The following is a 52,633-nucleotide window of genomic DNA, read 5'->3' as shown; positions in this document are numbered from 1 at the left end:
ACCGTAGCTCCGTCGGTGCTACTTTGACTTTCCATCGTGGAGATTATGATTTTAAAGGTTATGGATTTGGGTATTGGGGATTAGAGATTTAGGGGATTTGGGTAACGGTAAGGGTAAAGATTGATCAATGGGTGGTCGAACGACGGGTGGGTGACAGCTCGGCGATGACAATGGTGGCCGGAGATAACTGGCGACGGTTGGTAACAGGGTTGCAATAAGAGATTTTAGATTTTTAGAGATTTTAGTTTTTTAGTTTTTTAGATTTTTTTATAATTTTAGTAAAAATTTGGGGATTTTTTATAAATAAATTAAGTTTTTTTAGTTTTAAATTTTTTAATTAAAAAAATATTTTATTTTAAAAAAATAAAAAATATAACGTTAGGCACCAATTTCAGAACCAATGTTGCTATAATCATTTTCCATATCAATCACATAAAAATCAGCAGGGAAAATTAAGTCTTCTACCTCTACTAGAACATTTTCTATGAGTCATTCATGATAAATAATTGATTTGTCGGCGAGCTGAAGTGTAACTCTCGTCTCCTTCAAAGGCTTGGTGAAAATTAAATTATAGACGAAGAGAGTCATTATATTGATAGAGGCACCTAGATCGCACATATCTCATTTGATTTTAACCTCGCCAATTTTACAAGGTATTGAAAATATACCTTGGTCCTTATACTTCGGTGGAAGCGGTCGTTGGAAAATTGCTGAGACGTTCTCACCTAAATTCACCTTCTCATTTTCGGCAAGTCGCCTTTTATTAATTAGTGCAGAGATCTTTAAGGTATCTGGCATACCTCAGTACTTTCCAGATTATCTCAAGAAGCAGAATATTTATTTTCACCTTCCGTAATGCATCCAAGATTTCTCTCTCCTCTGATTGTTTGTCTCTTTTAATGAATCTTTTAGGAAACGGAGGCGAAATGGCATAGGGAGATGGCGCAAAATGAGTTTTCGATTCATCTTTATTCTTTTCTTAGGATTCTACGTCAACTGCTTCTTCTTCCCTCTGGGAGTTCGAATTTTCTTCTTTCTTCCGGGATCTTGTGCTTACTTCCTGTGGGTCTGGTTTTTCAACAATTATACCGCTTTAGAGGGTAATGGCGCTAACATTCTCTATTGGATTCGGCTCAGTTTGAGACGGAAGCTTACCTTGTGATTCCAAGCGGCTTATGGTTTGAGCCAGTTGGCTTCTCTGTTTGTCAATCTCTTGGAAGTGGGCTTCAGTACGAGTTTGGAATTTTTCCTGGGAAAGTGCTAACCTCTCAAAAATTGACTCTAATGATGTCTTCTGCGGTTGTTGTGGTGGTGGAGGTGGTCTCGCTTGATAACCTTGATTCGGTCTTGAGTTCTGAGCATAACTGAAGTTCGGATGATCCCTCAATCCTGGGTTATATGTATTATCGTAGGTATTGTAAGCTCTTTGGGGAGGTCCTGGAAAGTTTCCGACTGCGTTGACTTGAGCTGTTGCGTCATCTTGAATCAATGAACAGCCGTCTGTCGGATGATCAGGTAATACACATGTTCCACATGATCTGTTTGGTCTTGTCTTTCCTGCAACAAGAGAGTTGACGACTTCAGTTAACTTATCTATCTTATTTTCTAAGGAAGATGAACTTATCTCATGAACCCTTCGAGAAGGTTCATTATTTGCGCGAAACTGTTGGGAATTTGCGGCCATTGTGGAAATTAAGTTCCTAGCCTCAGTAGGAGTCATGTTCACCAACGCTCCACCGCTGGCAGCATCGATCATATTCATCTCCAGGGGAGTTAATCCTTCATAAAAGTATTGAAGGAGTGTTTGTTCAGTTAATCCACGTTGTGGACAACTAGAACACAACTTCTTAAACCTCTCCCAGTAGTCGTAAAGTGACTCTCCATCAACCTGCTTGATTCCAATTATTCTTCTCCGTAGTTCACTTACTTTCGCCGTAGGGAAAAACCTGTCAAGAAAAAGACGAGTCATTTGAGCCCATGTAGTAACAGAATCAGGGGGAAGATAAAATAACCACTCCTTAGCCGAATCGGCTAAAGAAAAAGAAAAAACTCTAAATTTGATTTGGTCCTCGGTTACACCCTGTGGTCTCATACTGGTACAGACCATATGAAATTCCATGAGATGTTTGTGTGGATTCTCGTTTGGCAATCCGCGGAATGTAGGGATGAGATGAAATAAGGCCGATTTTCAACTGGTATGGAGTTTCACTTTGGGGAAAATCAATGCACAAAGGCCCTTGTTCGGTAGGTGCCTCGGCTAACTCCTGGATAGTTGGATCGGCCATCGGAATTGTATTAACGGATTCACTTGAATTTGATTCTTCTTATGGATTTAATTGTTGTCTCCTTCTTTCCCGAAGTGTCTGTACGTGGAGTATCCTAGCTTTGGCTTCAATCTCCGGGTCGTACTCCACTAATGTGCCCGGATTAGTCCTGGTAATAAATAAAAAACAAACAAAAATTAGTAACTTTGGCGAAGTCTCCGGCAATGGCGTTAATTTGACAACTGTCATTTCGATGTCAAAATAAAATTCCTTCTTCTCGGATAATAAATAAGGAAATTCGTAGTGTAGAGAAGTATAGGTCGAATCCAGAGGGACTTAGAAAATTCTTAATTTATGTTTGATTGGTTTACTCCAGGCGTGAAAATAGTAAACGGGGAGTTTGGTAAATATATATTTAAATAATAAAAGCAATTAAATAAATAAAAGTAATTTAAGTAAAAATAAGAGAATAAAGATTGTGAATAAATACGGTAAAAGTAGCATCAAGCCTTGCTTTAACTTAATTCCCCTTTGATCATCGAATTAGATTTTCCCTCCAGGATTCACGTCGGTTACTTTGTCTACAAGGGCAATCCCCGTGACTCTATCTTGTATACCGAATACCCAAGGCAATCTTTGATTCTGGCTTCGAAAATTGATTCTAACAACATCAATTTTCGTAGATCATTTACCATTTAAATTCGTGGCGACCGACTCGGATTGTTGTTTCTATAACCGTCAATTCCGATCTCATATCCCTCTTGGCGAAGTTATCTTGCCAAGTGTGTTCCCAGGAAGTCGAATGTGCTTTCAATAAGCCGAATCTTCCAATTTGACTATCTCCCCGGCAACGACGTCAATTTGACAACTATCGTTTCGATGTCAAAATAAAATTCCTTATTCTCGGATAATAAATAAGGAAATTCGCAGTATAGAGAAGTAAGGGTCGAATCCACAGGGCTTAGAAAATTCTTAATTTATGTCTGATTGGTTTACTCGAGGCGTAAAAGTAGTAAATGGGGGGTTTGGTAAATAGATATTTAAATAATAAAAGTGATTAAATAAATAAAAGCAATTTAAGTAAAAAATAAGAGAATAAAGATTCTGAATAAATACGATAAAAGTAACCTCAAGCCTTGCTTTGACTCAATTCCCCTTTGATCATTGAATTAGATTTTCCCTTCGGGATTCACGTAGGTTACTTTGTCTACAAGGGCAATCCCCGTGACTCTATCTTGTACCGAATACCCAAGGCAATCTTTGATTCCGGCTTCGAAAATTGATTCTAACAACATCAATTGTCGTAGATCAATTACCGTTTAAATTTGTGGCGACCGACTCAGATTGTTTCTTATATAACCGTCAATTCCGATCTAAAATCCCTCTTGGCGAAGCTTTCTCATCAAGTGTGTTCCCAGGAAGTCGAATGTGCTTTCAATAAGCCAAATCTTCCTCCCACATGTTTAATCGCAACAACAATCTAGACCAAAGTCTATCTTTGATTTTGAAAACTGTTTTGATTTTGAAAAATAAGCGCAGAGATTGAGAGAGATATTCTGAAGATATTAAGGGTCTGTTTCAATTCTCGCGTTAGAATTGAGTCATCGCTTCAACTCTCGACTTATGAAAAATTTAGCTAAGCATGACAAAAGTCATACTTAGCATATTAAAAACAAAGCTTGAAAATAAAAGAAAAATGAAAACTTGAAAAGTAGAAAGATAAAGCTTTAATAAAACTAGAGAGAAAAGAAGATTGTAATTTGAGTTATGAGTTTAGGCTTACCCCAAGCGGGTATTTATAGCCTCTCAAAGCCTAAGGATAAACAAAGAAAATAAAATAAAATAATCCTAAAGATAATTATTTTTTTTAATTTAAATTCAAACTTAAAATAGTCTCCTAATGTAACTAAGCTCGTCCGTCTTCCAGAAGGCGTGCGGAGGAAGTCTTCTAGAAACTGTTGCTGACTGGACCTTCTAGAAACTACCACGTCAGTCAAGGGGTATCGATACTAGCAGGTGGGTATCGATACCAAGGATTATAGGATCAGACCCGAGGTACCCCAAATACTCTCTAATATAGCAAATAAGACTTCAAGCAAGAACAATAATAATAATAATAATAATAATAATATAAGAACCGTAGAAACATTAATAGTTAGGTTTACATAAAACTGGTCTTGTTTGATGCTTGGGAAACAATCATAACACCCGAGTTACTCTTAGCAAAAATACCATGAAAACTACTCAGTATGCTTTAACTCAACTCTTAAGCTAGAATGCATTTCTAGTTACCCAAAATTGGTATAAAGAAGTTGTAAATGTGTTACCTTGAATTCTTGGCTACTAGAAATGCCCTCAAATCACCCAAGGGACAACTTCTCTTTTCCTCTTGCCTTTGAGTTCTCTATCACTTCTTTCACTACTCAAAGGTAAAGAAATGAATTATTAACTTAACTAGGTGGTTGAATTAAGGTTAAGAACACTTTTTATAACTTGAATCTGCTAAAAACAAGCTAGAATCCATAAATTCTCTTAAACCTCCCATAAACCCATTTTTGAAAACTAAGTGTAAAACTTGAGAAATAGGGCTTAAATTGAAGCTCTTTGATTGAAGATTACCATGTTACCTTATATAAACTCAACTAGGCTTTAAATCCTTGAAACTTTCACTTTAAGGAGGAAGGGAAGAGAAGAAATATGAGATCATAGAAGAGAAGAGTGTTTGGTGAACTAATAGGGGGAGTGGTCCACGTAACAAGACATAAAATAGGGGGTTTCAGCTTTTAATTTGAATAATGGTTAAATTGTACTTTTGGTCCCTCTTCTTTTATTTCATAAAATACTCATCACTCTTCTTTAACTATCTTGGGCAACAACTCAAGTCCACTATCACTAAACTTGGTCTAAACTATTCTAATGGTTCATTTGTGCTCAAAATATGGGTTTCGAGTTGACTCGAACTATTAATCCGGGATTTGGGGCGTTACACTATTATAATATAAAAAAATTGTTTTTGTGATATATTAAAAATGTAATTTAAAAGAGATTTGTTAATTGATTGAGTAATTAAAAATACTTATATGGTCTTATTTTGTATCTTTAATAAAAAAAATTGTAATTTAAAAGCTATTTTATGTTTACTAAAGTTAATTAACAAAATTTGGCTGTGTAATCAATCATTCAATGCCTTGGAAATTCTAGAGACTCGTTTAATAGATTTTTTTCTTTCAAAAAGCTTTGGAAATTAAGGAATTGTGTTGAATATTTCATTCAGTAAATCTAAAGAATGCGGCGAAAATCCAAAGACAGTTTTCATATGCTATAGGCAGGGGTGAGAATTAGGTCGAATTAAGTCAAATTTTTTGAGTTATTCGAGTTGATGAGTCGTATTTTGTGATTCAAACTTAACTTGAAATTTTTCTAAGTCAAGTAGAATTTAAGAAAAAATTCAAGTTTCTATACAAATTTTATTATAATTATTTATAGTATTATGATAAAGATTGTTTTCAATTTTCCGATTTTCTTTTCACATTATAATATTATTTAATATATCAAATGTAATCTAAAATTATAAAATATAATTACAATATTATATTTTAAAGAATATATTTTGAGCGTAAAATGTTGATGAGAGTATAGAGGAGTCAAGGAATTGATGGGAAGAAAGAATTTGTAAATAGTTATAGTCAAAATACCAAATACGAATTGAATAAATAGGAATTGAAGTTACATAGATATTCTATAGTGATATAAGAGCATGTGGTTCAGTTTTGATGAAAATGGACATAAAATGAATGATTAATTGAAGAAATAAGGAAGTTATGAAAAAAATGAGGAATTAAATTAAAAATAAAAAATTGGTATCAAAAAGAGGAATCTAACGCACATAGGTATTCTAAGATGGTTTAGGAGCATGTGATTCAAATTTGGTAAAAGAAATGGACTTAAAATGAAGGAGAAATAGAATGAATAAGGAAATCAGGGTCTAAACCGTAAAATTATCAAAATAGTTAGCCAAAATTTTAATTTTTTGAGTAACACGAAATTTTCAAATTTTAACTTAACTCGAACTCAAAAAATGCATGGCGATAACTCAACTCGAATAACTCTAATTGAAAAGAAATTTGATTTTTTTAGTCGAGTAGAGTCGAGTTTTGCTCACCCATAATAAAATGAATGGTGCATGTGTTTTAGCTATTAAAAAATAAAATTAAAACAAATATTGCACGCTAAAGAAAAATGGATGAAAAATAATTTTATTGCATTGAAAAGTGGCAAAGAACAAAGAGTATTGATTTCTTCATTCCTTTGTACATAAAAGAAAAACAAATTATAAATTTAGACTTTTCTTTTCAGTTCAGTACAAACTTTATGAATAGTAGTTGGTAGAAAATCATCTTGAGAAGAGAGGTCAAATTTTGAATGTTCAAAGTGGGATTGCATCGATCAACAAAGAAGTGATCCCTCCTTTAGCAGCTTTCCCAACATGCGTGTAACCATCGCCTTCTCTGTAAAGCACATCCATAACTCTCGCAAGGTTGAGACTCCGGGAAAGAACCGGTGTCGGCATTTCCGTCGGTTTCAAGAACTCTTCGTTTACGTCTTTCCATGAACTCTCGATGTGTTTGTTGAATTCATCGTATGCTTCTTGCGCCGTCACGCCGTACTGTTCCATGTAACACTCGATGGCCGAGCAATCGTCTTCTCTCCTGTGGTTGAACTGCACCCATATGGGACATGTCTTCATTTAGCAAATGCATACCCCAAAAGTTTAGAATCTAGGAATGTGGGTGGGTATATAGCAAGTATACCTTGTGTTCAGCAATGTCGTCCATGAACCTGCAAATAATGGTGGAGGCTTTGATGATCTTAGGGTCATTGGCTGCCCATTTGAAGGTCTCGGGGTTATAACATCGCCCATCCCGACGAACGCCGTGATGGCAAGCATGGCATAGCCGGAGGTCGGCAATGCATTATCTCTAAACTCCTCGAACGTTGGTTTATAGTTTAGATGTGTCCATTTCGCCTCCAAAAGGTAAGCTTGAGCAAGGCGTATCATCTGATGGTTGAGAGCATCAAGTTCACAATATAATTATTATCGAATTTTTTACATTTTTTCCAACATGATCGTATTGTTACTTACGCTTTTCTAGCGTACTCGACTCGGTATTGCCTCTCTTGATCTACCAATATTGTTCCATTTCTTCATAAACGTCCAACAGTGCCTTGTAGCTTATTTGCATGTACTCCGGGAGTTGATCCATGCATTTAAGATCCCACCTGAAACACAATGTGAAAATTAATTTCAAACCCAACGCTTCATTCGGTCATATCCGACAAGTCTAGGATTTAAATATCACAAAATGAATGTTAACTTATAATGCAAGAAATCCAACCTTTCAATTGCATCTGTATAGGGAATGAGTTCATCATATGTTGCGAATGAATCATATGTGTCATCCACAATGGAAGCCATTGCTATGACTTTTGTCAAAAACTTTCTCCCAAGAGAGTATTGGGGTTCAAAGTAAACTCCCATAATCCAAAATACCCTTCCACCACTCTGTCTCTTGCAAATGGCAGCTTTCTTGTAAAGTCCAAATCCTTCCACCACCTTCAAAGAATCATAAAAATCTGGCTTTCAATTCATTTGTAAGAAATAGAAAACTAAACAACAACAGGATGATTTATGAATAAGGGTTAGGCTTCATAGCAAAACTTACCTACAGATCTCACTTAGCTCTTTCCTATGCAAAAGTTGCAGCAAGTTGAAATCAATCTTTGCGAACTGAAGCAGTGCTTTGTTATGGGATTCGATGTCTTCATATACGGAAATGAATTTCCGGGCCTCAACCCTCGGCAACCCCCTTCGGATCGACTGCTTTAAGGCGTGATCGACCTGTTCCGACAGTGGATGGTCTAATGCTGGTAATGAGAGGGTAAGTTGAGCTTTGGTGAAAGAAATGGCTTCCTCAAGTATATCATCCCCTTGGATCCTCATATGGGAAGCTTCGTAAAGTTCCAACAATCCTCGCACATCACTCGCCGGTGATGCCTTGAAATTCCCTTCCACATCCTTGAACATGTTGAATGCCTCTGCTCCACCACCCCAAGTCATCATCAATACATCAATATATTTATATTTCTAAGTTTTGTGTGTGTTGATAATTACGAATTACGGTTCAATAATCTTAAAAGTATGAAAGTTCAAGACTAAATTACCGCAGGAAACACGGTAGCCATGTTGTCTTAGTATCGGAATCGAAGAGCTGTGGTGTAGAGATCATACTCAACATCATCGCTCTTCATGTCATGGTAAATATTCTCAAGTTCATCGTCAATCTCTTTCTCGAAATGATAACTTACACCCAATCTTTGAACTGCATCAATGAAGGCCAGCTTTTGGTTCAAATCATCAACGGGTCCCACAATCATCTTCCTCACTTGCTCTTTCAATTCTTCGAATTGTAATTCAGTTGCAGCATCAATATCCTGCTCAAGTAGGACAATCAAATCTCAGCAAACAAAACTCAAAGATAGATAAAGAAATTTGTAAAAAGAATAAAAGAAATTATAGATTACCATATTGGGACATTGAATGAACATATCACCCCAAATGCCGGGATGAAAGTCGGCCTTGGGCCGGTTTTCAGTGTCCGTTGGAATGACGGGAAGGGATGAAGCAGCAACTTGTGAACTTGTGTTGAAGCCATTGTCAAAGATACCTCGGAGGAAATGAGTAGACTTTTTGGAAGCAAATAACACAAAGATTGGTTTGCTGCCTTTGCCTACTGTTTATAAGGTTAAAAACAGAGATTCGGATGAGAGTAAGTATGCAATTGATGCATGTATTTATAGATAGAAGATTGATCATTAAAGTCAAAAAAGACACGTAATTGAAGATATTTTTACTATATTTGAAGTATAAAATATGCAAATATACTGAGTCCATTTTCTTTCTACTCTCTCCTTCAATGTTGGTGCCTCTAAAACATTATCTTAATATATTTAGTTTGACAGAAGTTGAGTCATGAGTAATTACTTAGCAGTCTTTCTGACTAATAATTGTTGAATTTCTCGTGAAACAAACAATGAAAAGTTGGTGAAGGCTTTAAAGTATAAAGCAATATACGCATCCCTGCAGAACATGACAATATATGGAATTAGATTTTATAGTATTTAAAATACTAACGCTTTAAATAATTCCATTTCTCTGATCAGATAGGTACATATAACATGAAGGCAGTCTATTTGACTCAATTTTAAATAATTCCATTAATTCATCCCAATTCAAACTTTTTTTTTTTGGATAATTTAATATTTTATTACCCAAGAACAAACCAAATACAAACTTAGGAAAGAAAGCATCAGACAATCAACAAACAAAAAGAGTCAAATCAGACAATGTCCCAATGCTTGCACAGGTTGGAATTTACAGTGTCAAAGCTATTTAAATTCTATCGCTAAGTTAACAATGAACAGTATCCTTGATGAGGCGGAACATATCTTGCGTTTTCTGGATCGCCCTTGAAAAAGTCTCTTGTTCTTTCTTCCCAAATAAAGTAAATCATAGCATTGAGAGCAAGCTTCATTATAGTAGTAAGTAAAGATTTTCCTTTCCAATAAGAGCAAGCCCAAGCAATAAAGTTCCCAAGGACGAGTGCAAAATCGAAGACCTGAAATAGAAAATATAGAACTCCACAAGATGTTAGCCATAGGACAGTAAAGGAACAAATGATCCCTAGTTTCGAGCGGATCATCGCAAAACATGCATTGGCAATCATTGATAAGCCCCATACGAAGGTGTCTATCTTTAGTAGGGAGACGATCAAGTAAAGCCATCCAAGAAATCAAGCTAAGTTTAGGAATATGGAAGGGAAACCAATGATTTTCTGCCAAATAACAAGGGGTCTCTTAACCGGATATCATCCCATATAGTTCTCACCGAGAATGAAGAAGCAGACAATGTAGTACTAGCCTCATCCCTCATATTAAAAAGTTTCCTTAAGCTCCAGCTGGACGTTGAGCTAATTTCTGCATTCCAGAAATTACTTCCCTTAAGCACATAACAGTTAATCCAAGCGACCCATAGAGAGCCTTCTCCAGCAAGGATTTTTTTGATAAGAAGAAGCATACAGCTTTGTTCCAGGTCTGGAGATCTTTAATACCGAGCCCTCCCTCAGATTTCAATAAGCAAATGTTATTCCATCCAACACGGGCACAAGAAGGGTCTGTCATCTCCTTTCCAGAAGAACCGAGAGCATATTTGTTCAATCTTTTAAGAACAGAGTTAGGCAGAAACATTGTCTACACCAGTAGCTACTGATGCTAAATAAGACAGCTCTGATTAATTCCAACCTACCCGCATAACTAAGATTTTTAGTAGACCAGAAACACAGCCGCGCCTTAATGTTGTCAATGAGGGCCACACAATCCTTTTGGGAGACTTTTCTAGTGACTAAAGGATGCCAGATACCTAACAGGAAGAGAACCAATTTTAAACCCAGTGAGAAGAGTGATGTTTTCAAGAGTAGGAAAGTTCATGCAGCCGTAAATAACTCGCATTTAGAGGCGTTAAGTATAAGGCCAGACATTTTATAAAACAAGTCAAGAACACTAGTTACCCCATGTCAATGAGGGCCACACAATCCTTTTGGGAGACTTTTCTAGTGACTAAAGGATGCCAGATACCTAACAGGAAGAGAACCAATTTTAAACCCAGTGAGAAGAGTGATTTTCAAGAGTAGGAAAGTTCATGCCAGCCGTAATAACTCGCATTAGGCGTTAAGTCTAAGGCCAGACATTTTAAAAAACAAGTCAAGACACTAGTTACCCCAAGAATCGAATCGACAGACCCTTTGCAGAAGACTAGGAGATCATCATCAAAGGATAGATGCGTGAGCCCAATTCTTTACATTTAGGGGTAACCAAAGATGTTCTTAGCAGCAGCAAGGTTTAAGAGATTAGAGAGAACATTCATAGAGAGAATAAATAAAATAGGGGATAAAGGGTCTCCCTGTCTAATAGCCTTAGCACCTTAAATAGCCAATTAAACTACATGAAAGAAACAGAATACGAGCTGTAGAAAAGAAAGTTTCACTCCAGTTAAGAAAAGTGGTAGGAAGGCAGGCCCATGGCTTTCAACATAGCAGAAATGAAATCCCATTAAGAGAGTCAAAGGCTTTATGAAGATCGATTTTTTAGAGAACAATGAGGGAAATTGATTTCTGTTGTAACCTCTAACCAGTTCTTGGGCAAGAAGAGTGTTATCGACAATACTTCTGCCTTTAACAAAAGCTGTTGGTTCAGAGTGATCATTTCAGGAATGAAGAAGTGAGCCTATTTACCAGGATCTTAGAGATGGCTTGTAGAAAACCGAGCAACAAGAGATAGGTCTAAAGTCTTTAAGAGTACTAGGGTTTGGAGTTTTAGGCACAAGAGCATAATAGTTGCATTGAAAGTAGGAAGGAGAGAGGAATCATGGAAGAATGTTTCATAGCTGAATACATCCTCACTGATGATAGGCTAGACTTTTTTAAAGAACAAATGAGAGTAGCCATCAGGGCCAGGAGCTTTGTCATTACCTTGGCAAAAGAAAGCATCTTTGATTTCCTCGTTAGAAATTTCCTTAACGAGGTTATCAAATCTATCCAAAGTCGAAGGACATGAAGGAAGTTATGTAACGTGCTAGGGTCAGGAGCATTCACCTCAAGATCTTTAGAACCCAGCAGCTTAGAAAAGTAATTAAGGACCTCATAGACATTGAGTCAAAAGATTCAGCCTATTGCCTTGATCGTCAATCAGAATTCGAATAGTATCACGTTTATGTTTGTGGGCAACAGCAGAGTGAAAAACTTGGAACACTTATCCCCCTCCTTAAGCATAAACCTTAGTTTTTTGTCTAAGGAACAAAAATTCGCTTCTTCCAGTCTTAAGCTCAGACTGGAGTGGATTACCTTATCGATAGTGTCTTACCTCTTAAAGAATTAATCTGCTGGAATTCAAGTTCAGATTTCTTCAGATTCACCTGGCGTAAGGTCACTATAGAAAGAATGGTTAAGGTGTCTGAGGTTATTTTTGAGAGCTTTAATTTAGAGAGCAGAATCTGCATCGGGTTACCATAAGCTGGGCTGTTCCAAGACTGATTGACCACAGATAAGAAAGAAGGATGTTGAGTCAAAAATTAAGAATTTAAAGGGCTTAGGTCTATTAATTTGGAGTTCTTTGGAAAGCCAGATTAACGCCAAGCAGTGATCAGAGACACCAGGAGCGAGGAATTAACATGAGAGAGTTGAAGTTATTACCCAATGCGGATTAATAAGGACTCTGTCGAGCTTATAGCAAGAAAGAGAACCTTTGTTGTTGCTCCATGTGAAATAGGACCAAAGAACGGATGATCAATAAAATCAAGGTCAGAGAAAACTTCTTGGAAGTCCCTCATATCGGAAGAAACAATAGGACCAGAATCTCAGAGTCAGAGCTCATGAGGGGTGAAGGGTAACATTGAAGTCTCCCCTAGGATCCAGGGGGTTTGACCTATAATGGTATCAAGATCTTAAGGTTATGCCAAAGAGACCTTTCACAATACATCGTTACTGCCATACACACAGAATGACCAGGGGGTGCCAGCATGAAAGCCCTGATGGAATATACTGATCAGAGAAATGAATAACAGAGAAGTTCAAACCATTTTTCCATAAAATCCAAATTCTACCGTTATCTGCATAGTCATAATTGGAACAAGCTTTCCAATCACTGAATTTCCTACTAAAATATTAACAGCTTTATCACGTTAACTCTAGTCTCAAGCAAACAAAGGACGTCAATTTATTTTGGAGAGCTTTTAAGAACATTACCTTGTTTTTTAGGACAGTTCAGTCCTCTAACATTCCAAATACCAATTATCATGAGAAGGAGCACCAGGGGTTATCCCTGTGGTACTGTGGACTGATTTTAACTGACCCTGCTTTTCTTTCTTTTTAGATTTAATTCATTAATAATGGCAGAGACACCTAAGAAGAAGTACGAGGCTTTCGAGAATGTCTTCAGTGGTTGGAATGGATTCATCAGCTACAGTAAGGATTTCGAAGCGGTTAGAAGAAGCAGACAAGGAAGTTTTGGCTTTATTTGGGGGTCTGCCTCTGCCTTTTTTTACCTCAATAGAATTTTCACCTTATTAGTAGAAGAGGGTAAAGGATCAGTATTTGGCAGCAAATTTTCAGAATTCTCAGTAACCAATTCTGCACTATTTAGATCACCATCAGGAGGCTTTAAAGTTTTCTGTTCAACTATTTTACTAGAAGAATCACTATGACAACAATTTCCTTAGCAACAGACAAGTTGAGGGAATTCTTTTTCTTGCAGCATTTCGATACCCCCAAACTGGTTCGACCTCGGAAGTATTAGGGGGACCCTTTTTTCTCTAAATTGAGGTTAGCAGAGGGATGAATTTTTGGTTCCTTGCATCCCTTGTCAGAGTGACCAAAGGTTTTACAGAACGACAACGGGGAGGGAGCCAAGGGACCTCAACTTTAACCAAGACAGAATGACCATCGTTAAGGATTACTTCAATGTAGTTAGGAATAATATCAGAGACCCCTAGTTCGATACAACCTTAGCAAATTCGAGGTGGGATTTGCAGCAGTAATCGAGTCCTAGAAAGGGGAGGGCCTATGGCACTCGCATATAGCTCAGACCCTTACGTGAGAAGATTTCCAGGGGGACGTTAAAGAGGTGAACCAAGACTGGGATTTAGACAAATCAAAGTTTAAGCGTTTTAGGTTCGGTTCCACTCCTAAATCAATGGTTTGTTCATTATATGCCACGGGTCATTCTCTAAAATCCAGTCTCTATCAGAAAAAAAGAAAGAAAATACATAGAGATTTTGGCCGCGAAATACCTGAACGCTCTTGCCAGATAATGGTTTCCTCCACAGATTTTCCACGATTCGTTTAATTGAAGCAAAATTTGTAGCAGCTCCAAGGAATTGGCCCACGAGGGAAGAATTCCACTCTGAAATCCCTGATTCTAGCACATCAAGGGGAGGCTGGACAAAAGTGGAGCCTTCGCGAACCCTAGGAGGGTAGAAATCCAAGTTATGGCCCTATGTGGAACCGAAGAGGCTCCTCCAATTCATGGCTAAGGCTCGGAGGAGACGAGAAATCAAGACCCACCAGGGAGAAAAAAAAGAAAACAAATGAACTGAAAGGAACTTGGACACCGGAAACACGCCGAGAATCCTCGACCGTTAGGCCCGCTAACGTGCACCCAGAAAACTTATCGTCCAATTCAAACTTTGACTTCTTAGTAAGCCAAATTTGACAATAGGAATATATAATTCGATCAATAAAATCCAAGTTTAAATAATCAAAATATTTAATAAACTTAACTTAAATTTAAATAATTGAATTACTTAATCTAAACTTAAACTCCACAAAAATTTAGGATTAATACAAAAATAAGTACCTAAATTTTGTCTCGAAAAACGTTTAGTGCCTAAAGAAATTTTCACTTAATTAGGTGTCTAACGTTTTCATCGGAACACTTTTAGGTGTCTGGACTGTAACGCCGTTAATTGACTGTTAAATGACACGTTTCAAGCTCTGGTAAATTTTAGAATTTATTTTAAAAAATAAAATATTTTTTATTAAAAAAAACCCAACAGTTGCAACCCCCTTCCCCCTTCCATGGTCACCGGCTTGCAAACCGTGACCATCACTGCCGTCGACCCCCGATCATACCCCCGTTGAACTTTCGTCATAAGCTATCACCGTTTGTCGTGGAAAAAACGTTCAAAGATTCGTCAGATTTTAAGCCACTGTCGTTGTCGTTGATTCCGGTCGATCCTGACATCCGTAAGCCACACCACCATTTGAACCACCGTGCAATTCCGCTCAACATCACTCACCGTAGCTCGCGATGCTACTTTGACTTTCCATCGTGGAGATTAGATTTTAAAGGTTAGGGATTTGGGTATTGGGGATTAGAGATTTAGGGGATTTGGGTAACGGTAAGGGTAAAGATTGATCAATGGGTGGTCGACGACGGGTGGGTGACAGCTCGGCGATACAATGGTGGCCGAGATAACTGGCGACGGTTGGTAACAGGGTTGCAATAACAGATTTTAGATTTTTAGAGATTTTAGTTTTTTAGATTTTTTTTATAATTTTAGTAAAAATTTGGGGATTTTTTATAAATAAATTAAGTTTTTTTAGTTTTAAATTTTTTAATTAAAAAAATATTTATTTTAAAAAAATAAAAAATATACGTTAGGCACCAATTTCAGAACCAATGTTGCTACAATCATTTTCCATATCAATCACATAAAAATCAGCAGGGAAAATTAAGTTTACCTCTACTAGAACATTTTCTATGAGTCATTCAGGATAAATAATTGATTTGTCGGCGAGCTGAAGTGTAACTCTCGTCTCCTTCAAAGGCTTGGTGAAAATTAAATTATAGACGAAGAGAGGCATTATATTGATAGAGGCACCTAGATCGCACATATCTCATTTGATTTTAACCTCGCCAATTTTACAAGGTATTGAAAATATACCTTGGTCCTTATACTTCGGTGGAAGCGGTCGTTGGAAAATTGCTGAGACGTTCTCACCTAAATTCCCTTCTCATTTTCGGCAAGTCGCCTTTTATTAATTAGTGCAGAGATCTTTAAGGTATCTGGCATACCTCGGTACTTTCCAGATTATCTCAAGAAGCAGAATATTTATTTTCACCTTCCGTAATACATCCAAGATTTCTCTCTCCTCTGATTGTTTGTCTCTTTTAATGAATCTTTCAGGAAACGGAGGCGAAATGGCATAGGGAGATGGCGCAAAATGAGTTTTCGATTCATCTTTATTCTTTTCTTAGGATTCTACGTCAACTACTTCTTCTTCCCTCTGGGAGTTCGAATTTTCTTCTTTCTTCCGGGATTGTGCTTACTTCCTTTGGGTCTGGTTTTTCAACAATTATACCGCTTTAGAGGGTAATGGCGCTAACATTCTCTATTGGATTCGGCTCAGTTTGAGACGGAAGCTTACCTTGTGATTCCAAGCGGCTTATGGTTTGAGCCAGTTGGCTTCTCTGTTTGTCAATCTCTTGGAAGTGGGCTTCAGTACGATTTTGGAATTTTTCCTGGGAAAGTGCTAACCTCTCGAAAATTGACTCTAATGATGTCTTCTGCGGTGTTGTGTGGTGGAGGTGGTCTCGCTTGATAACCTTGATTCAGTCTTGAGTTCTGAGCATAACTGAAGTTCGGATGATCCTCAATCCTGGGTTGTATATTATCGTAGGTATTGTAAGCTCTTTGGGGAGGTCCTGGAAAGTTTCCGACTGCTGACTTGAGTTGTTGCGTCATCTTGAATCAATGACAGCCGTCTGTCGGATGATCAGGTAATACACATATTCCACATGATCTGTTTGGTCTTGTCTTTCCTGCAACAAGAGAGTTGACGACTTCAGTTAACTTATCTATCTTATTTTCTAAGAAGATGAACTTATCTCATGAACCCTTCGAGAAGGTTCATTATTTGCGTGAAACTGTTGGGAATTTGCGGCCATTGTGGAAATTAAGTTCCTAGCCTCAGTAGGAGTCATGTTCACCAAGGCTCCACCGCTGGCAGCATCGATCATATTCATCTCCAGGGGAGTTAATCCTTCATAAAGGTATTGAAGGAGTGTTTGTTCAGTTAACCCATGTTGTGGACAACTAGAACACAACTTCTTAAACCTCTCCCAGTAGTCGTAAAGTGACTCTCCATCAACCTGCTTGATTCCAATTATTCTTCTCGTAGTTCACTTACTTTCGCCGTAGGGAAAACCTGTCAAGAAAAAGACGAGTCATTTGAGCCCATGTAGTAACAGAATCAGGGGGAAGATAAAATAACCACTCCTTAGCCGAATCGGCTAAAGAAAAAGAAAAACTCTAAATTTGATTTGGTCCTCGGTTACACCCTGTGGTCTCATGCTGGTACACCATATGAAATTCCATGAGATGTTTGTGTGGATTCTCGTTTGGCAATCCGCGGAATGTAGGGAGGAGATGAAATAAGGCCGATTTTCAACTGGTATGGAGTTTCACTTTGGGGAAAATCAATGCACAAATGCCCTTGTTCGGTAGGTGCCTCGGCTAACTCCTGGATAGTAGGATCGGCCATCGGAATTGTATTAACGGATTCACATGAATTTGATTCTTCTTCTGGATTTAATTGTTGTCTCCTTCTTTCCCAAAGTGTCTGTGCGTGGAGTATCCTAGCTTTGGCTTCAATCTCCGGGTCGTACTCCACTAATGTGCCCGGATAGTCCTGGTAATAAATAAAAACAAACAAAAATTAGTAACTTTGGCGAAGTCTCCGGCAACGGCGAATTTGACAACTGTCATTTCGATGTCAAAATAAAATTCCTTCTTCGGATAATAAATAAGGAAATTCGTAGTATAGAGAAGTAAGGTCGAATCCAGAGGGACTTAGAAAATTCTTAATTTATGTTGATTGGTTTACTCCAGGCGTGAAAATAGTAAACGGGGAGTTTGGTAAATATATATTTAAATAATAAAAGCAATTAAATAAATAAAAGTAATTTAAGTAAAAATAAGAGAATAAAGATTGTGAATAAATACGGTAAAAGTAGCATCAAGCCTTGCTTTAACTTAATTCCCCTTTGATCATCGAATTAGATTTTCCCTCCAGGATTCACGTCGGTTACTTTGTCTACAAGGGCAATCCCCGTGACTCTATCTTGTATACCGAATACCCAAGGCAATCTTTGATTCTGGCTTCGAAAATTGATTCTAACAACATCAATTTTCGTAGATCATTTACCGTTTAAATTCGTGGCGACCGACTCGGATTGTTGTTTCTATAACCGTCAATTCCGATCTCATATCCCTCTTGGCGAAGTTATCTTGCCAAGTGTGTTCCCAGGAAGTCGAATGTTTCAATAAGAATCTTCCAATTTGATTATCTCCCCGGCAACGACATCAATTTGACAACTATCTTTCGATGTCAAAATAAAATTCCTTATTCTCGGATAATAAATAAGGAAATTCGCAGTATAGAGAAGTAAGGGTCGAATCCACAGGGCTTAGAAAATTCTTAATTTATGTCTGATTGGTTTACTCGAGGCGTAAAAATAGTAAATGGGGGGTTTGGTAAATAGATATTTAAATAATAAAAGTGATTAAATAAATAAAAGCAATTTAAGTAAAATAAGAGAATAAAGATTCTGAATAAATACGGTAAAAGTAACCTCAAGCCTTGCTTTGACTCAATTCCCCTTTGATCATTGAATTAGATTTTCCCTTCGGGATTCACGTAGGTTACTTTGTCTACAAGGGCAATCCCCGTGACTCTATCTTGTACCGAATACCCAAGGCAATCTTTGATTCCGGCTTCGAAAATTGATTCTAACAACATCAATTGTCGTAGATCAATTACCGTTTAAATTTGTGGCGACCGACTCAGATTGTTTCTTATATAACCGTCAATTCCGATCTAAAATCCCTCTTGGCGAAGCTTCTCATCAAGTGTGTTCCCAGGAAGTCGAATGTGCTTTCAATAAGCCGAATCTTCCTCCCACATGTTTAATCGCAACAACAATCTAGACCAAAGTCTATCTTTGATTTTGAAAACTGTTTTGATTTTGAAAAATAAGCGCAGAGATTGAGAGAGATATTCTGAAGATTAAGGGTCTGTTTCAATTCTCGCGTTAGAATTGAGTCATCGCTTCAACTCTCGACTTATGAAAAATTTAGCTAAGCATGACAAAAGTCATACTTAGCATATTAAAAACAAAGCTTGAAAATAAAAGAAAATGAAAACTTGAAAAGTAGAAAGAGAAAGCTTTAATAAACTAGAGAGAAAAGAAGATTGTAATTTGAGTTATGAGTTTAGGCTTACCCCAAGTGGGTATTTATAGCCTCTCAAAGCCTAAGGTAAACAAAGAAAATAAAATAAAATAATCCTAAAGATAATTTTTTTTTTAATTTAAATTCAAACTTAAAATAGTCTCCTAATGTAACTAAGCTCGTCCGTCTTCCAGAAGGCGTGCGGAGGAAGTCTTCTAGAAACTGTTGCTGACTGGACCTTCTAGAAACTACCACGTCAGTCAAGGGGTATCGATACTAGCAGGTGGGTATCGATACCAAGGTTAGTCGAGGTCAATATCCAACAAACAGATAATAATCCAATTATAATAGACCGGTAATACTAATATAAAAATAAGATTCAAGCAAAATAATAATAATATAAGAACCGTAGAAACATAATAGCTAGGTTTACATAAAACTGGTCTTGTTTGATGCTTGGGAAACATCATAACACCCGAGTTACTCTTACAAAAATACCATGAAAACTACTCAGTATGCTTTAACTCAACTCTTAAGCTAGAATGCATTTCTAGTTACCCAAAATTGGTATAAAGAAGTTGTAAATGTGTTACCTTGAATTCTTGGCTACTAGAAATGCCCTCAAATCACCCAAGGGACAACTTCTCTTTTCCTCTTGCCTTTGAGTTCTCTATCACTTCTTTCACTAATCAAAGGTAAAGAAATGAATTATTAACTTAACTAGGTGGTTGAATTAAGGTTAAGAACACTTTTTATAACTTGAATCTGCTAAAAACAAGCTAGAATCCATAAATTCTCTTAAACCTCCCATAAACCCATTTTTGAAAACTAAGTGTAAAACTTGAGAAATAGGGCTTAAATTGAAGCTCTTTGATTGAAGATTACCATGTTACCTTATCTAAACTCAACTAGGCTTAAATCCTTGAAACTTTCACTTTAAGGAGGAAGGAGAAGAAAGAAATATGAGATCAAGAAGAGAAGAGTGTTTGGTGAACTAATAGGGGGAGTGGTCCACGTAACAAGACATAAAATAGGGGTTTCAGCTTTTAATTTGAATAATGGTTAAATTGTACTTTTGGTCCCTCTTCTTTTATTTCATAAAATACTCATCACTCTTCTTTAACTATCTTGGGCAACAACTCAAGTCCACTATCACTAAACTTGGTCTAAACTATTCTAATGGTTCATTTGTGCTCAAAATATGGGTTTCGAGTTGACTCGAACTATTAACCCGGGATTTGGGGCGTTACACTATTATAATATAAAAAAATTGTTTTTGTGATATATTAAAAATGTAATTTAAAAGAGATTTGTTAATTGATTGAGTAATTAAAAATACTTATATGGTCTTATTTTGTATCTTTAATAAAAAAAATTGTAATTTAAAAGCTATTTTATGTTTACTAAAGTTAATTAACAAATTTGGCTGTGTAATCAATCATTCAATGCCTTGGAAATTCTAGAGACTCGTTTAATAGATTTTTTTTCTTTCAAAAAGCTTTGGAAATTAAGGAATTGTGTTGAATATTTCATTCAGTAAATCTAAAGAATGCGGCGAAAATCCAAAGGCAGTTTTCATATGCTATAGGCAGGGTGAGAATTAGGTCGAATTAAGTCAAATTTTTTGAGTTATTCGAGTTGATGAGTCGTATTTTGTGATTCAAACTTAACTTGAAATTTTTTTAAGTCAAGTAGAATTTAAGAAAAATTCAAAGTTTCTATACAAATTTTATTATAATTATTTATAGTATTATGATAAAGATTTTTCAATTTTCCGATTTCTTTTCGATTCTTTTCACATTATAATATTATTTAATATATCAAATGTAATCTAAAATTATAAAATATTACAATATTTATTTTAAAGAATATATTTTGAGCGTAAAATGTTGATGAGAGTATAGAGGAAAGGAATTGATGGGAAGAAGAATTTGTAAATAGTTATAGTCAAAATACCAAATACGAATTGATAAATAGGAATTGAAGTTACATAGATATTCTATAGTGGTATAAGAGCATGTGGTTCAATTTTGATGAAAATGGACATAAAATGAATGATGAATTGAAGAAATAAGGAAGTTATGAAAAAAATGAGGAATTAAATTAAAAATAAAAAAATTGGTATCAAAAAGAGGAATCTAACGCACATAGGTATTCTAAGATGGTTTAAGAGCATGTGATTCAAATTTGGTATAAGAAATGACTTAAAATGAAGGAGAAATAGAATGAATAAGGAAATCAGAGTCTAAACCGTAAAAATATCAAAATAGTTAGCCAAAATTTTAATTTTTTGAGTAACACGAAATTTTCAAATTTTAACTTAACTCGAACTCAAAAAATGCACGGCGATAACTCAACTCGAATAACTCTAATTGAAAAGAAATTTGATTTTTTTAGTCGAGTAGAGTCGAGTTTTGCTCACCCATAACAAAATGAATGGTGCATGTGTTTTAGCTATTAAAAAATAAAATTAAAACAAATATTGCACGTAAAGAAAAATGGATGAAAAATAATTTTATTGCATTGAAAAGTGCAAAGAACAAAGAGTATTGATTTCTTCATTCCTTTGTACATAAAAAAAACAAATTATAAATTTAGACTTTTCTTTTCAGTTCAGTACAAACTTTATGAATAGTAGTTGGTAGAAAATCATCTTGAGAAGAGAGGTCAAATTTTGAATGTTCAAAGTGGGATTGCATCGATCAACAAAGAAGTGATCCCTCCTTTAGCAGCTTTCCCAACATGCGTGTAACCATCGCCTTCTCTGTAAAGCACATCCATAACCCTCGCAAGGTTGAGACTCCGGGAAAGAACCGGTGTCGGCATTTCCGTCGGTTTCAAGAACTCTTCGTTTACGTCTTTCCATGAACTCTCGATGTGTTTGTTGAATTCATCGTATGCTTCTTGCGCCGTCACGCCGTACTGTTCCATGTAACACTCGATGGCCGAGCAATCGTCTTCTCTCCTGTGGTTGAACTGCACCCATATGGGACATGTCTTCATTTAGCAAATGCATACCCCAAAAGTTTAGAATCTAGGAATGTGGGTGGGTATATAGCAAGTATACCTTGTGTTCAGCAATGTCGTCCATGAACCTGCAAATAATGGTGGAGGCTTTGATGATCTTAGGGTCATTGGCTGCCCATTTGAAGGTCTCGGGGGTTATAACATCGCCCATCCCGACGAACGCCGTGATGGCAAGCATGGCATAGCCGGAGGTCGGCAATGCATTATCTCTAAACTCCTCGAACGTTGGTTTATAGTTTAGATGTGTCCATTTCGCCTCCAAAAGGTAAGCTTGAGCAAGGCGTATCATCTGATGGTTGAGAGCATCAAGTTCACAATATAATTATTATCGAATTTTTTACATTTTTTCCAACATGATCGTATTGTTACTTACCGCTTTTCTAGCGTACTCGACTCGGTATTGCCTCTCTTGATCTACCAATAATTGTTCCATTTCTTCATAAACGTCCAACAGTGCCTTGTAGCTTATTTGCATGTACTCCGGGAGTTGATCCATGCATTTAAGATCCCCCTGAAACACAATGTGAAAATTAATTTCAAACCCAACGCTTCATTCGGTCATAATATCCGACAAGTCTAGGATTTAAATATCACAAAATGAATGTTAACTTATAATGCAAGAAATCCAACCTTTCAATTGCATCTGTATAGGGAATGAGTTCATCATATGTTGCGAATGAATCATATGTGTCATCCACAATGGAAGCCATTGCTATGACTTTTGTCAAAAACTTTCTCCCAAGAGAGTATTGGGGTTCAAAGTAAACTCCCATAATCCAAAAATACCCTTCCACCACTCTGTCTCTTGCAAATGGCAGCTTTCTTGTAAAGTCCAAATCCTTCCACCACCTTCAAAGAATCATAAAAATCTGGCTTTCAATTCATTGTAAGAAATAGAAAACTAAACAACAACAGGATGATTTATGAATAAAGGGTTAGGCTTCATAGCAAAACTTACCTACAGATCTCACTTAGCTCTTTCCTATGCAAAAGTTGCAGCAAGTTGAAATCAATCTTTGCGAACTGAAGCAGTGCTTTGTTATGGGATTCGATGTCTTCATATACGGAAATGAATTTCCGGGCCTCAACCCTCGGCAACCCCCTTCGGATCGACTGCTTTAAGGCGTGATCGACCTGTTCCGACAGTGGATGGTCTAATGCTGGTAATGAGAGGGTAAGTTGAGCTTTGGTGAAAGAAATGGCTTCCTCAAGTATATCATCCCCTTGGATCCTCATATGGGAAGCTTCGTAAAGTTCCAACAATCCTCGCACATCACTCGCCGGTGATGCCTTGAAATTCCCTTCCACATCCTTGAACATGTTGAATGCCTCTGCTCCACCACCCCAAGTCATCATCAATACATCAATATATTTATATTTCTAAGTTTTTTGTGTGTTGATAATTACGAATTACGGTTCAATAATCTTAAAAGTATGAAAGTTCAAGACTAAATTACCGCAGGAAACACGGTAGCCATGTTGTCTTAGTAATCGGAATCGAAGAGCCGTGGTGTAGAGATCATACTCAACATCATCGCTCTTCATGTCATGGTAAATATTCTCAAGTTCATCGTCAATCTCTTTCTCGAAATGATAACTTACACCCAATCTTTGAACTGCATCAATGAAGGCCAGCTTTTGGTTCAAATCATCAACGGGTCCCACAATCATCTTCCTCACTTGCTCTTTCAATTCTTCGAATTGTAATTCAGTTGCAGCATCAATATCCTGCTCAAGTAGGACAATCAAATCTCAGCAAACAAAACTCAAAGATAGATAAAGAAATTTGTAAAAAGAATAAAAGAAATTATAGATTACCATATTGGGACATTGATGAACATATCACCCCAAATGCCGGGATGAAAGTCGGCCTTGGGCCGGTTTTCAGTGTCCGTTGGAATGACGGGAAGGGATGAAGCAGCAACTTGTGAAACTTGTGTTGAAGCCATTATCAAAGATATCTTGAAGGGAAGGAGTAGGGTTCTTGGAAGCAAATAACACAAAGATTGGTTTGCTGCCTTTGCCTACTGTTTATAAGGTTAAAAACAGAGATTCGGGATGAGAGTAAGTATGCAATTGATGCATGTATTTATAGATAGAAGATTGATCATTAAAGTCAAAAAAGACAACGTAAATTGAAGATATTTTTACTATATTTGAAGTATAAAATATGCAAATATACTGAGAAAGGTCCATTTTCTTTCTACTCTCTCCTTCAATGTTGGTGCCTCTAAAACATTATCTTAATATATTTAGTTTGACAGAAGTTGAGTCATGAGTAGATTACTTAGCAGTCTTTCTGACTAATAATTTGTTGAATTTTCTCGTGAAACAAACAATGAAAAGTTGGTGAAGGCTTTAAAGTATAAAGCAATATACGCATCCCTGCAGAACATGACACGTATATGGAATTAGATTTTATAGTATTTAAAATACTAACGCTTTAAATAATTCCATTTCTCTGATCAGTCGATAGGTACATATAACATGAAGGCAGTCTATTTTGACTCAATTTTAAATAATTCCATTAATTCATCCCAATTCAAACTTTTTTTTTGTGTGGATAATTTAAATATTTTATTACCCAAGAACAAACCAAATACAAAACTTAGGAAAAGAAAGCATCAGGACAATCAACAAACAAAAAGAGTCAAATCAGACAATGTCCCAATGCTTGCACAGGTTGGAATTTACAGTGTCAAAGCTATTTAAATTTCTATCGCTAAGTTGACAACGAACAGTATCCTTGATGAGGCGGAACATATCTTGCTCGTTTCTGGATCGCCCTTGAAAAAGTCTCTTGTTTCTTTCTTCCCAAATAAAGTAAATCATAGCATTGAGAGCAAGCTTCATTATAGTAGTAAGTAAAGATTTTCCTTTCCAATAAGAGCAAGCCCAAGCAATAAAAGATTCCCAAGGACGAGTGCAAAATCGAAGACCTGAAATAGAAAATATAGAACTCCACAAGAAGTTAGCCATAGGACAGTAAAGGAACAAATGATCCCTAGTTTCGAGCGGATCATCGCAAAACATGCATTGGCAATCATTGATAAGCCCCATACGAAGGAGTCTATCTTTAGTAGGGAGACGATCAAGTAAAGCCATCCAAGAAATCAAGCTAAGTTTAGGAATATGGAAGGGAAACCAAATGATTTTCTGCCAAATAACAAGGGGTCTCTTAACCCGGATAGCATCCCATAGTTCTCACCGAGAATGAAGAAGCAGACAATGTAGTACTAGCCTCATCCCTCATATTAAAAAGTTTCCTTAAGCTCCAGCTGGACGTTGAGCTAATTTCTGCATTCCAGAAATTACTTCCCTTAAGCACATAACAGTTAATCCAAGCGACCCATAGAGAGCCTTCTCCAGCAAGGATTTTTTTGATAAGAAGAAGCATACAAGCTTTGTTCCAGGTCTGGAGATCTTTAATACCGAGCCCTCCCTCAGATTTCATAAGCAAATGTTATTCCATCCAACACGGCACCAGAAGCGGGTCTGTCATCTCCTTCCAGAAGAACCGAGAGCATATTTGTTCAATTCTTTTAAGAACAGAGTTAGGCAGAAACATTGTCTACACCAGTAGCTACTGATGCTAAATAAGACAGCTCTGATTAATTCCAACCTACCCGCATAACTAAGATTTTTAGTAGACCAAACACAGCCGCGCCTTAATGTTGTCAATGAGGGCCACAATCCTTTTGGGAGACTTTTCTAGTGACTAAAGGGATGCCAAGATACCTAATAGGAAGAGAACCAATTTTAAACCCAGTGAGAAGAGTGATGTTTTCAAGAGTAGGAAAGTTCATGCCAGCCGTAAATAACTCGCATTTAGGCGTTAAGTCTAAGGCCAGACATTTTATAAAACAAGTCAAGAACACTAGTTACCCCAAGAATCGAATCGACAGACCCTTTGCAGAAGACTAGGAGATCATCAACAAAGGATAGATGCGTGAGCCCAATTCTTTTACATTTAGGGTGATAACCAAAGATGTTCTTAGCAGCAGCAAGGTTTAAGAGATTAGAGAGAACATTCATAGAGAGAATAAATAAATGAGGGGATAAAGGGTCTCCCTGTCTAATACCCTTAGCACCCTTAAAATAGCCAATTAAACTACCATTGAAAGAAACAGAATAACGAGCTGTAGAAAAGAAAGTTTCACTCCAGTTAAGAAAAGTAGTAGGAAGGCCCATGGCTTTCAACATAGCAGAAATGAAATCCCAATTAAGAGAGTCAAAGGCTTTATGAAGATCGATTTTTAGAGAACAACGACGGGAAATTGATTTCCTGTTGTAACCTCTAACCAGTTCTTGGGCAAGAAGAGTGTTATCGACAATACTTCTGCCTTTAACAAAAGTTGTTTGGTTCAGAGTGATCATTTCAGGAATAAAGGAAGTGAGCCTATTTACTAGGATCTTAGAGATGGCTTTGTAGAAAACCGAGCAACAAGAGATAGGTCTAAAGTCTTTAAGAGTACTAGGGTTTGGAGTTTTAGGCACAAGAGCAATAATAGTTGCATTGAAAGCAGGAAGAAGAGAGGAATCATGGAAGAATTGTTTCATAGTGAATACACATCCTCACTGATGATAGGCTAGACTTTTTTAAAGAACAAAGGAGTAGCCATCAGGGCCAGGAGCTTTGTTATTACCTTGGCAAAAGAAAGCATCTTTGATTTCCTCGTTAGAAATTTCCTTAACGAGGTTATCAAATCTATCCGAAGTCGAAGGGACATGAAGGAAGTTATGTAACGTGCTAGGGTCAGGAGCATTCACCTCAAGATCTTTAGAACCCAGCAGCTTAGAAAAGTAATTAAGGACCTCATTAGACATTGAGTCAAAAGATTCCAGCCTATTGCCTTGATCGTCAATTAGAATTCGAATAGTATCACGTTTATGTTTGCGGGCAACAGCAGAGTGAAAAAACTTGGAACACTTATCCCCTCCTTAAGCCATAAAACCTTAGTTTTTGTCTAAGGAACAAAAATTCCGCTTCTTCCAGGCTCTTAAGCTCAGACTGGAGTTGGATTACCTTATCGATAGTGTCCTTACCTCTTAAAGAATTAATCTGCTGGAATTCAAGTTCAGATTTCTTCAGATTCACCCTGCGGTAAGGTCACTATAGAAAGAATGGTTAAGGTGTCTGAGGTTATTTTTGAGACGCTTTAATTTAGAGAGCAGAATCTGCATCGGGTTACCATAAGCTGGGCTGTTCCAAGATCGATTGACCACAGATAAGAAAGAAGGATGTTGAGTCTAGAAATTAAAGAATTTAAAGGGCTTAGGTCTATTAATTTGGAGTTCTTTGGAAAGCCAGATTAACGCCAAGCAGTGATCAGAGACACCAGGAGCGAGGAATTCAACATTAGAAGAGTTGAAGTTATTAACCCAATACGGATTAATAAGGACTCTGTCGAGCTTTCTAGCAAGGAAAGAGAACCTTTGTTTGTTGCTCCATGTGAAATTAGGACCATAGAACAGATGATCAATAAAATCAAGGTCAGAGAAAACTTCTTGGAAGTCCCTCATATCGGAAGAAACAATAGGACCAAGAATCTCAGAGTCAGAGCTCTCATGAGGGTGAAGGGTAACATTGAAGTCTCCCCCTAGGATCCAGGGGGTTTGACCTATAATGGTATCAAGATCTTTAAGGTTATGCCAAAGAGACCTTCTCACAATACCATCGTTACTGCCATACACACAGTAATGACCAGGGGGTGCCAGCATGAAAGCCCTTGATGGAAATACACTGATCAGAGGAATGAATAACAGAGAAGTTCAAACCATTTTCCATAAAATCCAAATTCTACCGTTATCTGCATAGTAATTGGAACAAGCTTTCCAATCACTGAATTTCCTACTTAAAATATTACAGCTTTATCACGTTTAACTCTAGTCTCAAGCAAACAAAGGATATCAATTTTATTTTGGAGAGCTCTTTTAAGAACATTACCTTGTTTTTGAGGACAGTTCAGTCCTCTAACATTCCAAATACCAATTATCATTGAGAATGAGCATCAGGGGTTATCCCTATGGTACCTGATGGACTGATTTTAACTGACCCTGCTTTTTCTTTCTTTTTAGATTTTAATTCATTAATAATGGCAGAGACACCTAAAGAAGAAGTACGAGGCTTTCGAGAATGTACTTCAGTGGTTGGAATGGATTCATCAGCTCCAGTAAGGATTTCGAAGCGGTTAGAAGAAGCAGACAAGGAAGTTTTGGCTTTATCTTTGGTGGGTCTGCCTCTGCCTTTTTTTTTACCTCAATAGAATTTTCACCTTTATTAGTAGAAGAGGGTAAAGGATCAGTATTTGGCAGCAAATTTTCAGAATTCTCAGTAACCAATTCTGCACTATTTAGATCACCATCAGGAGGCTTTAAAGTTTCCTGTTCGACTATTTTACTAGAAGAATCACTATGAACAACAATTTCCTTAGCAACAGACAAGTTGAGGGGAATTTCTTTTTCTTGCAGCATTTCGATACCCCCAACAGCTGGTTCGACCTCGGAAGTATTAGGGGGACCTTCCTTTTTTCTCTAAATTTGAGGTTTAGCAGAGGGATGAATTTTTGGTTCCTTGCATCCCTTGTCAGAGTGACCAAAGGTTTTACAGGAACGACAACGGGGAGGAGCCAAGGGACCTCAACTTTAACCGAGACAGAATGACCATCGTTAAGGATTACTTCAATGTAGTTAGGAATAATATCAGAGACCCCTAGTTCGATACATACCTTAGCAAATTCGAGGTGGGATTTTGCAGCAGTAATCGAGTCCATAGAAAGGGGAGGGCCTATGCCACTCGCAATATAGCTCAGACCCTTACGTGAGAAGATTTCCAGGGGGACGTTAAAGAGGTGAACCAAGATGGGATTTTAGACAAATCAAAGTTTAAGCGTTTTAGGTTCGGTTCCCACCTCCTAAGAATCAATGGTTTGTTCATTATATGCCACGGGCCATTCTCTAAAATCCAGTCTCTATCAGAAACAGAAGTGAAAGAAAATACATAGAGATTTTGGCCGGCGAAACTTACCTGAACGCTCTTGCCAGATAATGGTTTCCTTCACAGATTTTTCACGATTCGTTTCATTGAAGCAAAATTTGGAGCAGCTCCAAGGAATTGGCCCACGAGGGAAGAATTCCACTCTGAAATCCCTGATTCTAGCACATCAAGGGGAGGCTGGACAAAAGTGGAGCCTTCGCGAACCCTAGGAGGGTAGAAATCCAAGTTATGGCCCTATGTGGAACCGAAGAGGCTCCTCCAATTCATGGCTAAGGCTCGGAGGAGAAGAGAAATCAAGACCCACCAGGGAGAAAAAAAAAAGAAAACAAATGAACTGAAAGGAACTTGGAGACGCCGGAAACACGCCGAGAATCCTCGATCCGTTAGGCCCGCTAACGTGCACCCAAGAAAACTTATCGTCCAATTCAAACTTTGATTACTTCTTAGTAAGCCGAAAATTTGACAATAGGAATATATAATTCGATCAAATAAAATCCAAGTTTAAATAATCAAATATTTAATAAACTTAACTTAAATTTAAATAATTGAATTACTTAATCTAAACTTAAACTCCACATAAAATTTAGGATTAATACAAAAATAAGTACCTAAATTTTGTCTCGAAAAACGTTTTAATGCCTAAAGAAATTTTCACTTAAATTAGGTGTCTAACGTTTTCATCGGAACACTTTTAGGTGTCTGGACTGTAACGCCGTTAATTTGACTGTTAAATGACACGTTTCAAGCTCTGGTAAATTTTAGAATTTATTTTAAAAAATAAAAATATTTTTTATTAAAAAAAACCCAACAGTTGCAACCCCCTTCCCCCTTCCATGGTCACCGGCTTGCAAACCGTGACCATCACTGCCGTCGACCCCCGATCATACCCCCGTTGAACTTTCGTCATAAGCTATCACCGTTTGTCGTGGAAAAACGTTCAAAGATTCGTCAGATTTTAAGCCACTGTCGTTGTTTTTCGTTGATTCCGGTCGATCCTGACATCCGTAAGCCACACCACCATTTGAACCACCGTGCAATTCCGCTCAACACTCATCCTCACCGTAGCTCCGCCGATGCTACTTTGACTTTCCATCGTGGAGATTAAGATTTTAAAGGTTAGGGATTTGGGTATTGGGGATTAGAGATTTAGGGGATTTGGGTAACAGTAAGGGTAAAGATTGATCAATGGGTGGTCGACGATAGGTGGGTGACAGCTCGGCGATGACAATGGTGGCCAGAGATAACTGGCGACGGTTGGTAACAGGGTTGCAATAACAGATTTTAGATTTTTAGAGATTTTAGTTTTTTAGATTTTTTTTATAATTTTAGTAAAAATTTGGGGATTTTTTATAAATAAATTAAGTTTTTTTAGTTTTAATTTTTTTAATTAAAAAATATTTTATTTTAAAAAAATAAAAAATATAACGTTAGGCACCAATTTCAGAACCAATGTTGCTACAATCATTTTCCATATCAATCACATAAAAATCAGCAGGGAAAATTAAGTCTTCTACCTCTACTAGAACATTTTCTATGAGTCATTCAGGATAAATAATTGATTTGTCGGCGAGCTGAAGTGTAACTCTCGTCTCCTTCAAAGGCTTGGTGAAAATTAAATTATAGACGAAGAGAGGCATTATATTGATAGAGGCACCTAGATCGCACATATCTCATTTGATTTTAACCTCGCCAATTTTACAAGGTATTGAAAATATACCTTGGTCCTTATACTTCGGTGGAAGCGGTCGTTGGAAAATTGCTGAGACGTTCTCACCTAAATTGTCCTTCTCATTTTCGGCAAGTCGCCTTTTATTAATTAGTGCAGAGATCTTTAAGGTATCTGGCATACCTCGGTACTTTCCAGATTATCTCAAGAAGCAGAATATTTATTTTCACCTTCCGTAATACATCCAAGATTTCTCTCTCCTCTGATTGTTTGTCTCTTTTAATGAATCTTTCAGGAAACGGAGGCGAAATGGCATAGGGAGATGGCGCAAAATGAGTTTTCGATTCATCTTTATTCTTTTCTTAGGATTCTACGTCAACTACTTCTTCTTCCCTCTGGAGTTCGAATTTTCTTCTTTCTTCCGGGAACTTGTGCTTACTTCCTTTGGGTCTGGTTTTTCAACAATTATACCGCTTTAGAGGGTAATGGCGCTAACATTCTCTATTGGATTCGGCTCAGTTTGAGACGGAAGCTTACCTTGTGATTCCAAGCGGCTTATGGTTTGAGCCAGTTGGCTTCTCTGTTTGTCAATCTCTTGGAAGTGGGCTTCAGTACGATTTTGGAATTTTTCCTGGGAAAGTGCTAACCTCTCGAAAATTGACTCTAATGATGTCTTCTGCGGTTGTTGTGGTGGTGGAGGTGGTCTCGCTTGATAACCTTGATTCAGTCTTGAGTTCTGAGCATAACTGAAGTTCGGATGATCCTTCAATCCTGGGTTGTATATATTATCGTAGGGATTGTAAGCTCTTTGGGGAGGTCCTGGAAAGTTTCCGACTGCATTGACTTGAGTTGTTGCGTCATCTTGAATCAATGGACAGCCGTCTGTCGGATGATCAGGTAATACACATATTCCACATGATCTGTTTGGTCTTGTCTTTCCTACAACAAGAGAGTTGACGACTTCAGTTAACTTAACTATCTTATTTTCTAAAGAAGATGAACTTATCTCACGAACCCTTCGAGAAGGTTCATTATTTGCGTGAAACTGTTGGGAATTTGCGGCCATTGTGGAAATTAAGTTCCTAGCCTCAGTAGGAGTCATGTTCACCAAGGCTCCACCGCTGGCAGCATCGATCATATTCATCTCCAGGGGAGTTAATCCTTCATAAAGGTATTGAAGGAGTGTTTGTTCAGTTAACCCATGTTGTGGACAACTAGAACACAACTTCTTAAACCTCTCCCAGTAGTCGTAAAGTGACTCTCCATCAACCTGCTTGATTCCAATTATTCTTCTCTGTAGTCCACTTACTTTCGCCGTAGGGAAAAACCTGTCAAGAAAAAGACGAGTCATTTGAGCCCATGTAGTAACAGAATCAGGGGGAAGATAAAATAACCACTCCTTAGCCGAATCGGCTAAAGAAAAAGGAAAAACTCTAAGTTTGATTTGGTCATCGGTTACACCCTGTGGTCTCATGCTGGTACATACCATATGAAATTCCATGAGATGTTTGTGTGGATTCTCGTTTGGCAATCCGCGGAATGTAGGGAGGAGATGAAATAAGGCCGATTTTCAACTGGTATGGAGTTTCACTTTGGGGAAAATCAATGCACAAATGCCCTTGTTCGGTAGGTGCCTCGGCTAACTCCTGGATAGTAGGATCGGCCATCGGAATTGTATTAACGGATTCACATGAATTTGATTCTTCTTCTGGATTTAATTGTTGTCTCCTTCTTTCCCAAAGTGTCTGTGCGTGGAGTATCCTAGCTTTGGCTTCAATCTCCGGGTCGTACTCCACTAATGTGCCCGGAATAGTCCTGGTAATAAATAAAAAACAAACAAAAGTTAGTAACTTTGGCGAAGTCTCGGCAACGGCGTCAATTTGACAACTGTCATTTCGATGTCAAAATAAAATTCCTTCTTCTTGGATAATAAATAAGGAAATTCGTAGTATAGAGAAGTAAGGGTCGAATCCACAGGGACTTAGAAAATTCTTAATTTATGTCTGATTGGTTTACTCCAGGCGTGAAAATAGTAAACGGGGAGTTTGGTAAATATATATTTAAATAATAAAAGCAATTAAATAAATAAAAGTAATTTAAGTAAAAAAAAGAGAATAAAGATTGTGAATAAATACGGTAAAAGTAGCCTCAAGCCTTGCTTTAACTTAATTCCCCTTTGATCATCGAATTAGATTTTCCCTCCAGGATTCACGTCGGTTACTTTGTCTACAAGGGCAATCCCCGTGACTCTATCTTGTATACCGAATACCCAAGGCAATCTTTGATTCTGGCTTCGAAAATTGATTCTAACAACATCAATTTTCGTAGATCATTTACCGTTTAAATTCGTGGCGTCCGACTCGGATTGTTGCTTCTATAACCGTCAATTCCGATCTCATATCCCTCTTGGCGAAGTTATCTTGCCAAGTGTGTTCCCAGGAAGTCGAATGTGTTTTCAATAAGCCAAATCTTCCAATTTGATTATCTCCCCGGCAACGACATCAATTTGACAACTATCATTTCGATGTCAAAATAAAATTTCTTATTCTCGGATAATAAATAAGGAAATTCGCAGTATAGAGAAGTAAGGGTCGAATCCACAGGGCTTAGAAAATTCTTAATTTATGTCTGATTGGTTTACTCGAGGCGTAAAAATAGTAAATGGGGGGGTTTGGTAAATAGATATTTAAATAATAAAAGTGATTAAATAAATAAAAGCAATTTAAGTAAAAATAAGAGAATAAAGATTCTGAATAAATACGGTAAAAGTAACCTCAAGCCTTGCTTTGACTCAATTCCCCTTTGATCATCGAATTAGATTTTCCCTTCGGGATTCACGTAGGTTACTTTGTCTACAAGGGCAATCCCCGTGACTCTATCTTGTACCGAATACCCAAGGCAATCTTTGATTCCGGCTTCGAAAATTGATTCTAACAACATCAATTGTCGTAGATCAATTACCGTTTAAATTTGTGGCGACCGACTCAGATTGTTTCTTATATAACCGTCAATTCCGATCTAAAATCTCTCTTGGCGAAGCTATCTCATCAAGTGTGTTCCCAGGAAGTCGAATGTGTTTTCAATAAGCCGAATCTTCCTCCCACATGTTTAATCGCAACAACAATCTAGACCAAAGTCTATCTTTGATTTTGAAAACTGTTTTGATTTTGAAAAATAAGCGCAGAGATTGAGAGAGATATTCTGAAGATATTAAGGGTCTGTTTCAATTCTCGCGTTAGAATTGAGTCATCGCTTCAGCTCTCGACTTATGAAAAATTTAGCTAAGCATGACAAAAGTCATACTTAGCATATTAAAAACAAAGCTTGAAAATAAAAGAAAAATGAAAACTTGAAAAGTAGAAAGAGAAAGCTTTAATAAAACTAGAGAGAAAAGAAGATTGTAATTTGAGTTATGAGTTTAGGCTTACCCCAAGTGGGTATTTATAGCCTCTCAAAGCCTAAGGATAAACAAAGAAAATAAAATAATCCTAAAGATAATTGTTTTTTTAATTTAAATTCAAACTTAAAATAGTCTCCTAATGTAACTATGCTCGTCCGTCTTCCAGAAGGCGTGCGGAGGAAGTCTTCTAGAAACCGTTGCTGACTGGACCTTCTAGAAACTACCACGTCAGTCAAGGGGTATCGATACTAGCAGGTGGGTATCGATACCAAAGGTTTAGTATCGATATTGAAAGGTCAATATCGGTACCAACAAACATTTTTGGATAAATAATCCAAGGATTATAGGATCAGACCCGAGGTACCCCAAATACTCTCTAATATAGAAAATAAGACTTCAAGCAAGAACAATAATAATAATATAAGAACCGTAGAAACAGTAATAGCTAGGTTTACATAAAACTGGCCTTGTTTGATGCTTGGGAAACAATCATAACACCCGAGTTACTCTTACCAAAAATACCATGAAAACTACTTAGTATGCTTTAACTCAACTCTTAAGCTAGAATGCATTTCTAGTTACCCAAAATTGGTATAAAGAAGTTGTAAATGTGTTACCTTGAATTCTTGGCTACTAGAAATGCCCTCAAATCACCCAAGGGACAACTTCTCTTTTCCTCTTGCCTTTGAGTTCTCTATCACTTCTTTCACTAATCAAAGGTAAAGAAATGAATTATTAACTTAACTAGGTGGTTGAATTAAGGTTAAGAAACACTTTTTATAACTTGAATCTGCTAAAAACAAGCTAGAATCCATAAATTCTCTTAAACCTCCCATAAACCCATTTTTGAAAACTAAGTGTAAAACTTGAGAAATAGGGCTTAAATTGAAGCTCTTTGATTGAAGATTACCATGTTACCTTATCTAAACTCAACTAGGCTTGAAATCCTTGAAACTTTCACTTTAAGGAGGAAGGAGAAGAAAAGAAATATGAGATCAAGAGAAGAGAAGAGTGTTTGGTGAACTAATAGGGGGAGTGGTCCACGTAACAAGGCATAAAATAGGGGGTTTCAACTTTTAATTTGAATAATGGTTAAATTGTACTTTTGGTCCCTCTTCTTTTTATTTCATAAAATACTCATCACTCTTCTTTAACTATCTTGGGCAACAACTCAAGCCCACTATCACTAAACTTGGTCTAAACTATTCTAATGGTTCATTTGTGCTCAAAATATGGGTTTCGAGTTGACTCGAACTATTAATCCGGGATTTGGGGCGTTACACTATTATAATATAAAAAAATTGTTTTTGTGATATATTAAAAATGTAATTTAAAAGAGATTTGTTAATTGATTGAGTAATTAAAAATACTTATATGGTCTTATTTTGTATCTTTAATAAAAAAAATTGTAATTTAAAAGCTATTTTATGTTTACTAAAGTTAATTAACAAAATTTGGCTGTGTAATCAATCATTCAATGCCTTGGAAATTCTAGAGACTCGTTTAATAGATTTTTTTCTTTCAAAAAGCTTTGGAAATTAAGGAATTGTGTTGAATATTTCATTCAGTAAATCTAAAGAATGCGGCGAAAATCCAAAGGCAGTTTTCATATGCTATAGGCAGGGGTGAGAATTAGGTCGAATTAAGTCAAATTTTTTGAGTTATTCGAGTTGATGAGTCGTATTTTGTGATTCAAACTTAACTTGAATTTTTTTTAAGTCAAGTAGAATTTAAGAAAAAATTCAAGTTTCTATACAAATTTTATTATAATTATTTATAGTATTTTGATAAAGATTTTTTCAATTTTCCGATTTTCTCTAATCATATATATAGCTATATATTCGTATTCTTTTCACATTATAATATTATTTAATATATCAAATGTAATCTAAAATTATAAAATATATTTACAATATTATATTTTAAAGAATATATTTTGAGCGTAAAATGTTGATGAGAGTATAGAGGAAAGGAATTGATGGGAAGAAAGAATTTGTAAATAGTTATAGTCAAAATACCAAATACGAATTGAATAAATAGGAATTGAAGTTACATAGATATTCTATAGTGGTATAAGAGCATGTGGTTCAATTTTGATGAAAATGGACATAAAATGAATGATGAATTGAAGAAATAAGGAAGTTATGAAAAAAATGAGGAATTAAATTAAAAATAAAAAAATTGGTATCAAAAAGAGGAATCTAACGCACATAGGTATTCTAAGATGGTTTAAGAGCATGTGATTCAAATTTGGTATAAGAAATGAACTTAAAATGAAGGAGAAATAGAATGAATAAGGAAATCAGAGTCTAAACCGTAAAAATATCAAAATAGTTAGCCAAAATTTTAATTTTTTGAGTAACACGAAATTTTCAAATTTTAACTTAACTCGAACTCAAAAAATGCACGGCGATAACTCAACTCGAATAACTCTAATTGAAAAGAAATTTGATTTTTTTAGTCGAGTAGAGTCGAGTTTTGCTCACCCATAACAAAATGAATGGTGCATGTGTTTTAGCTATTAAAAAATAAAATTAAAACAAATATTGCACGGTAAGAAAAATGGATGAAAAATAATTATTGTATTGAAAAGTGGCAAAGAACAAAGAGTATTGATTTCTTCTTCCTTTGTACATAAAGAAAAACAAATTATAAATTTAGACTTTTCTTTTCAGTTCAGTACAAACTTTATGAATAGTAGTTGGTAGAAAATCATCTTGAGAAGAGAGGTCAAATTTTGAATGTTCAAAGTGGGATTGCATCGATCAACAAAGAAGTGATCCCTCCTTTAGCAGCTTTCCCAACATGCGTGTAACCATCGCCTTCTCTGTAAAGCACATCCCATAACCCTCGCAAGGTTGAGACTCCGGGAAAGAACCGGTGTCGGCATTTCCGTCGGTTTCAAGAACTCTTCGTTTACGTCTTTCCATGAAACTCTCGATGTTTGTTGAATTCATCGTATGCTTCTTGCGCCGTCACGCCGTACTGTTCCATGTAACACTCGATGGCCGAGCAATCGTCTTCTCTCCTGTGGTTGACTGCATATGGGACATGTCTTCATTTAGCAAATGCATACCCCAAAAGTTTAGAATCTAGGAATGGGTGGGTATATAGCAAGTACCTGTGTTCAGCAATGTCGTCCATGAACCTGCAAATAATGGTGGAGGCTTTGATGATCTTAGGGTCATTGGCTGCCCATTTGAAGGTCCGGGGGTTATAACATCGCCCATCCCGACGAACGCCGTGATGGCAAGCATGGCATAGCCGGAGGTCGGCAATGCATTATCTCTAACTCCTCGAACGTTGGTTTATAGTTTAGATGTGTCCATTTCGCCTCCAAAAGGTAAGCTTGAGCAAGGCGTATCATCTGATGGTTGAGAGCATCAAGTTCACAATATAATTATTATCGAATTTTTTACATTTTTTTCCAACATGATCGTATTGTTTACTTACCGCTTTTCTAGCGTACTCGACTCGGTATTGCCTCTCTTGATCTACCAATAATTGTTCCATTTTCATAAACTTCCAACAGTGCCTTGTAGATTATTTGCATGTACTCCGGGAGTTGATCCTGCATTTAAGATCCCACCTGAAACCAATGTGAAAATTAATTTCAAACCCAACTCTTCATTCGGTCATAATATCCGACAAGTCTAGGATTTAAATATCACAAAATGAATGTTAACTTATAATGCAAGAAATCCAACCTTTCAATTGCATCTGTATAGGAATGAGTTCATCATATGTAGCGAATGAATCATATGTGTCATCCACAATGGAAGCCATTGCTATGACTTTTGTCAAAAACTTTCTCCCAAGAGAGTATTGGGGTTCAAAGTAAACTCCCATAATCCAAAAATACCCTTCCACCACTCTGTCTTTGCAAATGGCAGCTTTCTTGTAAAGTCCAAATCCTTCCACCACCTTCAAAGAATCATAAAAATCTGGCTTTCAATTCATTTGTAAGAAATAGAAAACTAAACAACAACAGGATGATTTATGAATAAAGGGTTAGGCTTCATAGCAAAACTTACCTACAGATCACTTAGCTCTTTCCTATGCAAAAGTTGCAGCAAGTTGAAATCAATCTTTGCGAACTGAAGCAGTGCTTTGTTATGGGATTCGATGTCTTCATATACGGAAATGAATTTCCGGGCCTCAACCCTCGGCAACCCCCTTCGGACGACTGCTTTAAGGCGTGATCGACCTGTTCCGACAGTGGATGGTCTAATGCTGGTAATGAGAGGGTAAGTTGAGCTTGGTGAAAGAAATGGCTTCCTCAAGTATATCATCCCCTGGAATCCTCATATGGGAAGCTTCGTAAAGTTCCAACAATCCTCGCACATCACTCGCCGGTGATGCCTTGAAATTCCCTTCCACATCCTTGAACATGTTGAAGCCTCTGCTCCACCCACCCCAAGTCATCATCAATACATCAATATATTTATATTTCTAAGTTTTTGTGTGTTGATAATTACGAATTACGGTTCAATAATCTTAAAAGTATGAAAGTTCAAGACTAAATTACCGCAGGAAACACGGTAGCCATGTTGTCTTAGTAATCGGAATCGAAGAGCTGTGGTGTAGAGATCATACTCAACATCATCGCTCTTCATGTCATGGTAAATATTCTCAAGTTCATCGTCAATCTCTTTCTCGAAATGATAACTTACACCCATCTTGAACTGCATCAATGAAGGCCAGCTTTTGGTTCAAATCATCAACGGGTTCCACAATCATCTTCCTCACTTGTTCTTTCAATTCTTCGAATGTAATTCAGTTGCAGCATCAATATCCTGCTCACGTAGGACAATCAAATCTCAGGAATAAATCATAAAGATCGATAAAGAAAAATGTAAAAAAAAAATAAAAGAGATCATAGATTACCATATTGGGACATTGGATGAACATATCACCCCAAATGCCGGGATGAAAGTCGGCCTTGGGTCGGTTTTCGGTGTCCGACGGAATGACGGAAAAGGGCGAAGCAGGAACTTGGGAAACTGTGTTGAAGCCATTATCAAAGATATCTTGAAGGAAAAGATTAGGGTTTTCGGAAGCAAATAACACCCAGATTAGTTGCTGCCTCTGCCTACTGGTAGAAGGTTATAAAACAGAGATTTGGGACGAGACTGAGTAAGCAATTGTTGCATGTATTTATATATAGAAGCTCGTTCATTAAAGTCAAAAAGGAGAACGTAAATTGAAATATTTTTATTATACTTGAAGTATAAAATATGCAAATATACTGACAAAAGTCGTTCATTTTCTTTCTACTTTCCCTCCTTCAATGTTGGTGCTATAAAACATTTTTAATATATTTAGTTTGACAGAATTGAGTCATGGGTAGATTATTGCTGATGTACTAATTTGTTGAATTTCTCGGGAAACAAACAGTGAAAAGTTGGTGAAGCCTTTAAAGTATAAAGCAATGCATGCATCCCTGCAGAATTAGATTTTGTAGTATTTAAAATCTACAGATGAATAATAATATTAAATAATTCCACCTTTTGCTAACTCTTTTTCAGCAATGTTTATGACAGTCAATTTTGACTCAATTTAAAAATAATTCATCTCAATTCAAATTGATTAATTCTACCTATAATTACTACAAAAGAGAAAAATGTTGGGCATGCTTAAGGATATGAACTCTAATTTATCTTTTAATTTAAACTTCAAAAACTTCAAAAATATTCAAATGAGTACTAATTTATGAATATTAAAATGATTTGAATCAAATTAATTTTTTTTGATATTTTGAATATTTTTGAATCATAATTAATTTTTTTTGATATTTTGAATATTATTTTAATAAAAGATGATTGTATCATAAAATATTGTAGTCACCACTCGCCACAACTTTTTGATATTGTTTAATATATAGCGAATTAAAATAAAGTAAGCAGCCATGTATTCTTTCTAAATATATATATATATATATATATATATATATATTTAGTGTTATTAGTATTAACAATTTTAATATTTTATTTAACATTATATATCTTATTTAACCTTTAATATTTATTAATAATTTATTAATGTAATTATATCGTATGATTTGATAACAGTTTCCGAGAAATTCCCCTGCAAGTCAAGCGTAGAAAATCGTATCAGTCTAAAGGACCAAATAATTAAAAAAAAAAATCCAAACACGTCTCGACAGCCTTTCTTGATCAAACAATTCAACAGTACCGCTTTATATACTATAATAATTTTTTATGCTTTGTAATTTACTTTAAAATATTGCGTATTTCTATAAATTTTAATATATTTTATTATTTGTATTGTCAAAGCAAATTTCATCGTCTTTTATATAAAAATATAATTTATTATTATTTTTTTATAAATGCATTATATCATAGACTATTAATGATAATATATGTTTTAAAGACTTTCAACTATTTAATAATGAATACTATGTTCGAACTTATGACCTCTAAAAATAATTTTCCTTTAAACTTTAATAATTGGCATAATTTGATTTGTGCAAAAGAATTAGAAAATAAATTAGGAGTAAGTAATTTTATTCAAAATAAAAAATACCTCAAATTACAATAAAGATTTACAATCACAATCATAAATTAATTACTGATTTTTTTATAACTATCAGGTTGTGATACGTGTCACTTAATAGAAAAAACTAATGTCGTGACGACATGAACATCTAAAGGGCTAACGACGTGTGTAATGTTAGGAACAAAAAATATATAATTTAAGTATTTATTTGGGCATTAAGCCTTAAGTTAAATATTTGTTACATGTCATTATCATCGTATTAATAGATTTATGTAAAGTGGCTGCGTAATTAATGATTCAATGCCTTGGAAAGTCTGGCATCGTTGTGCATTCCAATATCCTTTGGAAATTAAGCAATTGTAAGCATCAGGCAAAAGCGAAAGCCAAATTTGATTGGATCCACTAAATGTACGGCGCATGTGTTTTGATAGATCATTCATAGACTAATTTATAAAACGTTAAATTATGTATATTAAAAATGAAATCAACTATATGTAAGGTTTTTTTCCTTTTATTCTTGTCTGTTTTCCTACAAACTGGAAGAATAATATTAATAAAGACTACTTCGTGACCATTTCATTTGGTGTTACTGAATTGATAGAATATATAAGTAATATGGACCAAACTGCACATCAGTTTTTCCATTAAATATTAACGGTTAGTGACTTAATTGAATACATTTAAATGCACACATCAGTTTTCCATTAAATATTAACGGTTAGTGACTTATGAATACATTTAAATAGTTGAGTGGTCTGATTAATAAAATTTCAAAAATGATGGTCAATTTATAATTATATTTGAATCGAATTTTAATTTTTTAAATTAATAATGGTGTTCAACTATACTCGTTGTGAATTGTAGAATTTTCCTATCTTTTATCATCTTATAATACATTTATCATATTTCTTGTATAAAATTTCCTTTTTTGTTAAATAGATCATTTCCATTTTATTTGTATTTAATAAGACTTTATTTCAAGTGAAAAAGTATTATTTTTAAATAAGCCTTATTGTAAAATTTTCACCCTTAGAATTAAAAAGAAGAAGAAGAAGGAATTACCTAAATCCCTACTGAATAGTAAATATAATTTTTAAGATTTAATTATAAAATTACATTTTAAATTTATTATGAATTGGGCTATCAAACCTAGTTTGGGCTTGAGGAGGGGATTTGATCAGAAATTTTTCATACTGTAACTTGACCATTTGTCACCTTTAGTTAATTTATACTAAAAAAAATATTTAAGAACAAATTCAAGTATCTATGAATGTCCTTATTTAAAAAAAGTGTCTATGAATGCCACGTGCTTATTTAACATAAACTAAAGTGAAAGTCTATTTATTGAGTGAATAATAATACAATAAAAGTTCAGAGATATTTACAAAACAAAGAGTGAAGATTGCCTAATGGTATGAGAAACCATCAGAAAATGCCTCTTTATGTATTAAAAGATTGTCGTCATCCATTGCTATACCAAAGAAAAAGTTATCTATATCTCTAACCTATTCGTAAAAACAATGAAGCGATTATTTCTACATTACCTTTGTGTGTATCTCGGTTTTAGCAGTGCCAAGCGAAGCCGATATAAGATTCCGACCCTTCCATCCCAACAACATAGCACCATCCTTCTCCGACAGTGTATAATGTTTAGAGTAGCACTTCAGTAGGCTTCCGATCACCGAATTGACGTAAGAGCTTAAAGGGTATTGTCGAAATCCGGCCATTGTTACCTGGACTTCCATTTCCCGAAGAGCTCATGGCGTCCACTCTCTCTTTTCCCTCACAAGCGATGATGTTGACGATATCCCGAGCCAGGCAGTGCTGCTCCACGTTGATTCTCTTTTCCATCCCTTGGAAGTGTCTCGTCCATGGACTCAAACATTGCTAGATAGTACTCTAGAGTCTCGATGAACCTGGGGACGAAAGGGGCTGTATTTGTGTTTGATTCTTGCTCTACCAATGTGGTAACCTTGGGAGAAAGTGACTTCACCAATCGTAGAAGCCCATCCCTTGGGTTGTTCACATCGACGCTCTCGTCGGGAGTGTGATGGAGCTGCAGCGGGAAGTTGACTGCCAGAGCCTCCCCTGGCCTGATCCTAATCATGTCCCTTGTGATATCTGGGGCGAAAACTGGAAATCCGTAAAACTCAACCGATATATTGAACTGTTCAGATAGTGCTGACAGACGCCTACCAACAGCTTCCAATCCACCACCACGAGCATACTTTGAAACGGGATCATCAATTCCTGTAATCCGGACATGAGGAGCTCCACCCGGTCTGGCTGCAAGTGCTTGCAAGAGGGTCACCCATTGAGTTCCCTGAGCAATCTGGAAATCAATAATGTGAATGTGATCTTCAGTTCTACATGCTTCAGCAATGGCCCCATTTGCTGCCAAGTAGCCGAACTTTAAGTACGGGCAAATTTCATACAGGATATGCATGTAGGACAGCAAGTCCCTGCCTTCAGGTTCTCTGCAACGAAGAGCACGATATATGTTAGAACCCGATGCTTCCTTCCTTGCAACCAACCCTTCCACCATGTAAGCACCAAGACGCTGGATCGGTTCTCCACATATAGACACAGCATCCTTGGCCTTTGAAATCACTTATCAATTCGTCCATATTGTTTTCGGACAGTGCTTGAGCACATGCAATCAACAACTGCTTCAGATTGCCTGGCGAACTACAATATGAAGACAAATCAGCTATTGATTTCTGACGCTTCTCGTCATGAACAACTTCAGTTGACTGTCGATGCCTAGAGACAAATGATGTCTGAGGCTGAAGCACCAGAGATCCTCGGCGCTCCTGATTCCACGACCTAGATCGCAGGCCTGTTTTCTTTGGTCTACTACTTTCTCCGGAGGAAACACTCGGGGTCTTTACTTCTTCATCCCCTTCTGGTACGATGACTGCAGTCTCTAATTCCTGCGAACCATGTATCATGTTGTGGCTGGAGTTTGCATCTTGTGTATAAGAAGTTCCACCAGAATAGATTGGTAAGCTTGTGTTCCTGCAGTTTACAGAGGGACTCGGTGGATGGAAATAATTGTTAGATTCCAGTGAAGAGTTACAAGAAGGGCTGAGTCCCGAGAGATTCTTCGTGGAACTATGCTGCTCCTGGTTGTCACTCAAAGCAGTATTGGTATCACAATCAAATTGAGTCGAAAAGGGTGAGTTGGGTGAGATTCCTATGTCAGATTTCAAATAACTAAACAGCCTATTAGGTATTGAAGGAATAGTTGAATTAGAGGTTGAGTTGGATAGACCTGCACCAGTCGCACCGTATGATCCGGAAAGCTGGTGTGAATCCATTCTACGGGTTTGGCATCAGTATCCCAACATGATGAAGAGGTCACAGAAAATCTATCGGAAACATAGAAAGGATTGTCAACCCTTTTGTCACAACGACTACAACAAACTTCAAAACTATTGTAGATGTTAAAATTGACCTGCAAAACAAAGCTAAGTTAATTTCCACATGTTTGCATTTGCAGGTCCGAAATCAAGCTTTAATGGACAGAACGGATATTCTATCATAATATGTAATTTCTTGGCAGACAATCAAACCACAAATATCAAACAGCAATCTAGTAGGTCGACAGCTATACACATTCAAAACAGTTATATAACTAACTTGTTAAAGAAGTTTCTCGGAAGTCGTAGTATAGAATTAACTTATTATTCTTGGTAGGCAGCTTGATCAACGTCGAATTACATAAGATGGTACAAAAACGACAACTCATTGACACAACAAGAAAGAAGAAAGGCAAAGGCGGTGAAACCATATATCCTTGAAGCATAACACTACATAAGTTTCCTAAACAACAACCAGCATCAAAACCTATAACTAGGCTTGAGCGTTAATCAATTTCGGTTTGTTAGGCTTTAATACTGTTCCGAATAGACTGAAGCAAACTAAAAAGCTAAACAAAATTCTCCTAGAATCGAAACTATCCAATCCGACATAAATCATATATCATGAAGTCATCGTAACTCACAAGGTTATAAGGCCCCTGTAACTGAAGAATTTCATGCAGAGAGTTTTGAGTTGGCAATAGCTTTCTCTTTTTGTGAACTAAATCAAATTTCAGTATGAGAATCCTAAGATTTCTCAAATTCAGACATCAGCCATCTGCTTGAAAAGCTACAACATTTAGCATTACAATAAATACAAAACAAAGTGAGATCCTGGCTCAACAATACCAGATTACCCGCCATATTTCCTAGTCAAACGAATATAATATTCAACCCGCGTATAGGATTAAACGACTTCAAAATTGAACAACCTATACTGCAATGTTAGATATAAGTGGAAGCTTAAAGCATTCTTTCATTTCATATATATAATTAAGTTGCCACAACAAGAGAGCTAAATTTAGTGTAACCCTAAAAGAGAAAATCTTTGATAATCGTTTCAACTGAAAACTAACCAAGTTTCTCAGAAAACAAAACCTTCTAAGCACTCAAAGCTCAAAAGCTTTAAATTCATGAATAAAAGCACTAAAACCAGCTACTTTTTTCATCTATTTCTAACCAAAATGAAAACCTAAAAAACTAAAAATCTATCAATAGAGCCAATGAATAACCAAAGAACTCAAAGGAAACACAAAAAAAAACAATTTAACAGTAAATTTTGCAAGTTTACCTGGAAATTCTTGCTTCTTATGGATCAAATAACAAAAATCTCCAAATTAAGAAACGAAAGGTGATTTTTCTTCTTCAAAACTAGAAGTGTTTCAACCAAAAAAAAAATCAAACTTAGAAATCGAGAGACAAATCAGGCAAGAGATTCTTATATTTATAGGAGGGAAACGAGGAAAGTTGTAACAGAATTTTTTTGAGGAAGAGAATTTAACGATAACTGACCTTGAGGAGGTCGTTTTTGTACTGCGGATGTTAACGACGTTAAATCAAACTAACGGCCGCCGACCATGCATCCACGTTCGACAACATTCTCCGAGATTTCCTTTCTGTTTACTTTATTCTGTTTTTTTTTAATGCGTGGCAGAACACAATAGCTGTCCCACGCTCCTTCATAGACTGTGTCAAATAAACTCCGTCGGCCCTTGCGAACTCGCATATTTAGGGATCCCGTTAATTGTTTTATAAACATGGTTAAAAATTATTTAACAAGTTTTCCCATATAATATTTTTAAATTATTCCTAATTTTAAAACCCACTGATTCAATTAATCGACTACGGTGAGCACCGTGACATACACGTGACGCTTGGGTAAGAGTCAATTGGATTTGGCTGCCCTGGACAAGTGGCAGTACAGAATCGACAGTTAGACACGTGGGTGGGAACGCATGAACCATTAGACTGCTTTGACCTGACGTGGCAATCTTGGATTGTTAACCCTCCCGTGTTTTAATTGACCCTTCTGAAGACAAATAAAATATAGTAAGTATTAAAGTTTAATTAAAATCACCTAAAATTTTGAATATATATCTTCTCAGTGAAATAATTAACTACAAGAATATAAATCATGTGACCTTATGAAATTAATTTATTTGCTTTCTTGACTTGGATAAGGAATAACACAAGAATAATAATCATGTGAGCCTTATGAAATTAATTTACTTGCTTTCTTTGACTTGGATAAGGAAAAGACCAAAACTACTAAACTTAAAGATTAATTAGGAACATGCATCTAGAAGGTTTTGGTACTTCTTTTGTATATACATAAATAGGAATGTTTCACATCAGCATAGGATCCTCTTTAAACAAAGAATATGTCTAAATCATAACTTTTTTTTCTTTTGTAGATTTTATTTTTATTTGTAATAGATCTTTTCTTTCTTTCAAATTAAATAAATTAGTTATTTTTATACGCACTATGCATAACATTATTATAAACTAAATATATTAAATTGTTTTAAAACTTAAACTTATTTTTTAATTATTAAATAATTATTTTACGATAATAATAAAATCATTCTTTAAAAAAATCAAAGGTTTTCACATTATAAAAAAATTAATAAAATTACTCTCATAAATACTTATAATATTTTATTTGAACCAATCATTAATTTAATATAAATGATTATCAAAATATCCACGGCAGTGAATTTTATCATATATTTACATACGTGTGTGTGATCATAAATGGATAATGATAATGTGAACGAGGAAAAAGGAAAATTTTAGGTGGAAAAAGAATCTTAATTAATCGCTCTTAAATGGATTATTCGACATGTAAAGTGCAAATCAAAGGGATAATCATGAAGAAACATATGCTTTACATATACTTTAGGTTAGGGTTCCATCTTAACATTGCGTATGGAGTAAATTGGATTGAGATTGTTGCCCTGTAATGGATTTATGCAAAATCCAATTTAGATTAGTTAGTCACAGATACCAATGATTAATTTAAAGAGAGAACTCGATGGAATACAACAATATTAGAAAAGAAAGATGCACGGTTAAAAAAGGAGCTATATGATATAAATTATTTTTAGAATAGAATCTAAAATTAATTATATAATTATATTTGTAATAATTAATGTAATTGTAATTATTATTTCACTTTACTTTATATTTATAATACAGCCACACAAATTGTTTTTTATCAACCGCATTTCATGTCATATTTATATTTTCTTCTTTTCACCGTAACTTTTGCATCGTATTTTTTCTCCCTTGAACTGTTGAGTCGGTAATAAGGTATATTAATGAATTTAATTTTCCAAGACTTGGTCATAGTCATAGAAGGGAGACAAAGCCTGCCTTTTTCTTCATTTCGTGAAATATGGTAAGAGTTGGGTTAGTGGCCACTTATTTATTTGATAATTTTTTTAATCAAGTGTTTTTAGGGAAACTCTTAAGGCTTAATTAATATGTGGGTGCATATGCTTAAACCATTCCACAGTAATTAACGTGTGAAATTGCCACACAAAAAAAAAGCAACTTTTCGTTCTTGTTCCGATAATAATCAGGAATTTATGAATGAATTGACTTTCTCAACTCATGCCAAGCCCATGTGTAAATCAATATTGGGCTTAATTAACAAACCGGATGGGAAACAAGGTAAAATTGGGCCAATAATCTAAGTGGATTAATTATTTAACTCAATAGGTTATCTCAAATTTTATTTTTTAAAAATACGACTTTTATTACAGTGCAATACAAATTCGTCACGTCCACATGGTGAGTTTGTCCATATATATATATTAATCTAGGTCTATAGGCCTTATTAATATATATATATATATATATATATATATTGTAATTTAAAAAATATAAAATAATTAAAAGTTAAAAAAATCATGGGGACTCGTCATGTTCACATAAAGAGTTCCATTTGGATTTTTTTTAAAAAGGTAGTCATTAAATAAAAGTTGGGCAATAGACGTATCGACAAGTTCATGAAACTCTCCAAGTGTGCATGACGAGTTATGTGGTCTAGTCGTTTATGGTCGCTAGAATTTGAAGTATAAATAGAGTTTTGGGGTTTAGAGTTTGTATTATAATTTATTGTGAAGAAACACGATTTATTGAGAGAGAGAGAAAATTATGCTTTTTGACGATTTTGCGGCAATATGTCTACCCGAGAAAAAAAATGCAAGGTCTTGATCTTGTTCATATTTCATCGCTTGAACTGATTCCAGTAAGATTTATTTAACACTCCCTTTGTCCCATTAAATATGTCTACCGTTAACTTTTTTTAGTCAAACTTTTTTAACTTTGACTCATTATTATTGTAACACCTTACACCAGTACGACACACAGTCGCCGATAATGCAAAAAAAGTTATGAAGAATTTTTCTTGGTTATTCTTAAAATTCAAACCTTATAGTCTTTAATAAAAGAACTCTAGTGGTAGAAGAGTCCATACATGTTGTTTTCGATGAACCCCCTTCCAAGGAAGATTCTTTGTGTTGATGATATAGATATCTTAAATTCAAATAAAGTTGGTGAATCATCATGAAAGAAATAAAGAATGGAGAAACTCAAGATGCCCTCAAGGATCTAACTTTAGAGGAAAGGGAGGTCTCATACCCAATGGAGTACAACTACATCAAAGATGGTGAAATTTTGGGTGATTCATCCAAGGGTAACCACTAGATCTTCTCTTAGAATATTTGTAATTGTGTTGCATTTATCTCATGCATAGGCCTAAAAACGTCAAAGAAACATTAAAATATTAATATTGGATTATGGCTATGCAAGAAGGGTTAAATCAATTTGAGAGAAGTAAGGTATAAACATTAGTTGAAAGGCCTAGTAATAAGTCTACTATATGTACTAAAGGGGTTTATAGAAACAAACTAGACGAGAGTAGTAACACAGTGAGAAATAAGTTACACTAGTTGCTCAAGTTACACTCAAGAATAGGGAATTGATTTTGATAAGACATATGCTCCTGTAACTAGAATGGAGCCATTAATTATTACTTGTTTTTTGCATGTTTTAATGATTTTAAGCTTTTATCAAATGGATGTCAAAAGTTAAATGTAGTTGAACAACTTCACAGTTTTGAAGATTCAATATTTCCAAACCATGTTTTCAAACTTTCAAAAGCTTTATATGGTTTGAAAAAAGATCCTAAAGCTGTATGAAAGATATCAAATTTTTAATTGAAAAATTTTTATAAAGGAATTGATATACACTTTTCATCAAAGAAAAGAAATAACATGTAGTAGTACAAATTTATATTGATGATATCATATTTGGTTGCTACTAATGATATTATTTGCCAAGAATTCTTTAAGTTGATGCAAGGTGAATTTGAGATGAGCATGATGGGGGAGCTATCATTCTTTTTGGGACTCCAAATCAAGCAAATGAATGATGACATCTTCATCAATCAAGCTAAATACATAAGGGTGTTGCTCAAGAAGTTTGGCTTGGAGAATGTGAAACCTCAAGCCACTCCTATTAACACTCCAACAAAGCTTGAAAAAGATTAGGAAGCTAAATGATTTTGATCTAACAAAAAGAGGGAGAAAAATATCAAAAACAACTTTTGATTCTTTATTTTTCGTTTTTGATATAAATTTTTTTGGTTTAAAATTTTTTAGCCTCAAATTATTTTCAAAAGGGAGTTAATAGAAATTTATATTTGAATTGTATATAATTTGAAAAAAAAATATGACAAATTTTGAATGAAGAAAAATTTTACAAAAATGTTTTGTTGTATCAAAAAGGGGGAGATTGATAAACATAAATGATTTTGATATAGCATAAAATGTATTATTTTTTTAAAGTTATTTTTAAGTCCCTAAAATTTGTCAAAACCTTAAAATGAGTATTTTAAGTTAAAATTATTTAAAAAAATATATCATTCAAATACTTTAGAACAATTTTTAAAGTTTTATATTTTTCAAAATGTCAAAAACTATCTTTTTAAGCAAACATTGAGCATAAGTTTCAAAACTTCTACAAGAGTTTCAAAATTTTCCAAGACAGTAACCTAAGAGTTTCGAAACTTTAAGGAGAGTTCACAAGATTTAAAGTTTCGAAACTCTCTTTAAAGTTTCGATACTTTGGGTCCAACAGTCATATTTTTCAATTCTTCTTTCGAAGAGTTATAACCTTAAATGCACGAATTTAATGTTTCAAATGGCTCCAAACTCACTCCAACAACCCCAAATAACTAGAGATCAATGAAAACATATAAAAAAAGGGTCTTCAAACAGCCAAGAAAGATAAAAAGTTTATTCCAACAATCAAAGAGCTTTTAAAGCCAAACATGTATTCCATTTTGTTTCTTACATAGAATACTATTCCATTCTTTGTATTTTTCATTCTAGTGTCTTGGGTGTGCGAGAGCTTCATTTTTGCAAACATCTTATCTTGTGAGGATATGCAAAGTTTGCTTATTTGTAATTTCTTCTTAGGATGGGTTTACACTTGAGACTTTGGGGGTATAAGTCTAAGTGTTTGTAAGGTTACACATTGTCCTAGAAGGTTAGAACAAATTAGTGGATTTGTTGAAATCCTTAGTGTGGAAGCTAAGGTAGTGGGTGTAAACTTCATTGAATAAGTTGAATCACTCTAAAATTGTTTGTGTCAATTTTTCATTTTCTTGCAAAAGCTTCCATCATTCTTTTAATTGCCAATTCACCCTCTTGGCCATTCCATTGATTTGATAGACTCAACAAACCTTAAATCAAGTAGTTTTCAAATATATATTTTAAAATTTAATTATTAAAATAATCATGGTCAAAGTTTAAAAATTTTAACTTTTTAAAAAGTCAATTGACTCATTTAGTAGGACGAAGGGAGTATATTTTTTTATGTTCAAATATAATATTAATGTTGTTATTTTGAAAATTTTATTATTTGTTTCAATTTTAATTGTAAGAAGAAGAATTGGGCATTCTTCCGTCGAGGAATGAAAATGTTCTCCAACATAAGTGAACTATATTTATCTACAACAGTCCATTATATCTGCCATTTTTTATGGTTTTTTTGTGGTGTATGCACTGATTTCGACATTAATTGAACGTTGAAGACCTAAAACTCATACATTTCATTTACATGGTGAAGCGATGATTACTTGGGAGATGTGACTTACCAACTCGGTGTGTGATAAATGGCGTTGGTGAAATAACAATTACAATTGAGACGCGATTTGCGAGTAATTATTTGAAATGTGTCACCGTCAGATTCACAGATGGGTTTTGGATTCAGATGACGTGGTTGGAGAGTGATTTTCAAGTTGATAATCGTTTTACCGAGGAAGAGGTCATGTATATATCCTGAGCATATCTCTCCAACTGATTGGAGGGATATTGTTACCAGGATAAATTTGACAAATTGGTACTCACTCAATATCTTCCGCTAAAGAGAATTTGATGAGCATCATCAATATAATTGGGGTTCTTTGGTTTTAGCATTTTTATCGTAAATTTTGCAAGGCTATAATATTGGAAATGAGTCAAAGAGTGGATTTAGTGGGTACCGCTTCCAATTTTTTACGACAATTACAGTTTCGTTTTTGAGTTTCATGTTATGCAAAGTAATTTCTTAAATTTATATTTAAGTAAATTTATATTATAATTAACATGTTTAGAAATTTTAAATAAATAATATAATTGTTAATTTATATTTATTATGTTGTTCATATGCGACATAAAATTGTCTATACAAAGTTGTCAGGTGCAACAAAATTGATATAAGAATGAAACTAATCATCGGTAGATATGTGGTAATATTTAAATCTTTTGTATAACTTTTAAATTAAGAAATTTATTTTAATTTATACTAATGTAGTCTATTTACAGTTTAATTGGATTATGTATGAGTGGATATCCAACGGTGTGTACACCATTATTTTTTGAAGGAACGAAGATGTGGTGTGTCGTAACGTCATTGCTTCATTTCACTATTGTTGATATCCATGCCACTGAGAGAATTTTTATACAGTTTGGTTTTGATCATCCCATTCCAACACAAATAATTGACATGAACGAATTACACAAAATTGATATGTGTGGGAAGCATAAAGAGAATTGATCGAGGAAGCATGTTGCATACATACAACAATGGAATGAAAGACATTTATATGCCCTGATTCGATCTAAACGTGTACCGAATGATCTTGTTTTCTCAATATCTCCATACCTCCATAATTATGAAGTAAATGATAAATCATACTTAACAACAGTGGAAGATAGGGTCAAATGGGAAGAAATGAAGGCAAAATTTGTTAAGAAATCATCAGCAGTAGCAACATCTTATTCTTTTTATTCTTATGCCGGTTATTTTGTTTCTCAAGCAAGTTATGGTCCATATCCTTTATATCATGCTTTAATGGAGAGCAGGTCGGAATGGAATGTAGTGCCACCCTCTCAACCACCTTCGAGAGAAGATGCAAGTCAAGGGGATCCGTTCTATATGCTCAATCATCTAGTGGTTTTGGTGTGCATTTTGAGTTAATGACGTCAATGATGGCATTAAAT

General features: G+C 35.5%; 2 protein-coding genes, 1 long non-coding RNA gene and 2 pseudogenes across 3 annotated transcripts; all 5 read right to left on the bottom strand.

Annotated features, from left to right (window-relative positions):
• Positions 1 to 6,581: 6,581 nt before the first annotated feature.
• On the bottom strand, positions 6,582 to 10,254 carry LOC120141648 (annotated as a pseudogene).
• Positions 10,255 to 21,680: 11,426 nt separating this feature from the next.
• On the bottom strand, positions 21,681 to 38,876 carry LOC120141647 ((+)-delta-cadinene synthase isozyme A-like). Its single transcript, XM_039156455.1, has 6 exons — positions 38,726 to 38,876; positions 23,093 to 23,465; positions 22,763 to 22,983; positions 22,508 to 22,644; positions 22,175 to 22,423; positions 21,681 to 22,083 (listed from the first exon to the last, which is right to left on the bottom strand). Exons 1-6 carry the CDS (start codon positions 38,874 to 38,876, stop codon positions 21,790 to 21,792), a joined length of 1,425 nt encoding a protein of 474 aa, XP_039012386.1. The 3' UTR covers positions 21,681 to 21,789.
• Positions 23,492 to 24,280, bottom strand: LOC120141542 ((+)-delta-cadinene synthase isozyme A-like). Its single transcript, XM_039156380.1, has 2 exons — positions 23,953 to 24,280; positions 23,492 to 23,862 (listed from the first exon to the last, which is right to left on the bottom strand). Exons 1-2 carry the CDS (start codon positions 23,953 to 23,955, stop codon positions 23,545 to 23,547), a joined length of 321 nt encoding a protein of 106 aa, XP_039012311.1. The 5' UTR covers positions 23,956 to 24,280; the 3' UTR covers positions 23,492 to 23,544.
• On the bottom strand, positions 37,148 to 37,755 carry LOC120141543. Its single transcript, XR_005517777.1, has 3 exons — positions 37,651 to 37,755; positions 37,319 to 37,564; positions 37,148 to 37,235 (listed from the first exon to the last, which is right to left on the bottom strand). It is a non-coding gene; the product is annotated as an uncharacterized LOC120141543 (long non-coding RNA).
• A 3,294-nt stretch (positions 38,877 to 42,170) lies between the features above and the next one.
• On the bottom strand, positions 42,171 to 44,159 carry LOC120141578 (annotated as a pseudogene).
• Between the last annotated feature and the right edge of the window lie 8,474 nt (positions 44,160 to 52,633).

Source organism: Hibiscus syriacus, unplaced genomic scaffold, assembly GCF_006381635.1.
Source record: "Hibiscus syriacus cultivar Baekdansim isolate YM2019G1 unplaced genomic scaffold, ASM638163v2 tig00110812_pilon, whole genome shotgun sequence".
Lineage (NCBI taxonomy): Eukaryota > Viridiplantae > Streptophyta > Magnoliopsida > Malvales > Malvaceae > Hibiscus > Hibiscus syriacus.
This window is presented reverse-complemented; position numbering and strand designations above follow the sequence as displayed.

What these genes read in the sequence shown, in the direction of transcription:
- LOC120141647 (XM_039156455.1), bottom strand. Translation starts at nt 38,876, where the DNA reads ATGGGTGTAAGTTATCATTTCGAGAAAGAGATTGACGATGAACTTGAG. An exon ending in TGGCTACCGTGTTTCCTGCG is followed by an intron (nt 23,466 to 38,725) that starts GTAATTTAGTCT and finishes GTGGTGGAGCAG; the next exon opens with AGGCATTCAACATGTTCAAG. An exon ending in TCGAGTACGCTAGAAAAGCG is followed by an intron (nt 22,424 to 22,507) that starts GTAAGTAACAAT and finishes CTCAACCATCAG; the next exon opens with ATGATACGCCTTGCTCAAGC.